Genomic DNA, 71,758 nt, shown 5'->3' with positions numbered 1-71,758 from the left:
GCATTGTCCCTTGAATCTACCACTTGAGCCATACCTCTACTTCCAGCTTTTTGCTGGTCAATTACATATGAGAGTCTCATAGACTTCCTGCCTAGGCTGACTTCAAACCATGATCTTCAAATCTTAGCCTCCTAAGTAGCTAGGATTATAGGCATGAGCCACCAGCACCTGGCTTTAATACTTATATCTCTGTCTGTCTGTCTGCCTACCTGCCTCTCTCTCTCTATCATCTATCTTCTCCTACCTAAAGTTCATTTTTTCTTTTCTGGGTGCTGTAACCTGTCACCTGAGTGATTAATCCAAACCCTTGGGAGCCAGGTTTATCTCTCCTTACTCCCTGTACCCACCACCTGCTGATTATTCCTTTTCTTTTTCTTTTTCTCAGCTCCAGCCTGGCAGCTTCTGTCTGTTTCCATTATCCCTACTTGGTTCAGACTTCCTTCATTTCCCCTCCTGTTTAATACCAGAACCTCCTATCTGATTTTTCTGCCTCCAGCCTGACCCTATCTAATCCATACTTGACTCTGCTGCTGAAATAATCTTTCTAAAATGCAAATCTGATGTGATACTCTCATCCCCCAAATCACTCCATGGCTTTGGGTCAAGGTCAGGATAAAATTAAGCCCATGAACAACTTGGTCCAGGAGTCTATGAACTGACTTCAGTCTCCTCTCCAGGCTCACTTCTGGTCAGTCCCTTCACAGGCCATAGGCCTGCTTATACTGCCCTAGGACCTGAGCCATGCTATCATCTGTCACCCTAGCTCCTTGGAATGAAGTGATACTCTCTCCTCACAACATCTCTATCCTCCATCTTCATCCTCCCCTAACTTGCTATTTAAGGTCATCATACAAAACCTGCTCTGAGCTCTGTTCCTCCTGGGAGGTTTCCTCACCTTCTGTCCCGGTCCTGATGAAAGACTCCTAGATGCTTCTCTTCTGCACCCCCATCTCCCCATCTCTATACCCAGGTCACACATGGGTTTGGAACTGCTGATCGCTTTTCTTGTCCCATGAGTTTGCTTCATGGCTTCACCAGCTGGCTTGGAGACCCTTCAACAAGCCACTGTCCTCTCTCTTCAATGTCCCTAAGCTGACTTCCAATTGTGATAATCAGATCTCAGTCTCCTGTGTAGCTAAGATGAACAGGTATGACTCACTGATGTCTTGCTCCTCTTTGCTTTCTAAGCAATTTCCTTTGTGTTCTCCATTTCCCGTTTTTAATTTCCTCTGTGAAACTTTCACCCAGAAGCTCCTCACCCCACCTCAGGAGGCTGAGATCTGAGAATCACAGTTCAAAGCCAGCCTGGGCAGAAAAATCAGTAAGACTCTTATGTCCAATTAACCAGCAAAAAATGGGAGGTGGAGGTGTGGCTCAAGTGGTAGAGTGCTAACCTTGAGGAAAAAGAGCTAAGAGACAGTGCACTGGCCTGAGTTCAAGGCCCAGTACCATCACACGCATGCATAGCACACACACACACAGAAACATGGCTGGAGGTGGAGTGTCAGTTGAGTAAGCCGAGCCAAATGCCAAGTCTTATCCCATTTCCAACCCCCACCCCTCCTTATGGTGGATTGCTGCTTCAGGACTCTAGATCCATCTTTTAAAGTTCATCTGTCTATGACACTGTAAAAGTCTCAGAGGGTCTGGATGGAATTCTCTTAGGGATGTGTAGTCCAATGGCTGGGCTGTACTTGTTTGCAAATAGCTGCATGTTACCGGCCCAGAGTCTGCACCGAGTGCCCGCTTAGCAGGAGAGAAAGCCATTACTCCTGTCGGTCCAGAGTGCAAAGTGAAGCCGTAACCTCTGGACCGGGACCTGATGGATGCGCAGAGCGCAGCAGCTTTTACACCACGGAAGAAATGCATTGCAGGCCAGGGAGGGCAGCGGGGCGAGCAGAGGCGCCGACTGCTTGTTGTGCTTCTGGGCGAAGCCAACACTTCCCAACCTGAAGCGGGCCGGGTGTCAGGGCGGGGTGTGTGTGTGTGTTGGGGGGCGCCCGGTGACTCCCCGCGGCGCGCGCGCGGCCGGCCCGGACCGGGGAGGGGTTCCGCAGGGCGAGCGCCCGTGGGGGGCGGCGGGAGCCCGCGGTGGAGCCGCCTCGGGCCCGGTGGCCGCCGCGGCCTCCTCCGCGCTGCTCTCCACGCCTGGTTTATTATGCACGAGGCAGGCAATTTGCCTTCTGCCCCGGGGACCCATCTCGGAGACAAGAAGGTAGTTTGTTCTCTGTAATGGCTTCTGCTGGAGTGTGGCGGGGCCCGGCGCGAGCTGGAGCGCAGCGCGGGAGAGCGCGGCGGGTGGGCGGGTGAGGCGCGGAGAGGCGCCGTGCGGGCAGCGGCCGCCCGGGACCCAGACCTGCGCCGATGGCCCGCCACCCCTCCACCCTCCTCTGATCTCCCTGCTGCTTGCACGTGTCTACCCTCCCCTTCTCCTCTTTTCCCCCTCCCCCGCCTCCTCCTCCTTTTGCGCAGATACTAGGGTTTGAACTCAGGGCCTCAGCACTGACCCTTAGCTTTTACGCTCAAGGCTAGTGCTCTACTGCTTGAGCCACATCTCCACCTCTGGCTTTCTTTTTGGCTGGCTAATTGGAGATTAGAGTCTCTCGGACTTTCCTGCCTATGCTGACTTCGAGTTGTGATCATCCGATCTCAGCCCTCTGAGTAGTTTAGGATTACCAGTGCCACTGGTGTCCGGCTCCTCTTGGCTTTCTAAGTAATTTCCTTTGTGTTCTCCATTTCATCTGTCTTTCTGGGTTTTTGTGTTTCTTTCTGCTCTTCCACTGTTTTCCTCCCCATTGGCGTTCTTTGTGCTGAGGATCTGGAAGAGCCAGGAGGAAGAGGCAGGAAGCATGTAGGATGATTAAATCGCTTCCTGAGGCAGGAAATGGCAGCCTCCTACCCAGGGTAGACTATCTCTTTTTTTCTCTTTGGCCTCCTTACTGTCTTGTTTCCTCCCTGAGCCGGACTTTGATCCTATGCTCACAAGGACCCTTCTAGCATCCATCTGTTTCTTTCCAGGCAATGGGAATTCTCCGAGATTGATCCTAAGAATGAGCAACCTTCTTGCCCCAAGTCGTAACCACGCTCTATTCACCAGAAATGTGACCCTGGAGCCCAAAGTGCTTCTAGTAGGAGGGAATAGGAAGGTGAGAGGAATCCAGAGGGCCCTGCCATGCTGTGCTGCTAGTTTTCTGGAGGTAATAGACATCAGCCATAATCCCCCGCCAGTGCTGCAGTGCCCGGGCAGCTCAGAACCTGGAGGACGCCCATGGCTTCCTTTCCTAGTGATTTCCTGGAGAATCATTCCTGGTTCTCACCACCTCTACCCTCATCCTGGCCATTGATGCTTCTTTCCCAGCCTGTGGTTTCCATGGAGTTTGTGAGCACCAAGCAGATACCTGCTATTTACCTAGGGATGCCTGACAACCCGGCTAATACCTCACTTCCTACTCCCACTTCTCTCCTATATAGCAAACTGTGATGTCCAGAGCCAGATTAGATGGTCCATGACAAACTGAATAAATTAGTGGGCCTTGTACCAAGTAAGATCCCCCTGAGGAAGCTTAGGAATCCTTGAACTCAGGGCCTGGTTGCTGTCCCTGAGCTTTCTTGCTTAAGGCTAGAGCTATAGCTTCATCCTCTTGGAGCCACAAGGTCCACTTCAGGCAATTTTTGGTGGTTAATTGGAGATAAGAATCACATGGAATTTCCTGCTGGGGCTGGTTTTGAGCTATGATCCTCAGATCTCAGCCTCCTGAATAGCTAGGATTATAAGTGAGCGTCACCAGCATGCACCTTGAGCACTCTCTCTCTCTCTCTCTCCTCCCCCTCCCCACCCCCCCATGTTATTGTTTTTTTGGGGGGTGGTCCAGTTGTGGGGCCTGAACTCTGGGCCTGGGTGCTGTCCTCAGCTTTTCTGCTCAAGGCTAGCTCTACCACTTGAGCCACAGCGCCACTTCCAGCTTTTTTCTTTTTGCCTATGTGGTGCTGAGGAATCGAACCCAGGGCCTCAGGCATGCAAGACAAGCGCTCTACCACTGAGCCACCTTACCAGCCCTGAATCTTTTATTTATTTATTTATTTATTTTTGCCAGTGCTGGGGCTTGAACTCAGGCCCTGGGCACTGTCCTAGAGCTTCTTTTACTCAAGGCTAGCACTCTACCACTTGAGCCACAGCTCCACTTCCAGCTTTTTCTGTGTATGTGGTACTGAGGAATCGAACCCAGGGCTTCATGCATGCTAGGCAAGCACTCTACCCCTGAGTCCCCTTCCTAGCTCTCTCTCTGTCTCTTTAAAATAAAGCTTAATATATTTATAAGTTTGATTATTAGCTTCCATGCTGGTCAACAGAAAATAATTATAAATCCAAGATTATAGTGAAAATTACTACCATTCTTTAAAAGAGAATAACAAGTTTAGAAGCTGTACGTGCATTGTCTTTTGGGCTTTTCCCTGGAAATATTTTTAAAAAGTGGTGTCATGCTACAGAAAAGATTTTAGTAGGAAGGAAAGGGGAAAACAGAATGATGGAAGTAGAGAGTATGGGCAAGAATTCAAAGGAGACACACTCAGTGAGGAACTGAAATTCCCATCAGCCCCTGGGCCAGAACTTGGGGATTGGGCCTGTGTATGGTTCTTCCCCAGGGGGCACCGCAAAGAAGTCTGTTTCTGGCCAGCATTGCCCTGAGTAGTCCAGCCCTAGCCTCCCATAGAGTAACCCAACTTTGGACCAAGGGAAACCAGTGATTTGCTCCCCAGTCCAAACATCCATTTGTGCTTCTGTTCTAGCTCGCCCCAGTTCTTCCCAGCTCCACTGTCTACCCCAGCTTATAGATGAATAATGGGTCAGCTGGCCCAGCTTTCCCCCCTCCCACTGGGCTACCCCCCATGCCCTGCACCCTCCTCCCCTACAGAAGCTGGAGGTTGCTGTACATGGAGAAGGGTAAGGCAGGGCACCATTTGTCTTGGCATAATTATCTGTCAGGTACAGCTTGTGAAACCTCAGCCACCTCCCCCCAACCATGCAAGAAAATAAATTATACCCATGCACACAGAGACACGGCTGATACCATCTTCCCTGACTGCCCAGTGAACCAGGGCTGCTGATGCCTGAATGCAGCCAGCCACCCACCCTCCCCCTGGTCCTAACACTTAAGCTTTCATCTCTGCAGCTCATGTCCCTCTGGTAGAGGGAAGTGCATTTGGCTTCTAAGAAGTCCTGCATAGAGTCAGAAAGAAAACAATCAGAAACTCCTGACTATTTTGGATGAGAGGGGCTGAGGAGGGAGAGAAGCCATAGAGTTGCCTATAATTTCTAAAATGGACTGTAATGTGACTTCAGTTCCAAGGCACCGAGTCCCTTTCTCAGTAATGGTGATGACAGGTTGCTTTTAGGGTACGGCCAGTCGGTTCCTGGCACCGTGATATGCTCTTTATATGTTGCTCCACAAACCCAGCTAGGGGAACCGTATAGTGGATGTGTGTATTCTCACCGTGATGATGAAGACTTGGTGACTCAGAGAAGTGCTGTGATGTGTCCCAGTCACACAGCTGATTCGTGTACCCAACTTCTAGCCTAGCTCTTTACCCTTATGGACATGACTAGATCCAGATGCCCCCGAGGACTGGGGCAGAGGCCCTGAAGAGTTCTGTGCGCAGGTGCCTGCTAGAAGTCTGGCGAGGCCCTTGACTATAGTTTCCAAGCACAAATGGAAATACTGGATAACAAAGGAAGCTGGTTTTATTGAAATACAGTTATTAAAAGAATCCACAAACAAACTTGTGACACAGTAATCTACCACCTTCTCTAACAATGCACTGAACAGGCAGATTGAGCGGCAGATTGAATAACAGTCATCATTTCCAAGTTGTGATGAATGTAAACAATATTTCAGAAGACCAGTACCCACAACAGGATATGGCAACATTCTCATTTCTATTAGTGACAGAGACACAAGTATTGTAAAAACTACTAAGGCTTGTAACAATAAATAGATGAATACCACAGTCACTTGGAGATGTGTATGCATGTAGTAACTTCTCATCCAAGTTCTCGGAACACCTTCAAATGTAACTATGGGTCCCAGATAAACTGTACAAGCAATCCATTGAAATATTCTTTCATTTTGGTTTTATTATTTTTTTTTAATTTTTGTTTGTGTGTGCCAGTACTAGGGCTTGAACTCAGGACCTCTCACAGCTCTTCTGCCAAATTCTTGCTAGTTAATTAGAGATGAGGGTCTCGTAGACAGTTCTGTCAGGGCTGGCTTTGAACCACAATCCTCAGATCTCAACCTCCTGAATAGCTAGGAGGATAGGTATGAGCCACTGATGGATGCCTGGCTTTCATTTCTTTTTCAAAAGATCAGTTTAGGAGTGGACATTTGGGGAGATCAAATCAGGTCTTCCTTTGGACAAAAGGTTTGAGAGTAAGTACATGGGCCTTTCCCTGGAGTGGAGCTAGGAGGTGGGCATTTTAATGAATGAACCAGCCAGGAAGTGTAGCAGTTGAGTGCCATGCCTGACGGGCCCCAAAGCAGAAGTGGCAGAAGCAGGGCTTGAACCCCTTTTGGCATACTTCTGAGTCTGTACCTGTGATGTCTGTGCGTGGGGCAGCATCTTAGTCCTGCCCTTTTACACAGCACTGTAGTACTCCTCACATGGCCTGGCCCTGAGGTAACAAACTGCTTGGAATGTGTGCCTGGGTGTCAGGAGTGAGCAGGGCAGCCCCTTCAAGCCCAAGAAAAAGGATGCTTCATCGTGCAGTGGAGACAAGACAAAACTATAGGCCTTTACAGGGTCAGAGAAGCAGACCTTCTAGAAGCCTCTGTGGTTTTCCTTTAGCAGGCTGGATACATTGGCCAGGCAAAGCCTTTGGTGACAAGCATGCTGTCTGATGCCACTGGCAGTTGAAATGGGGTCTTCTTGGGGTTGTCCAGTGGAGAGAATGCAGGCCTCAGACATAGAAGATTGGGGGTACCTCCAACTTGCTTTGAGACCTTGAGCAAGTTACTGCACCTCTCTGAACCTGTTTAGAGAGAACTCCCATGAGAGATTTCTGTGTGTTCTTAGGAGACAGGAGATTATATAAAGGCACTTTGCAATGCTATAGTGTTATGCAGCTTTGATGACTATGAACAGGAAAGTAAAATAAGGGATTCCCAGGACACATGGGTGTGGTGGTCTTCTGGTACCCCCTTACTTGTACTGAGCAATCATTAAATCAGGGAGACTCCCCCCCTCCCCCTCCAACTCCCAACAAACTTGCTGTTGCTTAATTATGGCTTCTTTGGGAACCAGAGCGAGGCATTTATATTTTTCTGCCTACAGGAAAGAGGACTGACCCATTCAGCTTTTCCTAAGATATAAACCACAAGAAACTGCACCCGAGTCTTCACAGAGCTCTTTTATATTTCTTTCTTCAGTTCTAGGAAGTGGGTGTATTTATTTCTCCATCTTCATTCATTAAGAAATGGAGACTCATTTATGCCGAGATTTAGTGGCCAGGCAAGGTGAGAAGTCCAACTTCGGACTCCTTCCAGTTTCTAATTGTAGTTGGATAGATTCATGCTATGTATGTGTGTACGTGTGTGTGTGTGTGTGTGTGTGTGTGTGTGTGTGTGTGTGTGTGTGTGAGTACAGGCAGTAGTGATACACGTGATGCAAGGGAAGGTGATACTGAAATCCTTGTTTGAAGAGCAAGTGATATGGGGGGAGGGTGGGGGGAGGGCACGTGTCACTGATGCTTCTTACCTTTGTATAGGGACTCAACCTCCTGTGGTCAGGTCAGCTGCCATGGCTTGTTAAAGGGAAGCATTCTCTGTAGTGACTTTTCCTGCTTTTTTGTTTTGTTTTGGTCCTACCAAGCAATCCTCTGATCTACTGGTGGGAGACTTCTGCCCTCAGGTGGCGAGAGAGGAGATGTACAGATGAGCCAACAGATTTCTGGGCTTGGCTGTTCCCAGCAGGCCCCTATGTTAGCATGGCACCTCTGATAGGACTATTACTTGCTGCACAGTGCTTTTTCTTTTCTTTTCTTTTTTTTTTTTCTTTCTTTCTTTTTTTTTTGTGCTGGCACTGGAGCTTGAATTCAGGCCGTGGTGTTGCCTCTCAGCTCTTTTTATTCAAGGCTAGCATCCTACCACTTGAACCATGCCTTCGCTTCTGATGTTAATTAGACAGGAGTCTCCGATTTTTCTGCCCAGACTAGCTTTGAACCATGATGCTCCTGAATAGCTAGGATCGCACATGTGAGCCACCACAGTTGGCTTGTACAGGGCTCTTAACAGGATGTACCCCAGGCACAGACGGGACTCAGAGACGTTGAAGGTTTTGCCACACCTCACAATTTTTCATTCCTGAGATCCTGCACTCTGTTCACTGCGCCCCAGAGAAACGTGGACCTGCTCAGGTGATGGTGGGAAGGGCCATGCTTCAAGATCCAGGGCACTCAATCTTAACCAGGCACTAATTTACCTGGACCAGACATGTGGCAGGAGGGATCTTCCTTAAGTCTCAAAACTATCCTGTGAAATAAATTCAAGGCGCATTTGCAGATAATAAAGGCTTAGCACATTTCAATCTGTGTGTTTTCAAAGCTCTCTCTTTCAAGACTATAATCTTGGAAATGATGAAACATCCCAAAGAGCTTTTGTTATGTGGGTTATATTTACTTACATTAGAGGAGAGAGAGGGGGGGAGAGAGAGAGAGAGAGAGAGAGAGAGAGAGAGAGAGAGAGAGAGAGAGAGAGAGAGAGAGAGAGAGAGAGAGAGAGAGAGAGAGAGAGGGAGAGGGAGAGGGAGAGGGAGAGGGAGAGAGGGAGAGGGAGAGGGAGAGGGAGGGAGAGAGCTTAAAATATTATATGAATTTATTAATTAATGTGGAAATAGCAATACAACTCATATGTTATCATAAATAACCTATCTAGACAGAATCATGGCCATATTTAGATGATTGCAAATCTCTTTACTATGCACAATGCGGGCTCTCAAAAACTCCTCTGTATACCCATGAGAGAAGCAACGTGAAACGGGAAAATAACACCTTGTATCTTATGGAGAATCCCCAGGGATCCCAGGAACATATTTTGAGCACCACGGGCTGAGATAATTTGCTTGTGGGTTTACAGTTGAGGTAAAGCAGTGGGGACAAGATGCCACCCCAGGCCTACGCGACCTTCAAGGGTCCTCTAGGCTACCCCTCCACATGCAATGCAGCCCTCACTTAACCTCGAGGCATCAGGGGCCTCCTTGGTAAGATGAGAGGGGAAGGAAGCGTGCGTGGCCTGTGGTGCTCTGGCGCTGACACTTTGCCAGTCTGTCTGAATGATGACAGGCTGGCAGCAGTGATTTTCAGGCTTAATCTCGTCCTGGGAATCCATGGCTGGTGTGCTTCAGTGGGCTGGAACAGTGAGACAGCAACCAGAGGACTGGAGAAAAAGAAAGGGGGAATCTTTTCCATTCTATGTCCTCCAGAGAAGTCAGCTTTGCAAGTCCCAACCTTTTCCGGAAGCCTTTTCTGGAAGGCTGGCATTCTATCATTTGAGTCACACTTCGACTTACTGCTGCTTTCTTCTGGTGAAATGGAGAAAAGTGCCTCAGACTTTCCTGTCCTCGTTGGCTTCAAATCTTGATCCTCACATCTCAGTCTCCTGTGTAGGTGGTGTGAGTCTGGCTTTCCTAGTCCTACTGATTGCCTTCAGAAAGAGTTCTGAACGTGGACCTCTCTACATTCTACTCTTTCTACCCATTTTGCTTCACTCTGCTGAGCAGAGAACATCTTACCAAAGAGCATTTCAGATGAGCAGAATAGAGTAGATGTCACAGAAACAGGCAGGAACAGGAATAGAAACTTTGGATAGTGTAACAAATCTAGCTTAAAAAAACTTTTCCTATAACATCTTTAAAGTTTTTGCAAAGGTAAAACATTAAACTTAAAATAGGTCTTAGTACATCAAAATACTAAGTTTTCTAATTGTATTCCAAGATGGTCTTTAAAATGTAATGTCCCATATATCACAGAAGAGCAACATTGATCTGCAATTGTACAGAATGAATTTTACAAACACAATAAATATATTACGCCCTCACACATAACAGTATGTATGTACGAGAGCAGTTGACAATAATAGCTCAGAACAGCAAAAAGGATTAGCTTTCTCTCCACAAGGTGTAGCCCTGATCTATACTGGACTGATTTAAGAAAACTTGCCTGAAAGAATAGTTACAATGTAATTACAATGTTAAGTAGTTCTTCCTTTAAAAGAAAATGACAATCTAGCATTTTAACTGGTCCTCTTGATTCAGTCTTTCCTCACTGTTACTTATTCTGACATCATCAATGCCAGATTAACCTTTTTTGGTATTTATTTATTTATTTATTGTTGGTTGTGGGGCTTGGACTCTGGGCCTGGGCATTGTCCCTCTGCTCTGTAGCTCAAGGCTAGCACTCTACCACTTGAGCCACAGCACCACTTCCGTGATTTGTGGGAGATAAGAGTCTCACAGACTTTCCTGCCTGGGCTGGCTTTGAACCATGATCCTCAGATCTCAGCCTCCTGAGTAGCTAGGATTACAGACATGAGCTACTGGCGCCCCGCTGCCAGATTAATAGTGAATGTCTTCTTCCCTGCCTTCTTCCTGGTTGAAATAGAACATCCTGGCTTGGCATTCAAGATCCTTTGCTACTGACTGGTAGCAATACAGTATTCTTTTCTAAGCTTGATTTTCCATTGTCTCCTTCATGCTTACTTGACATGCCTCTAATGCTCACTCCCCCTTACATTTGGGCTAGCACTTTCCCCTAACATGGTACCTGCTTCAGGAAGCCAGGCTTGCATGTTCAGCCCACAGGGTATCTCTAGCCTCACATCCTAGCACATCCCATCAGCATACCATCCATGGCTGCTATTGGTCCAAGGGAAGCTCTCAGGCCTATCAGGACAGAAGCTCCCTGAAGGAGTCACAGCATCTCATGGGTTTTCATTGCCTATTCTGTCTGGTCCCTGTTGTTCACTGGATGCTGATGTGGCCAGAACTTGATGGCTTGATCCTGACAGGTGCAGGAACTGGAGCTGTAGATATCAAGGTACCACAGGAAGGGGCAACATAGGACACTGAGTCAGAGAAGTTGCCTTTCATTTCCCACAGTGAATACCACAAATGCAATGCATGCTAAGGACATTGTAAAGCAAAAGGACTTTTGTTTCTTTTTTCTTTTTCTTTTTCTTTTTTTTTGGGTCCAGTCGTGGGGCCTGAACTCTGGGCCTGGGTGCTGTCCCTCAGCTCTTCAGCTCAAGGCTAGTGCTCTACCATTTGAGCCACAGCGCCACTTCTGGCTTTTTTTCTTTTTGCTTACGTGGTACTGAGGAATCGAACCCAGGGCCTCATGCATGCAAGGCAAGCACTCTACCACTGAGCCACCTTCCCAGCCCCGCAAAAAGAGTTTTGATAGAGAAGAACTTACTCAAATCAAGACATAACAAATGCACGAGGCAGAACAATCTAGGCTGTTATGAAACTGGACACACCAGTCTTTCTGATGTTCTAAACTTGAGAGTCCTGTCTATAAGAGCAATGTGACATTTTTGTAGAGTAGCTACTCAGAACAGACACATTGTAGAGGTGATATGAACATGCACAGAGTGCTTTCTCTTTCTCCCCCTCTCTCCCCACCTCTCTCTCCTTTTTAGTTTTTTTTATTCTGGTAGTTAATTGCAGATAAGAGTCTCACAGACTTTCCTGCACAGGCTGGCTTCAAACTGTGATCCTCAGATCTCAACCTCTTGAATAGCTAAGATTATAGGTGTGACTCACTGGTGTCCGGCTCTCAATGTTTTTAAAATACCAAAATTTCCAGTCCAACATGTTTTGGATTATTGTAGAAAACTTGGTTATGGTCCTTTATGGAGTTACAAGGACTAACTAGCTAGCTATTAGAATATGAGGGAGAGGGGTCCCCTTTGCTGTTACAAGGATGTTTCCTGACCTGTTGCTGCCATCTGGTGGCCAGAAGATTACAATGCAATTTAGTCTGCTTGAATAGTGAAGTCCCAAATAATGGAAATTTAGGAGAATGTGGGGTGCCTGAGGTATTTGAGGACTGTGGAAATCTTGGAGGATAGAATAATATGAGGCTGAGCTCTGTATGAGAATGATGACTTATAGCCTATGGGAAGTATGAGCACTCTATTTCAGAGTCTTTACTTAAAGAGTCTCATTATGTAGCCTATGCTGGCCTTGAACTCACAACTTAAAATCTTCCTGCTTCAGCCTCCTGAGTGCTAGATCACATATGTGAACACCACATCTGGCTGTCTGTAGTCTTTTAGCACATGTATGTAGCTAGTATGTAGCTTTAGAGATCTCTATGCAGTTGCTATCTTTCTATCCCATCAAGACAATATGACCTTTCTTTTTAGGCCTTTGTATCTTCAGTCTATCTGGGGTGCTTTGTCTTTCCCCTCCTGCTGCTCATCTGATTCCTGTCCTCTGGTCCATTAGCTCTCAGCCTAAGCATTACTTCCTTACCTATAGGGTCCTCAGATCCCAGCTGTGTGAGTAGCCAGGATTACAGGTGTGAGCCACAAACTCACAAATAGATTCTTTTTAAAGTAACCCAAACACAGTAAGCTGAGAGTATGGTTTAACAAAAAAAGATTGCTACTTTAGTTTGGATTTCATTTGAAAAGAGAGTTAATTTGTTCCAAATTCAGAAAAGATAAAAAAGGAAAAATTATCACTTTAGAGTATGATATTTTTAAATTTTGCTAACCCATTAAGTTGGAGGATGAGAGAAAAATACTTGGTGCTTTCAAGTCATTTTTTGGAGAGTAAATACTTTTTATCACCAGCATTTGTTGGAGAGGAATTCAGGGCAGGGGTCCTGTCCCATTCCAGTGATCTATAACTGAGAGTTATAGCTCAGAGCACTTCAAGGTGCTCTGAGCTCCCAATAACCTCAATATTCAATAATCAACACATGCCCAATTGAGGGGAAGTTGGACTTTGTAATCAATTTGCAATTCCTTGTAGACTTGAGCATTTCCTCTGTTAATGCAGAAACCAGAAGATTCACAGGAAGGAGACATTAACCGCTCAGAAGCTGAGTCCTGCCAAAGAACAGCTGGAAGAGAAGTGAGGGTGGAAGAGGGGAGCCAGGTCGGTTGGTAATATCTGGCATTGCGGGAAGCTGAGTGATTGAAGGGGCTCCTCTTCAGACTCCAGGCTCCAGGATGGTCCCAAGATGGCCCATGGGCTGCCAGGTTTTCTTCATCTCAATGGAGATTCTACCAAGAGACATAGATCTTTATGCCAGCAGCATTGTTTCTGGTTCTGTGTTCTGATTGCCATTGTCTTTGGTAAGTTTCCAGAGTGCAATGGATAGAGTGACCAGAGTTATGAGGAATAGGAAGAAGAAGAGAACTTGTATTAGGTAGCCAGGGTCAGATGTGGCAATAGCGAGTGTTTTCTTGTCCCACAGGAAGTCTGGGAGCTGTGGGAAAGTCATAGGCTTCTGAAAGGAGATGGGGACATGTAGTGCTCACACAACCAGGAAAGCATCGAGAGGGCTGGACTTGCTCTTTGTTATATCCCTGGAAGAATGTGTGAAGCCGTAGCAAATACCTTCTTTCCTCACAGGAGGCCATTCTCTTCTGGATTAAGGGAAAAGCCAGAGAAGTTTTTTCAGCAACCTTGACCAATGACTTTCAAGAAAAGATGGGGGCGGGGCTGGGAAAGTGTCTCAGTGGTAGTGCGCTTGCCTTGCATGCATGAGGCCCTGGGTTCGATTCCTCAGCACCACATAAGCAAAAAGAAAAAAGCCGGAAGTGGCGCTGTGGCTCAAGTGGTAGAGCGCTAGCCTTGAGCTGAAGAGCTAAGGGACAGTTACCAGGCCCAGAGTTCAGGCCCCCCCCCAAAAAAAGATGGGATAATTAGCCAACTTCTAGCAGGGTGAGGGGAAGGTACTTGGTGAAGGTGAGGCCCAGTTGATCTAAAAGTTCCCATTCAGAAACCTCTGCCCTCTGTGCATCCCCTCCTGCATGCTAGACCTCTAGATGGCAAAGGATGCTCTCCAACTACCTGTCAAGACTCCCAATTCCATTATCTTTATACAACCTTATTATTTTGAATGTGTGTGTGTGTGTGTGTGTGTGTGTGTGTGTGTGTGTGTGTGTGTGTGTGTGTGTGTGTGTGTGTTACTGGGACTTGAACTGAGGGCCTGGACTGTCTGTTAGGCTTTTTACTCAAAGCTGGTGCTCTACCACTTGAGCCACATCTCCTCTTTTGGCTTTTTGGTGGTTAATTGAAGATAAGAATCTCATGGACTTTCCTGGTTTTGAACCCTGATCCTCAAGTCTCAGCTTCTTGAATAGTTAGGATTATAGGCATGAGACATTAGTGCCAGGCTCAGTGGTTTTTTGTTTTTTTTTGTTTTTTTTTGGGTCCGGTCGTGGGGCCTGAACTCTGGGCCTGGGCGCTGTCCCTCAGTTCTTCAGCTCAAGGCTAGTGCTCTACCACTTGAGCCACAGCTCCACTTCTAGTTTTCTAGTGGTTTATTGGAGATAAGAATCTCATAGATTTTCTTGCCCTGCGTTGTTTGAACCAGGATTTTCAGATCTGAGCTTCATGAGGAGCTAGGATTACAGACGTGAGCCACCGGGGCCCCCCATGTTATTTTAACAACAGCCATGAGAGACAGTAATAACAATAATTTGTTACATTATTTCTTTCTTTCCACCAGCTTACTGGCCTATCTGTTTTACATGAATCAGCTTACTTTGTCCTCTCAGGTAACAGATTCCATGAGACTGAGAAAATTGCTTCAGGTCATGGAAAAATTAGTTTTGGAATTAGGCATTTAATTTAGGATTAAAAACAAATTCAAGGCTCTTTTTCTTAATGCGCTTTCTATTATAGGGTTATTTTATCTCTCAGAAACCTAAGGTAATTAGTTGTCCTAGTTTTATTTTTAAGTAAAAGTTATATATGTATGTGTGTATATACATAAATATATCATAAACATTTGCTGTTTAGGGGCTGGGAAGGTGGCTCAGTGGTAGAGCGCTTGCCTTGCATGCCTGAGGCCCTGGGTTTGATTCCTCAGCACCACATTAGCAAAAAGAAAAAAGCCAGAAGTGGCGCTGTGGCTCAAGTGGTAGAGCGCTAGCCTTGAGCTGAAGAGCTGAGGGACAGCGCCCAAGCCCAGAGTTCAGGCCCCACGACCGGACCCCCCCCCAAAAAAAAAATTTGCTGTTTAAATATATATAGATATACACACACACACACATACAAATGATTACTATCGTCAAGCAAATGTACATATCTACTTCCTTAAGTAGTTACCTTTCCCTCCTCCCCCCAATGCTAAGAGAGTATGGAAATCTATTCTCTTAGCAAAGTTCCCGCATAGTGTGTGACATTAATGTCAGCTTATTTTGAATCAGCAAAATCCCATTCTTAGGTGCCTGTAATGATTCTTAGACCCTCAACTAATTACCAGCTCAGTCTTTCACTCAAGGGGAAAATATTGACCCCTCCATACTTGTTTGCACTTCTGTCTTTCCCCAAACCGCTGAAGAACTTTCCCCTCTCCTCTTCCCTTCCTCCCTGTTCTTTACGTGCGTAGTCTGAGCGCTGCTGATGCAGGAGGTGTTCTGCGGGCAATCTTCCCATCAAAGCTGCCATGTTCTCATCATCTCAATCAATATTCTCCCAGCCCACTGCAGTTGTTCTTTCATTCATTTATTCACGTACTCCTCCCAGCACATTTATTGAAAATCCGTTTGCAAAAGAGATGTTGCTCAGAGCTCTGGGAGAAACCACCATACATCAGAGATGAAATCTGGAGGAGCTTATAGGATAATGTGTGGTGGGGTTGTCAGGCTGAAGTGGAGACAAAAGCATGATTCTTCACCAGTACAGGGGATAAGGGGGGAAACAAACGCATAGTGAATGCTTCATTTTGATGTGATTGCGATCTATGTGTGTATTATCTCACTTAATGTTCAAGGCGCTGGCGTTCCTCCCTGCAGCTTTGTTTTGAACCTTATCCCTTTTGGTTTAGGGAGTCTTCTGTCTCTATGTTTTTAATCTTTTTCCTCTTCCCTCCTATTCCTCTTCTCCTTCTTTCTCCTTCTCTTCTCCTTCTTTCTCCTTTTCCTCCTTCTCTTCTCATTTTCTCTTCTTCTTCTTCCTCCTCTTTCTCTTCTTCCTTCTTCTTTCTTCCTTCTCCTCCTCTTCTTTTTTTTCCCCTGTTACCAGGGCTTGAACTCAGAAATTTGCATTTGCTCAGCTTGTTTGTCCACTTTTTTTTTTTTTTAACTCAGTGCTTTGCATTTGCTCAGCTTATATGGCATTTGAACCATTCCTCCAGCCTGGCTTTTTATTTACCTAAAATTTTTTTCTTTATTGAAATTAAGTGATTACATAAATGTTACAGTATTGTGGTAGTGATACTTAGCTAAAGCCACAAACACATTTTAACCTTCACAAGGTGAATTGTCATTATCATGGTCTATAAAGCTTATCGACTCTACAAATTTTAACACTACAACTATTTTTTTTCAAACCAGGTGATATGTACATTTCTTTCCTTTTGCCTAGTGTAAGCTGTTCCCTTTCTTGTTCCCTCCCTCCCATCGCTGCCCTTGAGTTGTTAGTTCACGTTCATCAATGTCCAGTGCAGCTGATGGGCCCCTCTATTGTCTTTTTGTATTTTTTTCACCTGTTTTCCTCTGATTCTGTACCCTTCTCCTAGCTTCCCTTAGATGTGCACATGTGTATACCATCTGTGAGGTCAAGAACATGGAGTCATCTAAAAATGATGAGACAAATTAAGAAGTGGTCCTTTGTTTCTTAAGTCCTGTTTACTTTGTCATATTTCCTTGCATTTTGAATTTAACATCTACGTATTAGGGATACCATGTGCCATTTGTCTCTCTGATCTTGGCTTGTTTTGCTCAACATGATTTGTTCTAGTTCTGTCCATTTCCCTGCTAATGCCATTATTTTGTCCTTCCTAATGGTTGTATAATATTCCATTGTATATAGGTACCACTAGTATTTGTCCTGGTCTGAATTTAGGATATGTGCCATTCTGACTGGGGTAAGGTGGTATCTCAGGGTTGTTTTTGTTTGTATTACTTTTACAGCCAGGGATGATAAACATTTCCTTATGTGTTTCTTTGCCATTTTTATCTCTTCTTCTGAGAAGTCTCTCTTTATCTCCCTTGCCCATTTAATGATTGGTTTGTTAGATTTGGGAGGGATTAGATTCTTTTTTTGGGGGAGGGTCGTCCAGTCGTGGGCCTGAACTCTGGGCCTGGGCACTGTCCCTCACCTCTTCAGCTCAAGGCTAGCGCTCTACCACTTGAGCCATAGTGTCACTTCTGGCTTTTTTCTTTTTGCTTATGTGGTGCTGAGGAATCGAACCCAGGGCTTACCCCAGGTAGTCAAGCACTCTACCACGAGCCACCTTTCCAGCCCCGGGATTAGATTCTTGAGTTCCCTGTATATACTGGATATTAGGCCTTTGTCTGATATATTGCTGGTAAATATCTTTTCCCAACTGGTTGGTTGTCTTTCTAGTTCAGTAGCTGTGCAGAAACTTTTTTTTTTTTTTTTTGGGTCCGGTCATGGGGCTGAACTCTGGGCTTGGGAGCTGTCCCTCAGCTCTTCAGCTCAAGGCTAGCGCTCTACCACTTGAGCCACAGCGCCACCTCCGGCTTCTTTTTTTTCTGCTTATGTGGTGCTGAGGAATCAAACCCAGAGCCTCAAGCATGCAAGGCAAGCACTCTACCACTGAGCCATCTTCCCAGCCCAAAACTTTTTATTTTAATGTAGTGCCTCTCTCTCCAATTGGTTGTGACCCTGGGACTCTGTTCAGAAAGTTCCTGACTTGTGCCTATAAGTTCAAGTGTCTCTCCTACTCTGTCCTGTAGTAGTTTCAGTTTCAGGTTTGATGTTGAGGTCTTTAATCCATTTTGAGTTGATGTTAGTGCACGGTGACAGGCTGGGGTCCACTTTTAGTTTTCTGCATGTATCCAGCCTGGCATTTTGGTGTTTAATTAGAGATAGAGTCTTGTGAATTTGTCTGCTGGAGCTTTGAATGGTGTTCCTCAGATCTCAATCTCCTGAGTAAGCAGGCATGAGCCACTGGTGCCCAGAATTAATGCCTTTCTGATAAGTCTTTCCTTACCATAGCAATGTTGCTATTATTGTTAATAATAATATTTTTGAGCACTTATGATGTACTAGGCAGGTAGTTTATGTGTTAGGTAGAGTAATGCCCTCTTCTAAAGATATCCAGACTCAAAGCTGCAAAATCTGTGGCTCTGTTGTCTTATATTGTAAAACAGACTTTGCAGATGTATGAGGAAGTTATCCTGGATTATCTGAATGGGTTCCAAGTGTCCTCATGAGCGTCAGACAGAAGGAATGTGCCATCAGAAGCAGAGGGGCAGAGAGCAGGGAGGAATGAGGTGAGAGAGGCATGCAGGCCGGGGCAGATGCCAGACTGTGAGATTGAGCAATGGGCCATAAGGAGTAGAAGAAACCTCTAGAAACTGGAAAAGGGAAGGAAATAGATTCTTCCCTAGAACCTTCAAAAGGAATGTACACTGCCTACCTATTTTAATAACACTGGCCTCCAGAAGTGTAAGATAGTAAATTCTTGTTAAGTTACTAAGTTTGTAGTAACATGTTACAGCAACAACCAGGAACCAATATGTGGTCAGCTGTTCTCTTCCCCTTTCCATCAAAGCCCAGCTTTCTAGGAAAGATCTGTATCCATCTCCTCTCTGTCACCTGCTCCTAAACACACACTGATCTCCTTCCATTCCCACCCCGCCATCACTTTTCCCTAAGACCAATGACTTATTTTTTTATTTTTGCCAGTCCTGGGGCTTAAACTCAGGGCCTGAGCAATGTCCCTGAGCTTTGTGCTCAACGATAGCACTCTACCACTCGAGCAACAGCTCCACTTCCAGATTTTAGGTGCTTAATTGGAAATAGAGTCTCACTGGCTTTCCTGCCCAGGCTAACTTTGAACCAAGATCCCTAGATCTCAGCCTTCTTTTTTTTTTTTATTGTAAAGATACTATACAGAGGGTTACAGTTACATGAGTGAGGTAATGAGTACACTTCCTCTTGAACATTGTTACCGCCTCCATTGTTTTCCCCCTACCACCCTTCCCTCCCTACCTTCCCCAGGTTCATTTTTTTTTGTTTATGATTAAGTGATTACATAATTTCCCGAATTTCACAGTATTGTGGAATAATGATGCTCATTTAAAGTCACAAGTTCATTCTAACTTTCCTGGAGCAAATTGTCTATCACAGTCTATAACATATAACGGTGTTCACATGTTATGCACCATATATGTGATCAGCAGCATGGGGATATTTAGTAGTGGTTAGACCAGATGAGTGGGAGTTCTTGGTTTCTTAAGTCCTGTTAGTTTTGTCATATCACCTAACATTTTAGATTTAGCATCCACTTATCAGGGAGACCATGTATCGTTTGTCTCTTTGCTCTTGGCTTACCTCGCTCAACATGATTCCTTCTAGCTCCATCCATTTCCCTGCAAATGCCATTATTTTGTCATTTCTAATGGCTGCATAATATTCCATTGTGTATAGATACCACAATTTTTGGATCCATTCATCTGTGTTGGGGCATCTGGGTTGTTTCCATATCCTAGCTATTGTGAACAGTGCTGCAATAAACCTGGAGGTGCACATGTCCTTGTATATTGGTTCCTGTTGTTCAGGGTAGATGCCTAGAAGTGGTATGACTGGGTCGTAAGGGAGGTCAATCTTTAGCTTTCTAAGGACCCTCCAGACTGCTTTCCAAAGTGGTTGTGTAAGTGTACATTCCCACCAGCAGTGTAATAGGGTTCCTCGTTCTCCACATCCCCTCCAGCATTTGTCGTTGGCTGATTTGTGGATGTGGGACATTCTGACTGGGGTAAGGTGGTATCTCAGGGTTGTCTTTATTTGCATTTCCTTCACCACCAGGGATGATGAACATTTCCTCATATGTTTCTTTGCCATTTTTATTTCTTCATTTGAGAAGTCCCTCTTTAGTTCCCTTGCCCATTTAGTAATTGGTTTGTTAGGTTTGGGAGGGATTAGTTTCTTGAGTTCCCTGTATATACAGGATATTAACCCCTTGTCTGATATATTGCTGGTAAATATTTTTGCCAATTAGTTGGTTGTCTTTCTAGCTTGGTTGCGATAGCTTTATCTGTGCAGAAGCTTTTTATTTTAAGGTAGTCCCATTTGTCGAGTCTCTCTCCAACTTGTGACCCTGGGACTCTGTTCAGGAAGTTCCTTCCTGTGCCTATTAGTTCAAGTGTCTCTCCTACTCTGTCCTGCAGTAGTTTCAGAGATTCAGGTTTAATGTTAAGGTCTTTAATCCATTTTGAGTTGATGTTGGTGCATGGTGATAGGTTGGGGTCCACTTTTAGTTTTCTTTTTCTTTTTTTTTCTTTTTTTTGGTCGGCTGTGGGGGCTTGAACTCTGGACCTGGGTGCTGTCCCTCAGCTCTTCAGCTCAAGGTGAGTGCTCTACCACTTGAGCTACAGCGCCACTTCCGGTTTTCTGGTGGTTTATTGGAGATAGGAGTCTCACGGTCTCTCCTGCCCAGGCTGGCTTTGAACCGCGATCCTCAGATCTCAGCCTCCTGAGTAGCTAGGATTACAGGCGTGAGCCACCAGTGCCCGGCTCCACTTTTAGTTTTCTGCATGTGGCTGCCCAGTTTTCCCAGCACCAGTGGTTGAAGAGGCTGTGTTTCTTCCATTGTATGTCTTTGGCTCCTTTGTCGAATATCAGCTGGCTGTAGGCCTGTGGATTTATTTCTGGTAGATCTCAGCCTTCTAAGAAGCTAGCATTATAGGTGTGAGCCACCAACACCCAGCTATGTCTAACAACTTCTTTATCAGATTTTGCTTTAATTTTTTACTTTGTCTTCAATATTGTCCAAATCCTCTTCCTTGAAATCCTTGAAATCTGCACAATTTTCCTTCTACCATCTCCTTAGCTAACTTGTGTCCAGCTGTTCCTTCTCTGTGTCTGATATTCCCTAGAGTCCTCCCTCAATTGCTCTTTCTAAATCTTCTGAGTAATCTCACCCATTTTCATGCGTTCAGTGGCAGCCTATGTGCCAATGGCTGTCTAATCTGCACCTCTTCCTAGATTTCATTCCTATTTTCAGAGGCATACATTCACCTTCATTAATCTTCAACTGTTTATAAGCATATCATACTTACCAGATCCAAACTCACTTGAATTGTATTTTGATTCAGATCTGCTTCTCCCCCATCATCTAACCCCACAGCTAAGAATCTGCTCTTTCTTCTTGACTCAGCTTCAGTGTCCTGCCAGCTTCCCTTCTGAAATTTCTTTCTCCTTATCTGCATGGCTTCTACCTACCTCAGGCTTTCATTTCCTGGTCTTCATTAGTTTTTTCTTGGCTCATTGAAATAGGAACTTGAACTGGGTACCTGGTGCTTTCGCTCATTGGCTAGTGCCCTACCACCTGAGCCTCACTTCAGCCCCACCTCAAGTAGTCTTAACCCTTGTAGTTTACCCAACTTGGTGTTAGCAGAGTAATAACCATAAATAAATCATTCCACTTTACTCCTCAGAATCCGTCATTTGGGCCCCTGTTACTCTTGAGATAAAGCCTTCACTTTGTACAATGCTACATTCTGATGCTGTTTTCATTTCCTGTCTTCCTGCCTGCTCTTGTTCTGACCTGCTTCCTCATGCATCAACTTCAAGTCCCAGGTAGCAAAGTAATGAAGAGGAGAAGCTCTAGATTTAAACTTCCTGGTTGGAGACTTTTGAAAAGATCACTGTCTAAGACATTGACTTCACTTCTCCATGCCTCAGCTTTCTCAGGAGCTTTCAAAGGGTTGCTATGAGAAGGAAATGAGGTAATAGTTGTTAAGTTCTTACAGCAGTGTCCAGCCAAGAATAAGAACTCAATGAGGCTTTTTCTGTATTATCTCCAGGCTTCGGTACCTGGTATTCATTCAATCAACCTTCAATTCTGCATGACTTCCTCTCCCGTTGGTCAACTCCTACTCCAAAATGAACTGGTTTTATTTTCCTTGGGACATTTCCCTTGACTACTTCCAGGTCTATCATAGTGTTTGTCTGAATCTTTTTTAAAAACCCTCTCCTTACTTCTTGAGAGCAAGAAGGCTATCATATTTTGTTTGTTTTTGTTTTAGGTTTTGGGGATTGAATGGAGAGACTTGTATATGCTAGGCAAGCACTCAGCATTGAACTCCACACCAAAGCCCAGCCTTAGTACCACAAGCTTGTGTTATGACTACCACAAGCAGAATGGTCAGACATGTTTGAAGCAGTGACCTATCTAGGCAAGCAGTTGCTAATGAGGTCAGGGAAAGATCCTTCAAACCACTCACTGTCAGCAACCAGAAGGCTTGCTTCCATACCTCTTCTGCCTAAAATGCCTGAGGTTTTTACTTAGGTACAAGCAGGAAGTGATATCTACAACATTCATCCTTCCTTGCCAAAGGGAGTCTAGAACAATTCTGTTGTCTGAAACAACATCCCGAGGGAGACGAGGGATGTCTACATGGGGGACAAAGCAGTCTACCATGGTTAGAACAAGTGTCTTGCTATCTTTTTTTTTTTTAATTTAATTTAATTTTATTTGTGAACATCTTTTTGTGAACACTGACTTTTTTTTTTTTTATTGTAGAGATACTATACAGAGGGTTACAGTTACATGAGTGAGGTAATGAGTACACTTCCACTTCCTCTTGAACATTGTTACCCCCTCCATTGTTTTCCCCCTACCATCCCCTCCCTCCCTCCCTTCCCCAAGGTTCTTTTTTTTTTTTTTTGATCGTGATTAAGTGATTACTTAATTTCCGGAAATTCACAGTATTGTGGAATAATGATGCTCATTTAAAGTCACAAGTTCATTCTAACTTTCCTGGAGCAAATTGTCTATCACAGTCTGTAATATATAACGGTGCTCATATGTTATATACCATATATGTGATCAGCAGCATGGGGATATTTAGTAGTGGTTCAACCAGATGAGTGGGAGTTCTTTGTTTCTTAAGTCCTGTTAGTTTTGTCATATCACCTAACATTTTGGATTAACACTGACTTTTAAAAATATATTTTTTTATTGTAAAGATACTGTACAGGGGCTGGGAAGGTGGCTCAGTGGTAGAGAGCTTGCCTTGCATGCATGAGGCCCTGGGTTCAATTCCTCCACACCACATAAGCAGAAAAAGCCAGAAGTGGCGCTATAGCTCAAGTGGTAGAGCGCCAGCCTTGAGCTGAAGAGCTGAGGGACAGCGCCCAGGCCCAGAGTTCAGGCCCCACAACTAGACCTCCCCTCCCCCAAAAAAGATACCATACAGAGGGGTTATAGTTACATGAGTAGGGTAATGAGTACATTTCCTATCCAGCATTGTTACTCCCTCCTTTGTTTTTCCCCTACCATCCCTTTCCTCCTCACCTCCCCAACTCCTCCCTCCCCCCTCCCCCCTCCAAAGTGGTAAAGTTCATTTTCAACATAGTGTCTTGTATATCTCAATGCTACAATGGGTCAACCTGTATCCTTATTTCAGCATTTTGTTATATCCCTTCCCCTCCCCAAATTAGAAAAAAATGTATATGCAAGATGCAGAATCATATACAGTGAAAACAGGGGTGATATTGTGGGGGAATAAAATACAAAAGAAACAAAAGAATCACATAGTGCATTATAAGTACATTAAAAACAATAGCAAGCAAGAAAAAAACCACTTGTGTCCCTGTCTTGGGGTTCATTTTGTTTAATATCATCTTATATGGTCATATGTACATAGCTTTTCTTGTCGTAGATATATACTAGTTATTGAAAATAAGGGAAAACATGAAACCTATGTTTCTTTGGGCCTGGCTTACTTTACTTAATATAATTTTTTTTCCAGGTCTTTCAATTTCCTAACAAATGGGGTGGTGTCATTCTTCCTGATGGAGGCACAGAATTCCATATATATATATATATATATATATATATATATATATATATATATCACATTTTCTTGATCCATTTATCTACTGAGGGGCATCTGAATTGGTGCCATATCTTAGCTATGGTAAATAATGCTGCAATAAACATAGTTGTGCTGGTAGCTTTAGTATAGCCTCATTTGTGATTTTTTTGGGTAAATGCCCAAAAGTGGGATTGCTGGGTCATAGGGTTGCTGTATGTGGAGTCTTTTGAGGAAACTCCATACTGTTTTCCAGAGTGGTTGAACAAGTTTACACTCCCACCAACAATGCAGTAGGGTTCCCTTTTGGCCACATCCCCTCCAGCATCTGTTGTTATTAGACTTCTTGATTATAGCCATTCTAACTGGGGTGAGGTGGAATCTCAATGTTGTTCTGATTTGCATTTCTTTTATGGCTAGAGAAGTTGAGCATTTCTTCATGTGTCTATTGGACATTCTTATTTTCTCTTCAGAGAAGTTTCTCTGTATGACTTTAGCCCACTTAATTATTGGGCGGTTGTTTCTTTGAGGATTTGTTGTTGGGGGATTTAATTTTTTGAGTTCTAAGTATATTTTAGATATGAGACCCTTGTTCGTTGTATAGCTAGTGAAGATCTTCTCCCAACCCATGGGCTTTCTATTGATCTTGCTAGCTATGCCCTTTGCCATGCAGAAGCTCTGCAGTTTCATGCAGTCCCATTTGTCCAACCTTTCTTTGATTTGTTGTGTTTCTGGGTGTGAGCACTGACTTTTTATGTGAGGTGTCAAAGATCTCATATCACAATCTGTTACTCCTCTTTCATGTCCCTGGGAAGCCTGAGGCACAACGTTTGGCTGCTGTCACAATGGTCACCTAATTCCTAGAGGTGATATCTAAGGGCACCGCTGGCACACACATTGTCTAGAATCCCATCAGACCATGGCTTTCAAGGCATGATATTGGGTATCTTGTATTTGGTTCACTTCCAGCTACCCAGAGAGAGAGAGAGAGAGAGAGAGAGAGAGAGAGAGAGAGAGAGAGAGAGAGAGAGAGAGAGAGAGAGAGAGAGAGAGAGAGAGAGAGAGAGAGCAAGAGAGAGAGCAAGAGAGAGCAAGAGACACACAGCCCCAGACAAACAGAACAAACTTTCCTGCATTTGATCGTTTAGTGATCCATTTGTGGTCATCGAGGCAATGGAAGCTTCCAGCCAGACTTCATTAACTACATAGTTGCATAAGCTCAGTGGTCTCTCTCTATATATATACTAGTCATAAAGCTTCTCCAGAGAAGACCAACATTCATCTAGTCTCACTCAAATAGTCAAAGGATGTGAACTGGTGCTCCCTTAAGGGGATCTAAAAATATTGTCACATGGGTTCTGATATGCAACAGTTCCAGAAAAATCTGAATTTCCTTCCTCAAGTACAGACTTGGAAATCTTGGCTCTCTTCTGACTGTGCTGTTCTGCCTCAGTGGTGAAGACCCAGAAGTCGAGGTCATGAGACCTCTCTGGCCTTTCTCCTCATTCATCCCACCATGTATCCCGTTCTTCGGTTTCCAAATCCCATTCTCCCTGTCTTCTATGCTACTAGCTCATTCACAGCTATGGGGCTGAGGAGAGGTAATCTAAATCCCACCTAACGCTCTTCCTCCCCCCCTATTTCATACTCATCCAGCTTCAGGTTCATCTCCTCCACCCCCAAGCTGAGGTTTTAGCCCTGGGCTAGATCCTGGAGTGTATTTCCTTGCTTCTACTACACCCAGAAAATCTTGGTTTTGTGAGACTTAACCTTGCTCATAGCACCAATTTCATAAACAGGTTTATCAATAACCAATTCTAAAGAAGGGCTCCCATAGTGAAGAGAGCAACAGAGACATCACCACAACCACCACTAGAAATAGGGCACCAAACACTTCTGCACCCTGCATCCTGGGATGAAGCGTTACTAATGCCTGTGTCCAGGATATCTAGTGATGTAGAACACACTCATATAAGTAATATGAAACGAGTATATTAGATATTAACAGGCAATGAAAGACAAAAGAAGCCTTTTCTATTTCAAGCTGGCCCTCCAAGGCTCAAGAAAGCTGCTGCTATGGACAGATGGAGTTTTGCCTGCGTAGGTCTCACTTGTGCCGCAGCTGGGAACCCTAAAAGGAATCCAAGGTTATGTTCCTCATGGCAGTGTGACTTAATGGGAAATACTTTGAAGGATGCCCTGCTTCTAGGAGAGTAGAGGAACAAGTACCAGGATGTCTTAGTCAATTCTCTCTAGCTCAAGATGCTAGGTTCACTAGGAGAGACTGGAAGGAGGCATAGGCTGATTCAGCACTTCCTTTAGGTCTTAGCATATTGCATTCTCAGCACTTTTTTTTTTTTTGGTGCTGGTCCTGGGGCTTGAAATCAGGGCCTGCGTACCATCAATGAGCTTTTCTTGCTTAAGGCTAGGGCTCTATCACTTGAGCCATAGCTTCATTTCTGGCTTTTTTTGGGTAATTTATTGAAGGTAAGAGTCTCATTGACTTTTTTGTCCAGGCTGGCTTCAAACTGTGATCCTCAGATCTCAGGCTCCTGAGTAGTTAGGATTATAGGCATGAGCCACCAGTGCCCAGCTTCTTCTACAGTTTTTCTTGAGAACTATTAACAAGAAAGGAGGGATATTTGGACTGAGCCCAGGAGAATTACACTAACAATGTAACAAGTGTCATGAAAAGGTGGAAAGTCCAGTGGGCTGCTGGTGGCTCACACCTGTAATTCTAGATACTCAGGAGGCCGAGATCTGAGAATTGTGGTTCAAAATCAGTTCAGGCAGGAAAGTTCATGAGCCTCTCATCTCCAATGATAACCACCAAAAATCTGGAAGTAGAGCTTTGGCAATACCCACAGCCCAAACCTCAGTACCAGTACAAAAATATATATATAAAAAAAAAGAGGTAGAAGGTTATTTTTGTCTAAACCAACATACCCCCATACTCTACATTCTATCTACACATGATATAAATAGAAAATGGTGTGATATGAAAATGCAAAAGGAATTTATAAGTTCATATGTCCTCAGCCAAGGGAGCAAATGTTGTGTCTTTTGTCCTCCACGTGACAGTTCTTCAAGAGAAACCCTCAGAAATTAGTGGCCTGGCAAGGGGAGACTAACATCTCAGTCTCTGGTTGGCTATTTGCTGATAAGCTTGTTGATCTAGTCTCTGTGATCACTGGAGCAGCGAGAGAGGGCTGACAGGGAAAGAGTCACCATTCTTACCCTTTGGTTTAGAAAGAATGTGGGAAGCAAATCAAATAAACAATGTTGAAATCAGTATGAGATTCTTGTAAATAGAATAAACTGGGGAACTCAATAGGAGTTGAGCTATTATATTGGTTTTCTTCTCTCCCCCCAAAACCCTGGAAGCCAAGCCAAGGAGACTACTTATACTGAAAAGGGCAGGAAGTGAGAACAAACTTAAGGTGGAACATATTAACCGTCAGGAGATTGTACACTGGGGACAGCTCCCAGGAAACTAACTCACATGTCTGTAAGCATGAGTATTTGAGGACCTTATTGATTGAGGGTATGTATCCATGACCTTGGCCTTTGCCTGAGAGGCAGAGAATGACAGATAACCGCAATTACAAACCCAGTTAGACAAAATGATTTTTCGTAAAAAAAAAAAAAAAAACCCAAAACAAAACAAGCTTCCTCACTCTCTCTAATTTTTATTCCCAGTCTCAACAGTATTTTAGAACTTTAATAATTAAAGAATACCCTTTAATTAAAGGATAGAACACATCACATCTCTAAATCAGTCTCACTGCTGAAGTCAGGCTGATGATGAGGGAAAGAAGGATAAAGCTGGATATGAGCTTGAAGTTTTAAGTGGATCACAGTAGACGGAACCCCTAACAATTAACGAGACAGGAAACTAGAGAATCTCTCAGGACTGGGAAGGGAGTCCCAACTGAGAGCTTGGTGACGGCACTAATTAATACCACAGCCAGATCATGTACAACTGACATTAGAATATTCATTAATTGTTTTTAATATGCAAAAGGCCCTCAAGGTAAGAGGCACTCCGGTGTGTTAAAAGAACAAAGGATTGGACAGTATCTGAAGATAACAGAGGGAAAAGGAAGGAAAGCTGGAGGACAAGGAAGAGGCCAGACAATGACAGCTTAGTTAAGGAGTTTGGATTTTAATCTGGGGGCAAAGGGAAGTCATGATATGTTTTAATGACCAAATTCACATTTTACAAAGACCCATGACAGGTTGAAGTAGAGGCCAGATGTGGAGTTTAATCAAGCAAGTTGGTCTGTGAATGGCTGATGAGACATGTGGGTAGAATTCTGGTAACCATTAGGAATTTGAATGATGAGAGAAGTCAAGGAAGCTTCCTTTGTCCTGTCTGTCCTTCTTTCTAGCTGTCTCAAAAAATGCTGTCCCACCTGGTGCCAGTGCCAGTGCTGGTGGCTCATGCCTGCAATCCTAGCTACTCAGGAGGCTGAGATCTGAGCATTGCGGTTCAAAGCCAGCCCGGGGAAGGAAAGTCTGTGAGACTCTTATCTCCAATAAACCACTAGAAAACCAGACGTGGCACTATTGCTCAAGTGGTAGAGCACTCGCCTTGAGCTGAAGAGCTGAGAGACAGCTCCCAGGCCCAGAGTTCAAGCCCCATGACTGACACAAAAAAAAGAAAAAGAAAGAGAAATGCTGTCCCCCTTTTTGGTCTCTTCATTCTGGCTTTTGTGTCTCTGGAGCACTGACTTGGGGAGGCAGTTTGGCCTAGACACAGCTGCCTTGGGACCTGGGTGGCTGTGGGCCTCTAGAATCCTTTTGGCAGAGGGAGGAGGCAAGAAGCACTTTCTGTGTCATATGGCTTCACAGATGAGAAGTCTTGAGTAAAGGTCCTAGGAGTTGTCCCTAAGCTAGCTCAAGGCTAGTGGTTTAGCATGTGAGTCATAACTCCACTTCCATTTTTTAAAAATTTTATTTTTGGTGGTTAATTAGAGACAAGCTCCTCAAAGAGTTCCTTGCTTGGGATGGCTTTGAACCACCTCTTGAACAGCTAAGATTACAGGCATGAGGCACTGGCTAATGGCTAGGTCCTGACTTTTAGGTGACTTCCTTAAGACCCCACAGCTGGTTTGTTACAGAGTCTGACTTTCATCCATAGCTTTTGGGCAATTTAAACAATACTTCACTGCAGCTTCCTTAAGTTAAACATGGGAAGGAAAATAAAGTTAGCACAGAAACAATGGAACAAAGGGTGATCTAATTCAGCAGTCATACTCACTAGACACTGTTGGAAATGAACTATACAACTTGGGAAGGGGGATTTGGAGGGGAAATACTGGGAAAAAATGAGGGAGGGGGTGACACTATTCAAAAAGAAATGTACTCATAACCTGACTTATGTGACTGTAACCCTTCTGTATATTACCTTTACAAAAAAAAAAAAAAAAAAGTCCTGAGAACTGAAAAGAAATCAAGGAAGGAAGGAAATGCTTAAGTAGAAAGCCTAGAACATAACAGAGGAAATGACCAGAAAGCCAAGCTGTGCAGCTTGGTGCACAGGCGTAGTTACCCTGGGAGGGACGACGGGCGCATGCGCTGTGTGGAGGGACGCCAGAACTTGGGGAAAGGCTCACATTGTCCCTAGTTTGAGGCCTGTCCTGGAAGAGGCGGGGAAAGAACTTCTTAAATAAGTCTGCCAAAACAACCTGTTTACGGAACCTGCTTCTCGTTTTTGGAACTCAGGCCCTGTGAAACCCTTTTTATTAGACTAAGAGAGGATGTTTTCACTGTAAGCTTTGTACCTTGGAGTTCCCGAGAGTCAAATGCTTCTCTGGAGCGGAGGCGACAACATTCATTGGTCTTTGGCCATGGGACTTGGCTAGAGACGACCGGAAGAGGCATTGAACACTCGGCCAGTGCTGGGCACTATGGGCATTGTAGTTCTTTAGTCTGCGGCCTAGTCCTTGGAGATTAAATGTAACACTGTGTGTGGGCAGGGACTGTCTTTTTAACCGTTATGTTCCTTATCCCTGGCATATAGTCATTGCTGAAAACATAATTTCTGAAGAAATAGGTGAGGGAACGTGACATGTGTCTCCACCAAGTCCCATTTAAGCCTTGCTTCTTTTTTCCTTATCATTTTCCCATAGCATGCTGCTGGCACCCATAAATGCAAAGTTATTTCTTAGTGAAACCTCATATACTTGCTGTGAAAAGTTACTGAATATGGGTGACTTCTTTTTGGTAAAAGGATATATTAGAAATACCTAGCTGGGAGCTGGCTCACACCTGTAATCCTAACTATTCAGGAGGCAAAGATCTGAAGATTGCTGTTTGCAGCTAACCTGGGTAAGGAAGTCTGTGAGACTCTTATCTTCAAGTAACCACTGGAAAACTGGAAGTGGAGCTGTGACTCAAACTGGTAGAGTGCTAGCCTTGAAGGAAAAAGCTTAAGGACAGAGCCCAGGCCCTGAGTTCAAGCCTCACAACTGACAAAAAATCAAACAAACACTTATGCATTTTTTTTTCTTTTAACCTTACAGTAAGCCCAAAGACTATATTATTTGAATTAGTATTATTTGAAGATGGAATTTCCCTGGTACAATAGTTTCTTGATCACGGTTGGTATGTATATATAGTAGGTTTTGTAAGGATGACTGAAAAAAGAGAAGAGGCTTGATAATAGACACGTCTCAGAGCTGGGAAGGTGGCTCAGTGGTAGAGCGCCCAGGCCCAGAGTTCAGGCCCCACGACCAGACCCCCCCCCAAAAAAAAAGAGACAGGTCTCTAGTTGGGAGCCATGTTTTCATCTAATTATATCTACTGTGAAGTCCCAGCATGTCAAAACACTACAATGTGAAGTCCCAATTCAGGAGACACTAAAAATCTTCCTCTTTTTGCTCCCTGCTCAATATCTGTCATCTTTCCAAGTATATTAATTTTGACACATCTTCTCTGATATGTGTAGTTGCCCTGGAGCAAGGAATATTACAAATCATTCCTTGTTTATGTTTTTAATTTTTGGTAAAATCACATTCTTTACAATGGCCTCTATTTTTGTCTCTTTTCCCTTTTTACATTTTTCATATCTGAAAAACTTCTCTGGGACTCAGGAACTTGAATTTAGATTCTTTATCACTAAATAGTCCCCATCTGTATATTTCGTTTTCAGCTAAATGCTGAAGTCAGTCACTCCCAGCTTGTGTAATAAGAGCTGTTAAGTCTTGCTATCTCCTTCATATTGGGAATTCCTGCGGGTTATATATTGTATCATCCTTGAGTATTCCCAGGTGATTCACACAGCCCTATTTAAGAAAAAAAAAAAAAAGAAGCTCTATAGTAGAAGTAGAAGCAAAATGAGAATAATGGTTTTATTCAAAATGGTATTTTCTAGGTTGGTTTCCTTTTCAGACTTCCTACAGAAAGTAGTCTAATTTTTTTTTCTTGTGTATTAATTTCATTCTCTTCTTTAGACGAAGGGATTCTTTGAGGGTGGTAGGATAGATCACTAGCATTTCTGGTACATTTCTTGAAACCCTCATTGATGCAATGTGAAGATGGGTAATGGGGAGGCACCTGCCAAGCGAGCACTATGCTGGTTGCCAGTGGCTCAGGACTATAATCCTAGCTATTAAGGAAGTGGAGATTAGGAGGATAGTAATTCAAGGCCAGTTGAGACAAAACGTTTCCAAGACCCTATCTCAACCAGTAACTGGGTACAGTGGTTTATGTTTGTCATCCCAGCTATGGTGGGAATGTAAATAAGAGGATCCCAGTGGGAAAAAGGGAGATTCTGTTTCAAAAACACATAGAGCATTGGGAGCTGGTGGCTCACAGCTGTAATCCTAGCTACTCAAGAGGCTGAGATCTGAGTATAACCATTTGAAGCTAGCCCAGGCAGAAAAGTCCCTGTGAGACTCTCATCTCCAATTAACCACTCAAAAACTGGAAGTTGAGCTGTGGCTCAAAGTAGTAGAGCTGAGCAAAAGAGCTCAGGGACAGTGCCCAGGCCATGAATTCAAGCCCCACAACCCCCCCCCCCAAAAAAAAGTGAGAAAGCCGGGCACCGGTGGCTCATGCCTATAATCCTAGCTACTCAGGGGGCTAAGATCTGAGAAATCGTGGTTCAAAGCCAGTCTGGGCAAGAAAGTACGTGAGACTCTTATCTCCAATTCAGAAAACTGGAAGTGGTGCTGTGGCTCAAGTGGTAGAGTGCCTTAAGCTGAAGAGCTGAGGGACAGGTCCCAGGCCTAGAGTTCAAGCCCCACAATTAACCAAGAGAGAGAGAAAGAGAGAGAGAGATTAAAGGCAATGGGATGCAAAGGAAGACTGCCTAGTGAAGAGGCCATTGCAGTAGTCTGAGTGAAAAAAGTCCAGAAAATTAATGGCAATATGGACCAAGGAAATGATGAGCAATGTAAGTTGATGGATGAATTATAAAGGTGGGGAGTTGATGGTGTTAGGTTTTTAAAAAGAGGTAGGCCGAGTAAGAACAGCACCAGCACGCACGTGGTATTCAGATAAGGGGTAGGTTTATTCAGTAGACCTGCTTGGACCAGGCAAGGGTGGCACTCCACGTGGCTGGGAAAGGCCTGGGAATGAGAGAGAGCTGGGAAGAGAGGAAAGAGAGAGAAAAGAGCAGAGAGAGGGGTAAGAACAGTAGCACTCACGTGGTATTCAGGTAAGGGGTAGACCTGCTGGGACCAGGCAAGGTTGGCACTCCACGTGGCTGGGAAAGAGAGAGAGCAAGAGAGCAAGAAAAGAGCAGCAAGAGCTAGAAACGAACAGAGAGAGAAAAAGGGAGGGTCTGGGCCTGGGCTAGGCCTTATGTAGGGTATGGGTGGGGAAAGGTGTGGCCACATCAAATTCAGATGTGACATCAGCCGATGCAGATGTGACCTCTTCCAGGTGTGCCAGTTGCCTAGGTAACGCAGGTACTGGGTGGAGACTTTGCTGCGAGGAGGGTGGAGTCTGCTCGCCATCCAGGAGCGGACCTTACAGATGGGTTTCCTGACAAGCTATGATGGAGGTTGGAGAAAAGAAATGAGAAAAGGATGCTTCCAAGTTTTTGGCCTGAACAATCGTAGGAATGGAGACAGCAGTGATTCCAATGAGAAAACTGGTATAGGGTAGGTCTGAGGATTGGGCAAGGATTCAGAAACTCCATTATGGACATGTTGAATCCTTTTGACCAGTACATGTACCAAATATATGCACCACCAGGATCAATCCAAACATCATAACTCTATGAAGAGGAATTAATTGTCTCCACTTCCAGATAAGGAAATTGAAATTCAGGGCAGTTGAGAAGCCTGTTCAAGTTAACATAGTTGTTGTGAGAAGGCAGTGGTGTTGATACAAGGACTTTTTGGGTGGCTCTATATTGTCTTTCTCTCTCTCTCTCTCTCTGTCTCTCTGTCTCTGTCTCTGTCTCTGTCTCTGTCTCTGTCTCTCTCTCTCTCTCTGTGCTGGTACTAAGACTTGAACTTAGGACTTTGGCTTTTGCACTCAAGGCTGGTACTCTAAAAATTGGGCTGCAGTTCAAGTTTTGGTGTTTTGGTGGTTATTTGAAGAGTTTCAGACTTTCTTGCCTGGGTTGGCTTTGAGCTGTCTTTCTCAGATCTTAGCCTCTTGAAATAGCTAGGATTTTAGGCCTCCCTCCCTTACCCTACCACCGCAGGTATAATCTCTCAAACTCTTTGTCCTCAGCTTTCCCACAGTTTGTAGTAAAACAAAAGAGCCAGAAAAATAGAGAAGGCTTCATTGCTCATCAAGATGAATGTATAATATACTTTATAAAATATATAGGGTTTTTATATTCATATAGTTCCTTGGAATATATTGCCTTCTGACAATCTTGGAAAAGGTGGGAAAGAAAACCCTCAGTTAATGTGTGTATACATTTTATCCACCTAGCCATTTTATACTCACATGAAAGTACTATCTTTTTGATCATTGTTACTTCACTTATTTAACTGATATTATCAAACAAAAAATAAAACGTGTCAGATGCTAAAAAAAATTATACTACGTAATCATTTTTGATTAGAAGAAAAGTTTAGCCACTAGGTTAGTCCTTTGATAGGAATTTTTTTTTTCCTACAGATGAGTGTTTGATATCAGATCCTTAGAAACCAGGCAGAAAAGTAATTAGGCAACATAATCCAAAGAGAAAATGAAACTCTGCCAGTAAAGGTCAATCTGAAAGGCAAGCCCCAGGCTTCCTGAAATGGCAGGGTGCAGGCTGAGAGGCAATACCCAAACTAATTAAGTTTTCTGTAAACATGACTCCTTAGTCAACGAAGAGTACTTGTTCCTAAGCACTACTACATTCAGCTGTTCTCTCATTCAATAGTGCTAGGTATTGTGCAGAGTACTGGGTGATGGATGAGTTAAAAAAAACACCAACTGATCTCTGTCTTCACAGAGAGTCATCTCTAAGGAGAAGTAAAAAAGTACAGCAAAGATTTAGATCAAGAGCTGCTAGGTCCAGACAAAAGAGGACTGGTCTGACAATGGTTGGGATTCTGTGGTAGGAAGCTGTGAACAGCAAGGGACACCCAGGTGTTAAAATTAAGTTGTTGAGACACAGAATGAAGGCGGAAGGGAGGCAACCCCCAGGGGTGGAGGAAGGAAGTGCTAACCCTGAGAACCTAGTTCAGTGGGAAACAGAACTTAAGAATTGAGAAAAACTAATTTCGTTCTCTATACTTAGAGAATTTACTTTATTTTTATTGTATTAAGGACATAAATAAGATTCTGCAGAGCCGGGTGCTGGTGGCTCATGCCTGTAATCCTAGCTACTCAGGAGGCTGAGATCTGAGGATCGTGGTTCAAAGCCAGCCAGGCAGGAAAGTCCGTGAGACTCTTATCTCCAATAAACCACTAGGAAAACCACAAGTGGCGCTTGTGGCTCAAGTGGTAGAGCGCTCACCCTGAGCTGAAGAGCACAGGGACAGCACCCAAGCCCAGAGTTCAAGCCCCACAACCGACAAAAAAAAAAAAAAGATTCTGCAGGAAGAGGGAATCCTTAGAATCTTGGAAGGTACTTCTGTTACAGTGAGAAGACTGTTTACAGACAACAAATACAGAACAGATGAGTGAATACTCTATACTCTTTGAATGTGGAAGGATAGATTTCAGGTATTTCTTTTTTTTTTTGTCAGTCATGGGGCCTGAACTCTGGGCCTGGGCACTGTCCCTCAGCTCTTCAGCTGTAGACTAGCGCTCTACCACTTGAGCCTCAGCCCCACTTCCGGCTTTTTCTGCTTATGTGGTGCTGAGGAATGGAGCCGAGGGCCTCATACATGCAAGGCAAGCACTCTACCACTGAGCCACCTTCCCAGCCCCAGATTTCAGGTGTTTTCTGACAGTCTTGAGGACAGTTAACAATCACAACCACTCGATTCTAAGATCTGTTTCTCTGGACTGTCTTTGAGCTTCAATCTTCAGACCTAGCTCAGTTTCCTAAGTGCCTGTGGTTATAGGTGTGAGGCACTGGCTCCCAGTCAGATTCATCACTCTAAAAAAGTATTGTAAGGGGGCTCTTGCCTTGTATGCTTGAGGCCCTGGGTTCGATTCCTCAGCACCACATAAGCAGAAAAAAAAAGCCAGAAGTGGTGCTGTGGCTCAAGTGGTAGAGCGCTAGCCTTGAGCTGAAGAGCTGAGGGACAGCGCCCAGGCCCAGAGTTCAGGCCCATGACTGGACCCCTCCCCCCAAAAAAAATATTGTAAGGAAAGTCAATCTGATCTTCTTGCGTAATTTCACTTAGTGTTATTATGAAAGATAAAACGCTTACATGGTTGCCTGGCATCACTTGGCTATTACAGACCATTCCTGCTCCAAGCACACCCGGGATGAGAGGGAGGAGGAGCTAAGGCCTCTTTCCCATAGTACCCCGCACGAGTGGAATGATTGTCTCATACTTAAAAACTTGGCTCTGGGCTCCAATCCTGCCGCTCTAACTGTGAAACCTCGGGAAGTTACTTTGCATTTCTCAGAACTGAATTTCTTAATCTGGAAATGGGGCTAAAAAAGCAGTATTTATTGTACTCAAAAACCAAAAGAGAAAAAGTGAATGTGAAGTGCTTAGTGCACCGTGTGAACGATGAGTAAGCACAGCTTTATATGGCAACAATTCAGTTCCTCACACTCAACTTGCACTCTTTGATCTGAGACGTGGATGACACCCCACCTTTTCTGAAACCCATAGTGTAGTTGCAGGCTCTGGGTGAAACAGGAACAGGCCACAAGGATAAGGGCCAGAGCAGGGTCAGAGCTCCGTTAGAGGAACCTGGGCATAAACTCAGTTTCTACGCCACTGAACAAAACTTTTAGTTCCTGTAATAATGCAGGCACATTTCCATGTGGGGTGTGGGTGAGCATTCTGGTCAGGAGCTGGAGCAGATGGGCAGGATGAGACAATGAATTGAGAAAGAGAAGGGGACAGGATTGTAGGAAAAGGAAAGAAAAATGAGATGATGACCTGCTGGCCAAGAGGTGGCTACTGATGTAGGGCAGCCAAAAAATAAGAAGATGAATGAGAGGAAGGATGAGATAAAGAAAGAAGAAAATGTGGGCTGGGAAGGTGGCTCCGTGGTAGAGCACTTGCCTTGCATGCATGAGGCCCTGGGTTCAATTCCTCAGCACCACATAAGCAAAGAGAAAAAAGCCGGAAGTGGCGCTGTGGCTCAAGTGGTAGAGCGCTAGCCTTGAGCTGAGGGACAGCACCCAGGCCCAGAGTTAAAGACCCACCACTGGACCCCCCCCCAAAAAAAAAATGTTATGGGGAGTAAGAAGCAAGAGCAAAAGAGATAAGCTAGTCAGGTGCTGGTGGTTAGCTACTCAGGAGGCTGAGATCTGAGGATCACAGTTCAAAGCCAGCCCGGGCAGGAAAGTCCGTGAGACTCTTATCTCCAATAAACCACTAGAAAACCAAAAGTGGCACTGTGGCTCAAGTGGTAGAGTGCTAGCCTTGAGCTGAAGAGCTGAGGGACAGCATCCAGGCCCAGAGTTCAAGCCCCACAACTGAAAAAAAAAAAAAGATAAACTAGGTGTTTATTCTATATGTGTGTGTGTGTGTGTGTGTGTGTGTGTGTGTGTGTATGTGTGTGCACGCATGTGCGCACACGTGTGCATGTGTGCTGATGTGCATATGCACTAGAGTTTGAACTTGTGCTTAACAGGCAGGTGGTTTAGCACAAGTACTTTTTCCTGTATCTTTTTTTCAGATAGGCTCTCACATTTGTGTGTCCAGGCTGGCTTGGATCGGGATCCATTTGCTAGAATTGCAGACATAGCTGGGAACACAAGTGTGAACCACCAAACCTGACTTATCAGTTGTGATAAGAATCTTTTTTTTTTTTTTTTTTTTTTTGGGTCTGGTCATGGGGCCTGAACTCTGGGCCTGGGCGCTGTCCCTCAGCTCTTCAGCTCAAGGCTAGCACTCTACCACTTGAGCCACAGCACCACTTCTGGCTTTTTTTTTCTTTTTGCTTATGTGGTGCTGAGGAATCGAACCCAGGGCCTCAGGCATACAAGGCAAGTGCTCTACCAGTGAGCCACCTTCCCAGCCCTGTGATGGGGATCTTGCTACCTTCTTACCCAGGCTGGTTTGGACTGTGATCCTCCTGGGCACTACTTCCCTCCTACTTCGGATAACATGTGTGAGCCACTGTGCTGGACCTCTGTTTTTTCTTCAAAGACATTTGCTTTGCAAATTGAAGATCATAATGGGAAAAGGGGAAGATTACAGAATGACCTCTTTCTGTCTCTGAAATCCGACTTGGAGGTTCTGAGGAAGCAGCCATTTAGGTACATTTTTTTTTCCCTGCCATCTTTAAGCTACTGGGTGAATTTTGTTCTGTTTCACTTGTGGTTAAATTGCCTGGCTCCCACTTTCCAATATGTCTCAGTTATAAACTTCCTTAGATTTCTAGGCTCCCCAAGCCCCAGATCATGAAAGGTAGGCACAAAGTTTCCTGCGTAGGAAACTCCGTAAGACTCTTACCTCCAATAAACCACCAGAAAACCAGAAGTGGTATTGTGGCTCCAGTGGTAAAGTCCTAGTCTTGAGCTGAAAAGCTGAGGGACAGGGCCCAGGCCCAGGCCCAGAGTTCAAGCTCCACAATCAAAAAAAAAAAAAAAAAAAGAAAAGAAAAAAAGATTTCCATGGCATTTCAAACTCTTTTTGTGGGGGAGGGGGGAGACTGGAAATGAAATAAGGTAAGATGGGTTTAGGGCTACCTCTAAGATCCTAGTAAAGCAAGAAGCAGGAATTTATTCTCCAGGACTCTTACTACAATGGGATGTCAGGGGAGGCAAGCATTAATGTTGGCAGAATGGGAGGAACCAGAGTCAGGGTCACTATGCGCTGGGATGAGAGGTTCCCAAAGCTAGCTGTGAGCAAGGAGTAGAGATGGAGGCTGGCCTAGTTTTCTTGGTTTACACGGCCAGGGAAGACTCACTGTAAAGAATTTTAGCTTTTGTTGGGGCTGGTGGCTCAGGCCTGTAATCCTAGCTACTTAAGAGGCTGCGGTCTGAGGATTGAGGTTTGAAGCCATACCAGGCAGGAAAGTCTATGAGACTCTTATCTCCAATTAACCACCAAAAAAGCAAGAAGTAGAGAGGTGGTTGAAGTGGTGAAACAGCACCTTGAGTGAAAAAGCCAAGTGAGAAGACAAAGCTCTAGGTTCAAGCCCCAGTACACACACACACACACACACACACACACACACACACACACACACACACACACACACACACACACACACACACACACACACACACACACACACACACACACACACACACACACACACACACCTTGTCCAATCTTCTCCACGTACCATTGAGCAAATTAATTTCGATGCTTTTAATTTATTCTTTTTTTTAAATTTTGTCATTCATGGGGCTTAAACTGTGGGCCTGGGCGCTGTCCCTCAGCTCTTCAGCTCAAGGCGAGCGCTCTACCACTTGAGCCACAGCGCCACTCCCGGCTTTGTCTGCTTATGTGGTGCTGAGGGCCTCATGCATGCAAGGCAAGCATTCTACCACTGAGCCACCTTCACACTCCCCCCTCCCCCTATGCTTTTAATATAAATGCTATACTTATATTGCAGAGTTTGGAAAATAAAATTATTTCACACATTCCCTTTCCACGTTTCCATGCAGAAGTCTTTACTACCAAGCTAAAGGATTCTTATTTTTCCATATATATATATATATATATAAAGGGAAAAAAATATATGTCATATATATATATATATATATATATATATATGGCATATATATGGCATTATTGGGGCGTGAATGCAGGACCCTACACTGTCCCTGAATTTTTTTTTTTTTTGTCAGTTGTGGGGCTTGAACTCTGGGCCTGGGTGCTGTCCCTCAGCTCTTCAGCTCAAGGAGAGTACTCTGCACTTGAGCCACAGCGCCACTTCCCATTTCCTGGAGGTTAATTGGAGGTGAGAGTCTTACGGACTTTCTTGCCTCGGCTGGCTTTGAACCGTGATCTCGGCATCCTGAGTAGCTAGGATTGCAGGCATGAGCCACCAGCGACCGGCTTGTTCCTGAATTTTTTTTTTTTTTCTCAAGGCTATCACTCGACCACTTGAGCCAAAACTCCACTTCTGGGCTTTTCGTTGGTTATAACATTGGAGATAAGAGTCTCACAGACTTTGTGCCCTGACTGGCTTCGAACTACAATTCTCAGAACTCACTTTTCTGAGTAGCTAGGATGACAGCCCTGTGCGCCATCAGCACCAGGCTTCATTTGTGGGTTTTTTTTTCCCTTCTTCTTTTAATTATCTTTAAGTAGTTGTACAAAGGAATCACCACTGGATAAAGCTTATGAATACAATACATCTTGATCTGACTTTATGTCCTGCTTGCATTTCAACTTGCATGGTGGTTGGCGAAGCTGCCCACAGCCATCCTCAGACCCTTGCATCTCGGAAATAGTAGGCTGGGACAAGTTGGTGGGAAACATACAGATGCAGCCGAGTCTCCAGGACTTCTGGAGCCCCAGACTGCAGCTGGAAAAGCTGGGACCTTGACGCCGGCCAGCCAGCCCGAGCAGCGGCGCTGGTTGGCAGAGGAGCTGGCGAGGGCGGAGCGGGCTCGGGCGGAGACCCGAGCGCTGAGGGCTGAGGTCAGAGCCTGGGTCTAGGCGGAGCTCCGGCGAGGTTCCCAGGTCCCAGGCCATGGGTTTCCTGCGGTGCTGGCTGCTTTGGGTGCTCCCTCAGGTTTGGGGAAGTTCTAAGGGTGAGTGGGAGGAGGGCGAGCGGGTGCGGAGGTAGGCGCAGAGAAGGAGCGGGGCGATTCGCATACCCGCGCCTCTCCCCTGACTCATCTACTGATGATTTCCCCACCCTCCTTCCCCTCCTTTTTCTTTCTCCGGTGCTGCTGGCGCTCTTTGGTACCGCTACCTTCGTTCACCGTTCACTGCCGCCCCAGTCCTGGAAAGCCGGCTCCCTTTCCGTGCCCTCCAGATCTCCTCCTTTGTCAACAGCAGCTGGATGCGCACCGACTGCTCGGCCTGGCTAGGGGATCTGCAGACGCACCGCTGGGACAACGCCACGGACACCATTGAATTTGTGAAGCCTTGGGCTCAGGGCAAACTGAGCCTTCATCAGTGGGAGAATCTACAGCATATATTTAGGGTTTTTCGAAGCAGTTTCACCAGGGACATACAGGAATTTAGCAAAATGCTACAATTCGACTGTGAGTGGAGGGATGGGAGGGACCCTCTTGGCAGGCGCACGGGCGGTGGGAGGAGTGGACACAGAGCCCCACTGGGAGACGGTCCACCAGCCACGCCACGAGCGAGTTTTGCTTTCTCCTTTTGCCTGGAGAGGTCCCATTTTTTGACTTTTGAAAATACCCCTCATTTCTACCAGGGATATTGTTCTTCAGCCTTGGGTTGCACTAAAACCCTTATGCACAGTTCTTTCCTTCTTTCTTTCTCCTCTCTGTCTCTCTGTCTTTGTCTCTCTCTCCCTCTCTCCCTCTCTTCCCTTCCCTCCACCCTCCTTCTTTGTGTATGTGTGCTGGTAGTAGGACTTGAACTCATGGTCCAGGCTTTTTTTTTTTTTTTTTTGCTCAAGGCTGGCACTCCACTACTTGAGCAAACTTTCCATTTACAACTTTTTGTGGTTAACTGGAGATAAGAACTTCATGGACTAACCTGCTTGGCTTCTAAGAGTAATCCTAGATCTCAGCCTTTTGAATAGCTAGGATAATAGGCATGACCACCAGGCTTCCTTTCTTCCTTCTTTTTTGATCTCTCCATTCCTCTCTGCAGATCCTGCTGAGCTCCAGATCTCTGCTGGCTGCGAGGTGTACCCTGGGAATGGCTCAGAAAGCTTTCTGCAAGTAGCATATCAAGGAGAATATATCCTGTGTTTCCAGGGATATTCTTGGGAGGCAGCCCCAGATGCTCCGGCTTGGATAAAGTTGGTCATCAAAGTGATCAATGAAGACCAAGGGACAATAGAAACAGTGCAGAAGCTCCTCAAAGACACCTGTCCCCAGTATGTCAGAGGTCTTATAGAGGCAGGAAAATCAGAACTGGAGAAGCAAGGTCAGACTGCCATTTTCACCCCCTGCTCTACACTTAGGGTCCATCTAGGCTTTTCAGCTCAGAGATGATCGTCCCTTTCAACAATAGAAAGGGATAGATATGGCATGAGGATATATTCAATTTGCTGGCAATCATGGGTTACCACTTGAGTTCTGTGAATGGAACTAAAGCACTGGGGACAGAGCTGAAGCCAGGCAGTCTTTGAAAGACTCTGGGTGACAGAGTGGAGCTCAGGGTGAGTACAGAGGAAGGACAGTGGAATTCGAGAAGGAGGGGGAGGAGTATCAGGGAAGGCTCTCCTGAGGAAGGTGACAAAAATGAATGATACCTGCCAGGAATTTTCATCTCCAGAAATGGACATGGGGGAAATATGAGCCTGCTGGGAGGCCTGGAACCTGTTATGCACAGTCCTTACTTGAAGATTTCCCCATTTCTTTGTTGGGAACAGTGAAACCCAAGGCCTGGCTGTCCAGTGGTCCCAGTCCTGAGCCTGGCCATCTGCGGCTGGTGTGTCATGTCTCTGGCTTCTACCCAAAGCTTGTGTGGGTGATGTGGATGCGAGGTGAGCAGGAGCAGCTGGATACCCAGAAAAGTGACATCATGCCCAATGCTGATGAGACCTGGTATTTCCGAGCAACTCTGGATGTGGCGGCTGAGGAGGATGCAGCAGGCCTGTCTTGTCGAGTGAAGCACAGCAGTTTGGGAGGACAGGACATTGTCCTCTACTGGGGTGAGGAAAAAGGGAGGAGAGGGTGCTCCAGGTTAGAAGTAGGAAGGGCTGGGGTTGTCACAGCTCACTTCAGAGATGAAGCCTTTAACCAAGAGGGCTAGAAAGAATTCTCTATATAGGAAGCAGGGAAACAAGAGGCCAGAAACTCAAAAAGGTCTGTATACAAGAAGAAATAAAGACTCAAAACTACACAAGTAGTTGGCAAATAAAGAATTCCAGGATGATTCAAGTCCCAGCAGAGAGGGGACCAGAGACTTTAGAGAGGCAGGTGAACAAAGGCAGTGGTGGTTTATCAAATGCTTCCTGTGTGGGGACTCATCTTTACTCCTCACCTTTGAGGCAAGAACTGTTAGTGTTATTTTACAGATGAGGAAATTGAAGCTAGGACAGTAATGGGGACATGACTATTAGAATATCCAAAGTTCCATTGAAAATGCAAGAGCAGGATATAGAGTCCAGTCTCCCTTGCTAAAGAGTTTTGCCTCTGTACTACACTGTTGTATGCTAGAGCGAACTGAGTGCCCCCATCTTGAGAAAAGGAATACAATCTAATTAGGAATAGAAGCAGATGCTTTAAAGAAGTTAGAAATAAGCACCTGACAACCTCAAGTATTCTTAGACCAGGGGACTTGACACAGGAAAGGGTCCTCTGCTAGGAGACATCCTTTTTGTGTTCTCTCAAAGCAGATAGGAGCCACACATCTGTGACCAACATTGTCTTGGGAGTGCTGGCATTTCTGGTCTTCCTTGGGTTCCCTCTAGGCTTAATCTTGTGGTTTAGGAGACGCCGGTAAGTCTCCTCTTTCCATTTGCTTCTTCCCTACACCTCTCTCCTCCACTCCCTGCTTCCCTTTTCCTAATGGCTTCTTCCTTTTTGATTGTCTTGCAGCTCCTATCAGGATATACTGTGATTCTCCTGGCCATGTCTGCCCCTCTGCAACTCAGGACCTCTAGTTCCCAGGACTTCATTCCTGGTCTGCTCAGGAATTGAGGATGAAGAAGTGAAGAATACTTATGGCATCCTTTAAACCCCAGTCATAAAGGAACTGGAGTTCTTTTTGACTATGGAAGTTTATAGGCCCAAGTGGTTCTTGTACAAACAGAAGTGCGAACTCAGATGCCTACCAGAAACAAGCAGACAAGGACTAGAGTGTAAGTGCCTGTGGTTCTGAGCTGGAAAGCACACATCCTGTCCTAACGTAGTAGCTGTAGTGGTTTGTTGCAGGCACAAAGTCAAACCCTGGTTTGGTTGTAACCTGCGTTTGTCAAGAAAACGAATGGCATTTTTTTCCCCCTGACATACCTACATTAAAGTTTAAAACGTAACTCAAGTTTGTTGTGTCATGCATCTCATAGACACACCTGCTGGCTAATGACACCCAGTTTATACCTCTTTTATAAGCATCCCCCCAATGATATATTGGCAATATTAGGAATGTTTCTATTGTAAATTTGGACTTAATGACTCTACTCCCCACTCTTTCTCTCTCTTTCTCCCTCTCTTTGTACTGGGGCTAGAAATCAAGATTTTTAAGCGTTCCTTTAGCCTTGTCTGATTAAGGCTGCTGCTCTACCACTTGAGCCACAACTATACTTCCAACTTTTTGCTTGTTAATTGGAGATCAGAATCTTGAGGCCTATTTTGTCCAAGCTGGCTTTGAACAGTGATCCCCAGATCTCAGCCTCATGAGTAGTTAAGATTGTAGTTATGAGCTATCCATGCTCAGCTCATTTTTTTGTACACTATAATTTTTTTTACGGTCAGAAGTTCCACTCATCATTCTATATTTCTGTGTTATCTTGCCCTGTCATCTCAGTATGATAATTTTTAATGGGTTTATTGTCAAGCACTCTAAATGCCCACAGTCCTTATGAGATGATTGATTTTTTTATTTTTAAAAAATATTTCCTCCTCCTTCTCCTCCTCTTGCTCTTCCTCCCCCTCCTCCTCCTCTTCCTCCTTTTCCTCCTCCTCCTTCCCCTCCTTCTGCTTCTTCTTATCATAATCATCATTGTATGCCAGTGCTGGAGTTTGAACTCAAGGCTGAGCACTGTCCCTTAGCCTTTTTTTTTTTTTTTTTGTCACTTGTGGGGCTTGAACTCTGGGCCTGGGCGCTTTCCCTGCGCTTTTCAGCTCAAGGCTAGAGCTCTAACGCTTGAGCCACAGCACCACTTCTGGTTTTCTAGTGGTTTATTGGAGATCAGAGTCTCAGGGAGTTTCCTGCCTAGGCTGGCTTTGAACCATGATCCTCAGATCTAGCCTCCTGAGTAGCTAGGATTACAGGCGTGAGCCACTGGCATGTGGCTTCCATTAGCCTTTTTGCACAAGACTGGTGCTCTACCACTTAAGCCATAGCTCTACTTCTGATTCTAATTTGGGTGGTTAACTGGAGGTCAAAGTCTCATGGACTTGCCTGCTGGGGTTAGCTTTGAACTTTGACCTTCAGATTTCAGCCTCTTGAGTAACCAGGGTTATAAGTGTGAGCCACCAGAGCCCAGCTAGAGTATTTCTTACAGTATTTAGTAAATGAACATGACACCAAGTGCCTCCTTTTTCTTCATAGTCTAATTCACTAATCAAGTTTACAGCAGATTTCCTTTGTCAAAGAGACATACTGCCAATGCTGATTATTTTTAGTGGCTTGTGTTTAGAGCATAAGGCACACATTTACAAACTTTCTTGCTCTGCTCGGCTCAAAGGGAAACAAACTGGTGGTATGGCTTGTAGAAATATATTCCCATGATTCCAGTCTGAGGCTGGTGGGAGGAGTAAGGAAACAGGAAGATGAACACACTGTTGGTGGTGTATGTTATTTTAGGAACAGCGGTGAAGGCCTGAGAGGCCAAGTCAGCAGCTCCCTGTAACAGAGACTCTGTGTGACTAATCAAAACTCTGCTCTGTAGAATTAACAACAATCTGATTTGCAGATGAAAATGAAAGGCAGGGGAAAAAAAGGCGGGGAGAAAAAGGCAAACAACAACAAACAAATAAAACAAAAGTGCTTCAGAATAAGAAGCTGCTAAAGACCACTGGAATCTTACACAATTATTTTTAATTTTTCTTTTCTGCTCCTGGGGCTTGAACTCAGGGCCTGTCCTGGAGCTTTTTTTTTTGCTCAGAGCTAGTGCTCTATCACTTGAGCTATAGCTCTACTTCTATATTTTTGTAGGTTACCTGGAGAAAAGAGTTCGACAGATTTTCCTGCTTGGACTGTCTTTGAATTCAGATCCGAATTCAGCATCCAGAGTAGCTAGGATTACAGGCCTGAGTTACCAGTGCCAAGCACAAATCTGTATTTTAAAAAAATTTAAAGAAGTATTTTTTATTTTATAAAACTCATGTGTTTATTTAATATTTAGTACTTTATTAAACTATTTTTGAATTTTGCTTATGGGGGATTATTGTTTGAAAGGCAGATATATACATTCTTTTTAAAATCAGAATCAATTAGTTGTACAAGAGAATTTCACACTGACATTCATATATGCGCATGGTGTACCTTCCTATCTGACATTCTCCCCTTCCCAAGCCAACTCTGATAAGCTTCATTGTTTCATTTTCACACACATAGATGAGGTCTTTTTACCATATTCATTCTTTTTCCTCTCCCCATTAATCATCCCCATCCCAGACAGGACCTGTTTTAAAATTCCTGCTCTTCATTGTTGTCATGGGTGTTATTTGTTCACTGGTTTTTCATTGTGGTATTTCACACATTGCATATAGATTGTTACAGGATTTCCATCAAGTTCACTACCCTGTGTACTCTCGGTCTCCTCATCCGCATTCCCTCTGCCCCTTACTATGCAGCAACTGTGTGTGTGTGTGTGTGTGTGTGTGTGTGTGTGTGTGTGTGTGTGTGTGTGTGTGTGTGTGTGTGTGTGTGTGATGATACTTGGGCTTGGACTCAGGTGTGTGTGTGTGTGTGTGTGTGTGTGTGTGTGTGTGTGTGTGATGATACTTGGGCTTGGACTCAGGGCCTGGGCTCTGTCCCTTAGCTTTTGCTTTCAAGGCTAGCTCTTTACCACTTCAGCCACAGCTCTGTTTGTAGCTTTTTGGTGGCTAATTAGAGATAAAGGTCTTATGGATCCCTACCCAGAGCATATGGGAGACGGCAGTCTTCTGCAAAGTTAGGATTATAGGATGAGCGACAGGTACCTGATTAACACTTTGGTTTTTGCCAGTAGGGAAAGAGGCATATGAGAGCCTCAATGCTCTGTGTTTACACTTCCTCTTTCCCTCCCTCTTTCTCATCAAATGGACATTGAAGATGGGCCATTAACCAGGTAGGCCTAGAAATGTAGGCATTTTCATTTTGGTTTGTTTGGATTTTATTAATGTATTTATCATTAAAATTTAATACATACCCTTCTGAAAAACATCCTAAAATTACCTAACTGGACAATATTTTGACATTTTAATGTATGTGTTCATTCATTTCCTTGCATTTTTCTCTTTTCTTCCCCCATCCATGCAAATTAGCCACATGCTTTTTTTCTGCCTCAGGGGAAGAATATGGTTGGATAGAAACAGGAAGTAGCTTCCCTGTTATTCTGTGTTATTTTATAAATGCTTATGGTGTATATATCAGAAAGGCTACTGGGTCTGAAGAGGCCTTCTGGGAGTGATGTGGGGCTTTAGCAATAATCTATGTTATTATCTTACAGTAACTTGGGTTAGTGTATGAGCTCTGTAAAAGAATTGGAACTCTAGGGATTGGATTGTGGGCAAAAACTGTCACAAGCTCCCCACCATGTGCTGGAATGGTGCTCAGGGTTAGGGATTAGATTAACTCCCGAAAATCTAGTGATAGTTCTTGCACATTCTACTTCTAGTCCAAGATTTGCAGCCATTACTGAGGGAGTTTTATGTGAAAGTGTTGAATACCACCATGTAGAGCGCATTTATTTTAAAAAAATTCCATTACTGTGGGCTTGAACTCAGGGCCTGGGTGCTGCTCCTCATCCTTTTCACTCAAAGCTAGAACTCTATCCATTGAGCCACAACTCCACTTGTGACTTTTTGGTAGTTAATTGGGGATAAGAGTTTCATGGAGCCAGGCGCTAGTGGCTCACGCCTGTAATCCTAGCTACTCAGGAGGCTGAGATCTGAGGATTGCCGTTCAAAGCCAGCCCAGGCAGGAGAGACCGTGAGACTCCTATCTCCAATAAACCACCAGAAAACCAGAAGTGGTGCTGTAGTTCAAGTGGTTGAGCACTCACCTTGAGCTGAAGAGCTGAGAGACAGCACCCAGGCCCAAAGTTCAAGCCCCACGACCGACCAAAAAAAAAAAAAAAAAGAGTTTCATGGACTTGCCTGCTCCAGCTAGCTTTGTACCTTGATACTCAGATTTCTGAGTAGCTAGGATTACAGGCATAAGCCACCAGCACCTGGCACAGAGCATATCTGCAGGCTGTATAAATGAAAGCCTCCAACATCAGAGCCAATATGTTTTGAGACAAATGTTGTGATTGTGTGGGAAAGTTAATTTGAAGTCTTGAGATAGACTTAGCATTTAATACTGACTGCTGGATTCTTGTGGACTATAATGAGCTTGGTTTGAATGATAATGAGTATGATTTATTGCTCTTAAAAGCTGGACATACAATAGCTGGAAGAACCAGAAGGTAAAAGCAGCCTTGGTGGAACTTTCTGAAATTCATTGCTATTAGTTTTAGGAAGTTACAGATGTAGACAATGTCTCAGCTCCTACAATTTAGCCATATTAGCAACTGTTACCACAGCTTCTTGGCCTGGTGAGATTTCAACTTGAAAGGGTGAATTTGACTCATAGTGAAGTGTGTGGGAGGGGCAAAATTATATCTTACCTGCAGTTCAAACTCTCAAAAGAGGGAGGCTCATCAAAGAGAGGCGAGAAGGGAAGGGATGCTGGGTTTTTTTTGCCATGCTTGGGCAGGGGAGTGGGGAGGGATCTGACCCAGATCCTGTAATTTTTGTGATGCTGTCCTGCACCAGTTGAAATGTCCTACTGACTTTGAAGCCTTTGGGGAGCCAAGGGAAGCACTCTGCTGCTGGGCCCGAGAGCCAGCTGCAGTCACAGAAGGACCTACATGCCCCCACATGTGGGAAAGGAAGAGGCAACCAGCCGTGTTCATAGATGATGGGACTGAACGCAAGCAACCATGCTTGAAGGAAAGCAATTGCTATACTTGATAAGGGATTTATTCAGGTGGAAACGACTAATACATAAAAGCCAAGTCGATTCCCTATGTTAACTATGACCAACTAGAAAGGGAAACAGGAATAAATAGGCCATTCAAAGAGTGACAAAAATAAAAAGCACTTAGAAATAAAAAAAGTACTTTCAAACATGGTGCAGTTCTATCCAAGCAAAACTAGTTCTCTGAAGGAGTAAAAAATTGAATTAGTACAAATACATACTCTATTCTTAATTTAGAATACTTAATATAATAAAATAACCCCCACATAAACTCCAAAAACAAAAACAAAAAAAACCCCTCTAAAACAAAAAAGGTTTTGGGTTTGATTCAAGTGGTAGAGCACCTGCCTAGGAAGTGTCAGGCCTCGAGTTCAAGCTCTAGTCCTGTCAAAAAATAAAGAAAATGGCATAATGAACCCACTGTGAGAAATTTTTAGGTTTTAGCTAGGGATTAGCGCTCTCTCTCTCTCTCTCTGTATATATATATATATATATATATATATATATATATATGGATATAGATACAAATATAGACAGCTAATTTCTAAATACAGAAAATGACTGCTTTGTGAGCACAACTTCACATACAAACCATCCAACTGAAACCCCTCTATCCCCAATCTTTATATAACTCTCAGATACCAAGTCACAGTTTCCTCTGTCCTTAAGCACCACAGGTCCAGGAAGTGATCAGTACAAGTCTACCTTTTTTATTTTATTTTATTTTATTTGAGAACATATTGTACAGAGGGGTTACAATTACATGGGCAGGATAATGCATACATTTCTTACCAAGCATTGCAGTCTCCTCCTTTGTTTACCCTTCACCTCCCTTCCCAGCCTCCCCCCTCCCCCCACCCAATCATACCCCCCTCCCTCCCCCACACCGACATTGTAAAGCTGGTTTTGACATGACATTTTGTACTTCTCATTGTTGCAACAGGTCCACCTGAATCCTTAAACGAACAAGTCTACCTTTATAGCCCAGATCCTACCCAGAATCATCCAGCATAGCCAATCCTAAACTGCTTACTCTGTTTCACTTTCTCATGAAAACCAAGGCAAAGGTTTTAATTTCCCCTCATCACTCCTGACTTACCTCAGTACTTCCCTGTGTGGCCCTGGATAACAGGACATGATCATTTATCCAGGAAACTGTAAGGAATCAACTCTTCCTTGGCTGTGACTGTGGTCTTTCCAGATCTGACTAAATTAAATCCCAAGTCTAAAGAAAAATATCCTGGGAGTCATTTCCACATTTGTTTTACCCAGGCGTTTTTCCCCTTTGGCTTCCAACAATTTTGTAACACTCTAGTCTGTTTTGCATAAAATATCTAGGTTGTTTTCTCTTTATTCACTGGGCAGGTACATAGGGAAGGCCCTGTGCGAAAATATTTTCAAACTATCCAAGGCTAATAAGCAGAACACTAAATGAGTGAAGGAGGTTGATGTTTTTACAGCATGGATGGAGGGGTATGAAAGGCACACTGGAGACTACCTCTACAGGGAGCTGGGGACTAGTTGACCAACACAAACTTGGAGGAACCCCCGAGTATGGATGCTGTAAAGAATGGTAGCCTTTGTCGGGGATGGTGGCGCATACCTGTAATCCTAACTACTCAGGCACTGTCCCTGAGCTCTTCAGCTCAACTACCACTTGAGCCACAGTACCACTTACATTTTATTGATAGTATCATCCTTTGTCATGTTTTGGGATTGCAAATCCCTGGTGCCCTGCTGCTGACCTTGGTCTTTCCCTGTAACAGCTCCAGGCACAGGTTTTTTTTTTTTTTTTTAAAGATAATTAATTTACTTTATTGTTACTATAGAGGTGTTGTACAAAGGGATTACAATTACATGAATCAGGTAATGAGTATATCTTCTGTTCCCCCATTCTCTCCCAGTACCTCCCTCCTGTCTCCATCCATGGGTTGTATAGTTCACTTTCATCAGTATCCATTGAGCTCTACTGCTGCATTTTTTACCCTCTTTCCCTCAAGTGTTTTTACTCTTCTCCCACCCTCCAAAAGATCTGCATGTGAATAAACCATATATAAAAAGGGAAGAAAGAATCATCAAAAAATAAAAATTAAAGCTGAGTGTTGATGACATGCCTGTAATCTTTGCTACTTAAGAGGCTGAGACCTGAGGATAACGGTTCGATACCAGCCTGGGTAGAAAATTCCCCATGAGGCTTTTACCTCCAATTAACCACCCCAAAGCCAGAAGTGGTGCTGTGGCTCATGTGGTAGAGCACAAAGAGGCTCGGTGCCCAGGAGGGGGTATGGAGATCTACCACTTATAAGTCAAGCAAAATCCCAGAGAATGCATTCTGTCTGTGTTCTGTCTGTACAATAGGAGCCCCTAGGCTCATGGTAGAAATACAGGATCTTAGATGCCAGAGTTTCAAAGATAACATTAAAAAAATCCATTTTACCCAGCAGGAAATAATTGCAAGGAAGACCAGATTGTTCATAGACAAAATATTTATAAAACCCTATAATTTTCTTTGCAATTAGGCTACAGTTCAATACAAACAATTTTCTGACTTGGATGTGAAAGGAGGTGGAAGACATCTACTCTCATAGTAATGAGAAAAGTCCTTGAGCTATTATAAAATCCATGGGTGACCACAAAATTGCTGGACTGTGGATGCAAGGAAAGCTCAGAGAGACTGGGCTTTAGGCCAGGAGCCCTTTATATGTGAGCCTTAAGAAGTGGCGGGTCTTGTAGGCAAAGGTGAGGAGAAAGGTTGGCAAAGGCCAAGACTGGAGGTATTGGCAGTATTGGTGGAAGGGCAGAGAATGGAGTCTAGCACATTTCCAAATGTAGATGGGCAACTTCTGGGGGATAAATAGTAGGAACCATTGAATCTAGGAACATTACAATCATTATAGAAGAGAATACACAAATCCTCAACCTTTGTCAGTAAACTACATCATTTGATCCATCAATTTGCTTTTTATCATGTATAATTTTTTTGCCAGTCCTGGGATTTGAACTCAGGGCCTAGGCACTGTCCCTAAGCTTATTTTGCTCAAGGCTACTAGCACTGTACCACTTGAGCCACAATACCACTTCCAGCTTTTTCTGTTCATGTGGTGCTGAGGAATTGAACCCAGGCTTCATGAATAGTAGACAAACACTCTACCACTAAGTCACATTCCCAACCCTACAATGTATAATTTTTGATAATTGATCAAAATAAATCTAGAGTTTTCACACAATATAAAATTGGAAAAGAAATTTCTTAGCTAAGGTTTTAGAGGAATGGAGTTCACTTTGCTCAGTCAGTGGAATTCATTTGGTGTGTTGAGTTCCCAGAAGGGAATTTTATATATATATATATATATATATATATATATATATATATATATATATATATATATATATATATATATATATATATATATATATATATATATATATTGTCATGGGGCTTGAACTCTGGGCCTGAGCTCTGTCCCTCAGCTCTTCAGCTCAAGGCTAGCTCTCTACCGCTGAACCACAGCACCACTTCCAGTGTTCTGGTGGTTTACTGAAGAGTCTCACAAACTTTCCTGCCCGGACTGGCTTTGAACTGTGATCCTCAGATCTCAGCCTCCTGAGTAGCTAGGATTACAGGCATGAGCCAGCAACGCCTGGCTTAGAATTATTTATATTTTAAATGTAGTGTGGCGATCTCATTTAAGGCTAGCTATAATCATGACAAAATATGGGAAGTAGCCCTGAGGCAGAAAAAACCTTCTATTTACAGCCAAGTTTCACCTATAAAGCTCCTCGTAGCTCCATTGGTTGTGTAAACATCAATACCGTTTACTTAAAAGCATCAAACTGAATTTTCCTGCTTTTCTTAAAGTATTTGGTTAAGATAAGAGTCCTGACTGATAAATGACTGTACTTGCATGTGATGTGCAGCATTAGGCAATGAAATTCAATTTAAAGTGTACTGAGCCAATTTCCTCTTCCACTACCCAATGACTTTTATGAATGTCTACATCTCACTAGGTGGCATGGGTGAGCTAAACACTTACCAAGACTGGGTTATCAAGGATTGTCCATGAAAAAACACTTTATTAACTTTTGATTTTGTGCATATAGTTTTTCGTCCATATGCTATGACACCTGTTTTATTGTGCTGGTCCTAGGGCTCTCAGGACTTGAGCACTGTTTTTGAGCTTCTGTGCCCAAATTAGTGCTCTACCACTTGAGCCACAGCTCCACTTCCATTTTTGGAAGTTTATTGGAGATAAGAGTCTCACAGGATTTCCTGCCTGGGCTGGCTTAGTACCATGATCCTGAGATCTCAGCCTCTTAAATAGGTAGGATTATAGGCTACCAGCAACAAATACTTCTTTATTCTGCCTATCATACCAGCCTGGTCTATTCCTTTTTGAAGCAGTTGTTGACAGAAGCTTCAGTTACATTGCATTTCACTTGCTCTTTAGCCCTAACTTTTCTCATAAGGTGACTGGGACACCTATGAGGAGCAACTTAGCATTTGTGAATGCTCAAGACTGCAAGTGTGATAGAAATAAAACCTTTGAGACAATCCTGGACCATTAAGGGACGTGAGTTATAGGTGTGTGTTCTTGTAAGTCTCAGGTAAACAATTGAGCAGCATGATCATCATGGTGGGAAGGTTTTGTTGAGATCCTGCATTTCCATAACAAGCCTGATAGTACCACTGCATTGGCTTTCTTGTTTAACCTTTCTTGTTTAACCTACCTGTGTATATATATAGGTGCCCATATATGTGTCTGAAAACTTTCACCAAACAATTCTTCATATCCTCTGTGGTCTGTGCTATAGGTTTAACTATGATGGCATGGCATGATTTTACTGGGAGAAGGCCACTACCTGGGTAGTTGAACCTGGGTGCTTAGAGGTGCTGTAGGTTGGCAGCTATGGAACTGATAAGGCTTTCTGGTGGGTGGAGCCACCATGTAGCTATCTGCAGAGCCAACCTTGGATGTACACAGGTGTTATAAGCCAGCCAGCTGTGCAGGGAGCTTACCAGTGGAGTGGTCTACTGCCTTGCTGACTAGTGGACCAGACTGAAGTACATAGGGGAACGGATGGCCAACCAGCTGTGTGTCAGACTCATTTACAGGGGGGAGGGCAGGCCTACTGTTGAGGTGACCAGTGGGCTAGACTCAGATACATGTGGCTTCTGGGGGTCATCACATGATGGATTCAGAGATTTTTGCTTGGCTGCTCTTGGAGGGCAGACTAGTGGGCTGAGGTCACTGCTTGGCTGGTTGTAGGGATGGTCTCTGGCACATGCAGTCACTGTGGACCAGATGGCTGTGTGGCAGGCTCGCTGAGGGATGAGGTCAATGCTTTGCCCAGTATCATGTTGCTGCAGACGCATTTGCCTGATGGATGTCTATTGGCTCTCTCTCTTTCTTTGTGTGCAAGTTTACACATTCCCTTGGTTATAGGGTACTATGTTGGTTTGGAAAACTAAGTCTTGGCTTGTTTGCTGGGCTCAGGCTGCAAGCATCTGGGAGGGTGGTATAGCAGTTACAGTAATGCAATATGATCACAATAGCACGATGGTCCATTCCCAAGCATGGCTGTGGTTACTAGTTCCTGGGGTGACATGCACTCTAGGAGTGTGTTCAGTTTCAAGATTCTTCTCAGCTGCAGCTGTTTACCTTGTGGAGGTTGTGAGGTATACAGTATGGTCTTCCTGCTCTGTGGAAATACCAACATGTGAAAACTCTGGGAAACTCTCCAGCTTGTGTTTGGGTTTGAGGCTAGTGGCAATCTCTGTGTAGCATCTTGATCCAGTCATGGGAACACTGGGGATCTTCCACTTACCTTTTCCCAATAAAGAGAAGTAAGCCTGGGCTTTGAGCCAACTGAGGTGGGAAAAAACATGGGAGCAGCAAGGTGCCTTATTCTTCTCTCTATGGTGCTATCTTTGATTTTTTTTTTATACCACAGGTAGATTGTCACTTCCCTGCTATTCCTTAGCTTACTTCCTTAGTCACTCCATTCAGAATATATTTGGTTTTTTTTGGTTACAGTTACTTTTTGTGAGAAGATCTGTGATGTACACCCTATTTGTCCATCTTACACCACATTTTAGTTACTAAAAATGAAGGTCAATCAATACCATTGATATATTGTATCAATTTTGCTGTAATTTAAATATGTATACTTTTGCATTTCTTGTTACTTTTATTTGTGCTATATTAAATGACAATCAACTGATATCATTGATAATTTTTTTTTGTGGGTCAGTCCTGGGGCTTGAACTCTGGCCCTGGGCACTGTCCCTGAGCTCTTCAGCTCAAGGCAAGCGCTCTAACACTTAAGCCACAGCACCACTTCTGGTTTTCTGGTGGTTTACTGGAGATAACAGTCTCACAGACTTTCCTGCCTGGGCTGGTTTTGAACCATGATCCTTAGATCTCAGCCTCCTGAATAGCTAGGATTACAGGTGTGAGCCACTGGCACCCAGCTATCATTGATACTTTGTATCAATTTTGCTTGTAATTTAAAGGCATGTATACTTCTGCACTTCTTGTTATTTTTATTTGTGCTATATATCTATCCTTGGATCAGTGCAATCTTGTCTGCTATTTTAGATTTATAATCTTTTTTTTTTTGTTATTGTTGGTGGTGGTCGTGGGACTTGAATTCTGGGCCTGGGAGCTGTTCCTCAGCTCTTCAGCTCAAGGCAAGCACTCTACCACTTGAGCCACAGTGCCTCTTCCAGTTTTCTGGTGGTTAATTGGAGATAAGAGTCTCATGGACTTTCCTTCCCAGGCTGGCTTTGAACCACAATCCTCATATCTCAGCCTCCAGAGTAGCTAGGATTACAGGTGTGAGCCACCAGCACTCGGCTTATAATAATTTCTTCTGCCTTATAATCATTTTTTGAGTTAATATCTCACTTTGTATCCTAGCATAATCTTTTTTTTATTGTAAAGATGCTATACAGAGGATTACAGTTACATGAGTAAGGTAATGAGTACACTTCCTATTGAGCATTGTTATCCCCTCCATTGTTTTTCCCCTACCATCCCTTCCCTCCCTACCTTCCCCGAGGTTCTTTTTTTTTTTGATTGTGATTAAGTGATTACATAATTTCCCGAATTTCACAGTATTGTGGAATAATGATGCTCATTTAAAGTCACAAGTTCATTCTAACTTTCCTGGAGCAAATTGTCTATCACAGTCTATAACATATAACAGTGTACACATGTTATACACCATACATGTGATCAGCAGCATGGGGATATTTAGTAGTGGTTCAACCAGATGAGTGGGAGTTCTTTGTTTCTTAAGTCCTGTTAGTTTTGTCGTATCACCTAACATTTTGGATTTAGCATCCACTTATCAGGGAGACCAAGTACCATTTGTCTCTTTGCTCTTGGCTTACCTCGCTCAAAATGATTCCTTCTAGCTCCATTCATTTCCCTGCAAATGCCATTATTTTGTCATTTCTAATGGCTGCATAATATTCCATTGTGTATAGATACCACAATTTTTGGATCCATTCATCTGTGGTGGGGCATCTAGGTTGTTTCCATATCCTAGCTATTGTGAACAGTGCTGCAATAAACCTGGAGGTGCACGTGTCCTTGTATATTGGTTCCTGTTGTTCAGGGTAGATGCCTAGAAGTGGTATGACTGGGTTGTAAGGGAGGTCAATCTTTAGCTTTCTAAGGCTAGCATAATCTTAACACTTTAGCTATTCTGGATCCTTTTCCTACAGTTATTCTATCTATCTATCTATCTATCTATCTATCTATCTATCTATCTATCTATCTATCTATCTATCTATCTATCTATTTATCTATCTATCTATCTGTCTATCTATCTATCTGTCTATCTGTCTGTCTGTCTGTCTGTCTATCTGTCTGCCTATCTGGCTATCTATATATCATCTATCTATCTATATTATTTTAGGAAAAACAATGGCTCATTAGGATAACATTAAATAAAAATGGTAGGTTGTCAGGCAAAAGGACATAGTGTTGCCATTGTTGTTGGGAGGTTTGTAGGGACTTTGCTAATTGGCTATTTCCCTTTCTGTGGACCCTATTGGTTGGCTGTCTCATTTTCACATAATGGTTTGACTGGAAGCCATTGTGAGTAGAATTGCTCTGTCAATTTTTTTTTCTATCCTGTTTATTGTTGAAGTAGAGGAAAGCTATTGAATTTTGCACATTGATTTGGTCATATCCACTCTTCCTTTGCTCATTTTTGCTTAAATTTATCATACATTTTATTCCAGAATCATGTAGGTAGGCATTTCTGCAGTAAAATAAGACCAGTGATTAGTGATTGTTAGGATGAGAAAAAGATAAACATAGCAATACCAACCAGTAGTTAATGAATAGAAAAACAAGCTTCTTTTCATATATATATATATATATATATATATATATATATATATAATTTTTATTTTTATTTTTCTGTTGATCATGGGGCTTGAACTCTGGGCCTGGATGCTGTCCCTCAGCTCTTCAGCTCAAAGCTAGCACTCTACCACTTGAGCCACAGTGCTACTTCCCGTTTTTGGAGTGGTTTATTGGAGATAAGAGTCTCACAGCCTTTCCTACTTTGAACCTCAAACCTCAGATCTCAGCCTCCTGATTAGCTAGGATTACAGGCGCCTAGCTTCTTTCCCATATTTTTGGCAGACTGTTTTCTTTCTTTCTTTCTTTCTTTCTTTCTTTCTTTCTTTCTTTCTTTCTTTCTTTCTTTCTTTCTTTCTTTCTTTCTTTCTTTCTTTCTTTCTTCTTATTGTGAAAATACTGTAGAGAGGGGTTACAATTACAACAATTACGTGAGCAAGGTCATGAGTACATTTCTTATCAAGCATTGTTGCCTCCTCCTTTGTTCTGTTTTCTAATTTATTCCATCACAGAAGGGAGAGTACATCTGAAGACTCATTGCTGCTCTGACCCTGTTTTTCCTAGTCTGAACACCTCTCTTCCACATGGAGGGAAAGTGTGCAACCTGTGTCTCTCTGGGCCTGACTTCCTTCACCGAACACAACTTGAAGCCCAGGGGCAGGGAGCCTGGGAGGCCCAGGCTATGACGTGTGACTCGGGGATTCAGTGGCTTTCTCTGGGAGGGAAGATGAGGTTTCTGTTGATGAAGTGGAGAAAGTTGGACAAAGGTATGTAGGGAATGAGCTCACATACAGGTTCGGAGGAATATTTTATGGGAGAAGGGGAAATTTGGGTGCTAATGTGGTATTTGGGGGATCAACAAATTAGAGATGTTATAAAAAAAAAACAACAGGGGTATGTTTCTGGCCTGAGTGCTAAGGATTCAAGAAAAGAGATCTTCATAGTAGGTCTTGTGACCAAGGGGATAGTAATGGATTCCCCTAGGGTAGCTGTGATGCTCTACTGGGTAAGTTCTTTTCACATATATCCTATTCACCCCGGTTTTCTTCTTGTGCTTTCCTGTGATCAGGGAACAGCCATGGAACCATATCGACCTCTCAATTACTGCTTTATAACTTGAGTCACCATCTTCACCTATGTTATCTCAACTTTCTCCTACAGTGTTCCTCTTTCTTAGCTCCCCCACTTCTCAGCATTGCCCGCACAACTCTCAAGTGCTTTCTAACTTCCTTTCTCCTCATTCAGATCTTGTCTTCCACCCACATTTAGCTTAATGGAGCTAGCTGGCAAGGTACAGATTCAAGCACTAGCTGCCACTCACATCTTGCTCAGAATCAAATCTGCCCATAGGAATGCAGAGGTGAAGAGACTCTGATTCTTCTCTGCTGTTCATTTTCAGTCTATTCATTCATTTTCCCTCTTCCTTCTTCTCCAGCACATGTATTGATCTTTAGTGTCTCTTATCAGCTTCTAATCTACTTGATACTTCAATATCCCTTCCTTTTATCCTCTCTCTCATGTTGACCCTTACTCCAGTACTAGATGGCTCCTCACCCTATCACCACTATCAACATCATCATTGTCATCATCTCCATCATCATCATAATCATCGTTGGCAACATCAGCAGCAGCAGCATCCATTATTTTAAGTCCAGCCCATACAAATGAGCAATAACGTGACCATTGGCCATTTGAGTTTGTTTTATCTTGCTCAACAGGATGATCTCTTGACCCATTACTTTTCCTACATATGACATAATTTCATTTTTCTTGTGGCTGAACAAGTCTATCTCTCTCCTGTCTGTCTGTCTATCCATCCATCTATCTACTATCTACTATCTATCTATCTATCATCTATCTATCTATCTATCTATCTATCTATCTATCTATCTATCTATCTATCTATCTATCTATCTATCAATCAATCAATCAATCAATCTATCTATCTATCTATCTATCTATCTATCTATCTATCTATCTATCTATCCATCCATCTATGTATCATAAACCAAGTGGCTTATAAATAACAAGGATTTATTTTTTACAGTTTTTAAGGCTGGGAAGTCCAAGACAAAGTAAGAGTTGGTGTCTGGTGGGAGGATATTTTGTGGTACAGAGGACCTTTTGTATATGTCCTTATGTAGTACAAGGTGTGTGAACTCTTTGGGGTCTTTTTTTAAATAAGAGGACCAGTGCCAGTTATGGGACTACAAGTTCACAATCTAATCATCACATGCATCTTATCATCATATTGGAGGTTAGGATTTTACCATATGAATTTTGGGTAGGGTGAGAGTTATATGACAGTAGGTATGTATTAAAAAAGGATGGAAAAAGTGTGCTTATGAAGTATGAAAAATGTAATTTCTTTTAAAGTTTCTGTCTCCGTCTCAACTCATGGTGTTTTGTTTTATTATTTTTTATTTGTTTCACATTCTACATTAGTGTCCGGTGGGTACAGGGGTAGTCATGGAATGATTGCAGATTCTCTTAAATAACTGGGGACTCCACTTCATGACAACACACACAAGTAAATCATTTACTGCTCTTGTCTGTTCCCCTCCCTTTGGCTGTCCTACTGATGTGTGCTCCTGCTAGGTTGAAGGAGGAATTTTATCTCTCTTTTCCATACTGATCATTGAACCTTTGGGCGCATGGGTATCTACTGAAAAATTGCAACTAAATTATGTGGTGATGCTGATATTCAGTAAACAGGAGATGGAGAACACACCATGGTGCAGCTTAGATGTAGAAGTACAAAGCCATGCTTATCCTAGGCACTGTTGGGTGCATGACTCTAGATCTTATTCTCTACATATTTCTGCCAGAGGTAAGATCATCATGAAAGGTAGATGGTAGAAGGGTTTTTTTTTCTCCTGACAAGATCTGACTGCTGCACTAGTGGAAGAACGTTGGTAGATAAGTTGTGACTTGCCTGAGACCCAACTAGAGAACCAGTGGGTGGGGAGATGGAGTGGGCAGGTAATGTGATAGTAGGTAGACCTCTCTATAAGACTAAGAGGTGGGGCTGGGAAGGTGGCTCAGTGGTAGAGCGCTTGCCTTGCATGTGTGAGGCCCTGGGTTCTATTCCCCAGCACCACATAAGCAAAAAGAAAAAAAGCCGGAAGTGGCGCTGTGGCTCAAGTGGTAGAGCGCTAGCCTTGAGCTGAAGAGCTGAGGGACATTTCCCAGGCCCAGGGTTCAGGCCCCATGACCGGACCAAAAAAAAAGACTAAGAGGCTTGGGCTGGGAATGTAGCACAGTGATAGAGTGCTTGCCCAGCATGCATAAAGAATTGGGTTCAAATCCTCATTACTACATACACAAAAAAACCCAGAAGTGGCACTGTGGCTCAAGTGGTAGAGTGCTAGCTTTGAGCACAGAGAGGCTCAGGGACCGTGTCCAGGCCCTGAGTTCAAGCCCCAAGACTGGCAAAAATAAAGAAAAAGAAAAAGAAAGACTAAGAGGCTCCTCCAAGCCTGCACATAAATTTCAGTAGATTATTGGATTTCACTGAAGAAACAAACTAATAGATAAAATTCCTAAGGAATTCAAGATGATAATGTTGCATTAACCATACTATACTAGTTATATGTTGCACGTGCCCAAGTTTGGGTATATGATACTAGTTTATAGCTTTAAGTGACTAAATGAAAACAAATCAGAGACATTACATACAAATAACCTCAAGGTGCATAACCAGAAAAACAAGATCAATACCTCAAAGTGGGAGATGGAAAGGAGTAATATAGATCAAGGCAGAAATGAATGAAACAGATACTAATTTGTAAAACTATACAAAAAATGAATGAAACTAAAAGTTAGTTCTTTGAAAAGATAAACAAGATTGACAAACCTTTAGCCAGACTAGCCAAAAGAAAAAGTGAAAAGGCCAAAATTAATAGAAATGGAAAAGAGAAAGGGGAATCTAGGAAATAGAGCTATGCAGTCCTCTCCTACATTCCCCGTTATCTGGGAAATCAAATGGAATGGGTTTCTGGGAAGCTGGCTTAGAAGGTTAGGCAAAGAAAACATACACCTCTCTTTTCACTCTGTAGATTCCTGATGTTCTTCCTCTTGTTTCCTCTTCAGAATATGGCCTTTCTGACTTAACCTAACTGTTATCATTCATGGAATCTACTCTGCCTTTTTTCTTTGGAAGTACTAGGATTTGAACTCCGGGCCTTGAGCTTGCTTGGCTTGTTTGTGCAGTGGTGCTAGAACCACACCTCCAATCTACTTTAAAATTTTCTTTTAAAATTGTTATCATAAAGGTGATGTACAGGGGTCACAGTTATAAATCAGGAAAAGAGTACATTTCTCTTTGGACAACATTACCCCTGCCCTTGTTCTCTTTCAATCTACCTCTTTCTTGGTTATTTTGGAGATGGAGTCTCTCAGACTTTTCTGCTTGTCTGGCTTAGAAACTTGATCCTTCAGAGCTTAACCTCCTGAGTGTTTTTTGTTTTTTTGATTGTTTTTTTTTTTTTTTTTTTGCTGGTCCAAAGGCTTGAACTTAGGTCCTGGGTACTGTCCCTGAACTTCTTTTGCTCAAGGCTAGTGTTCTACTACTTGAGCCACAGTACCACTTCCGGCTTTTTCTGAGTAGTTTATTGGAGGTAAGAGTCTAAGGGGCTTTCTTGCCTGGCTGGCTTCAAATAGTGACCCTCAGCCTTTTAAGTAGCTAGGATTACAGGTATGAGCCACCGGCACCTAGCTAGAATCTGTTTTTGACTCAGTTCTGAAAAAAATATACATGTATGAAGACAAATATCATACTTGGTAACACGCTTTTACAGCTGATAAAATTCTGAAAATATGATCATTTTATTATATTAGTTTGCAAGTAACCTTTACAATTTCTGTTAAATTTCTTATGTTGAAGATCTCTATAAGGAAATGATAATAATTTGGTGTCTGGCCTGAACTAATTAGCTCATTCAACATTCCTTAAGTACAGCCACTTGTTCTACACTTTGTTAGGTGGGAATATACTATCACAGTGTAGTTAACACCTCACATCAACCCTGATGTCAATACTAGGATGGGGTAAACATGACTTAAGGGTCACATATTATTTCAAGCAGTATTTAATTGAGAAATGTAAGGGAAGGGGTGGATCGAAGAGGGATGTAATGGTTGAAGGGGTGACACAGATCAAGATGCACAGTATTCATATACTGTTTAATCAAATGACACCTCCCTTGTACAACTACTTAAAGATGATAAAGAAACAATTCAGAGCCTGTCCATTATAGTAAAGCCCTGAACACTGCGGTTTAAAGGTCTTGGTGCATTTGTCTTCCTACATAAAGCAAATGCTCCTCGAGTGAGGATGTGGCTGCTTGTAACCACCACACATTTCTAAGTGTGTCAGAATGCTTGGTTCCAGGCAGGTGCTAAGTGACTGTTGGGTACAGTTGAACACCCAACAGAGAGAGAGATTTCCTTTGTATGTTTCACCATGCCTGTGGTTTCTGTGTCTGTGATGGTTAAAGCTGCTTTTCTAAGAACAGTGGAAAACTATAGGAAGTTTATGCTGCTGTACAGGGAAGTCATAGGGGATTCTGAGACATCAAATAAAGCTACAGATGTGACTGTGATGAAATGGGGTGGGGATGGGGTGGGAAAGAGAATTATACTTATGGGGAAATAAGTGAAGAGAAAATAGAATAGTGGAAAATATACAAGGCTCTGGATTTGATCTCTAGTACTGTAAAAAGAAATATCCCTCATTGGTAAAGTGACTTTCCAATGCTACCTAACACTCATCCCATAGCCAGTGAAATAGAGGAAGGTGAACAGGATGGAAGTCAGTGATGCAGGAGACCTGAGAGGAAAATCAGAACCAGGAGGAAATGAGAAACAGAGTAGGAGGTTCAGGGTTTGGAGAAGGGGAAGATTTTCACTGTTGCAGACAGAAGACTTTTGTCTGCTGTTGGCAGAAGGGAGACAGAAGAGAGATATTGTGAGTGGGTCTGTGTAGAACAGAAATCAAAGATGAACTTCTCTGAGAGAAGCCTGTGAGCACCATGCTGACACTGCTGCTTCCATGGCTAGCTGCTCTCATCCTGCGGGTGGGGGGGGGGGGACAGTGAAGTGGGTAAGAACTCTGGCATCGGATGGTGTGTGTGTGTGTGTGTGTGTGTGTGTGTGTGTGTGTGTGTGTGTGTGTGTGTTTTACCTATGCATCATACCTGGGGAGTAAAATAGCTAGGCTGGTTTTATTTTGAATTTCCCTAACTCTGAGTCCCCCATGCTCTTTGGAAGGGCATTGATAGAGCCTGGGACCCCATGACATGCAAGTATCTGCTAAGAGGACCATGGCTGTTATTTTCTCCAGATTCTTTGTCCCCCATGGAACTTTTCGTTACTATGTCTCCCCTTCCCAATGACTCTTTTCAGATGTATCCATCCCTGGCAAAGTGTCTTGCCTGTGTGTAACATGTTCTCAATAAAGCCCGTGTTAGATTCTGGTCCAGTTTGTACTATGTTTTTAAGTTCTCTCCCTTCCTGACCACCTGTGTGAAAAAATGTCTTACTTGAGGAGACTTCATAGTTTCCTTGTTCTATAGTTTCCTTATGAGAGCCTGAAGGAGCTACACAATTTTACTTCTTATCACTCCTACTCTTCAAGTACAGTGAAATGACTACTCTGAGGATTCTAAACTAGAAGAAGCAGGACAGGACAAAAGCTCCTGCTATTTTGTCTGTTAAGGGCCAGGCAGCAGTTATACTGGAGATGGAGAGAAATTTATATTCTGGGGCCTGATTCCTCACTGAGTGAATTACCATGTACATGTCCACAGTAGTTTTTCAACAAGAAGTTTCAACAATGAATAGTTTTTCAACTATTCATTGATACTATAGGTTCCCCCCCCCATCCCCCCTACCCCTGCCCAGGGATAGTACAAATTCTTAACATGATAGTTCCATATAGGGATGCAGTGTATTTTGGGAACGTTCACTCCAAATAAGAGAGGATTTGACTGGTCTTTGTAACAACCAAGTAAATGCTGGGCTAAATTTAAAAGTGGGTATTTGGGAAATGTACTCAGACTTTTAAAAATAAAATAAGGGGGCCTGTGAAGGTGGCTCAGTGGTAGAGTGCTTGGCTTGCATGCATGAGGCTCTGGGTTAGATTCCTTAGCACCACATAAGCAGAAAAAGCTGGAAGTGGCACTGCGGTTTAAGTGGTAGAGTGCTAGCCTTGAGCTGAAGAGCAGAGTTCAGTCTCACAACTGACCCCCCCAAAATAAAATAAAATAAGGTATATATGTGTACATATACATATATATGTTGAGATATATCAATATATTGGTATATATGTATAGCATATAAATATACTATACTATAATATGTAATTATATTTAGATTATAAACATTCCAAACTAATAAGAAAAAATAAAAGCAAATCACAAATGAGCAATGCATGTGAGCTAACAACCCTATGAATTATACTTAGACTCACTATTAAGTAGATAATATGAGCTAAAAGGTGTTATTTTACAGTACCAATCCAACAGTCAGAAAGCCAGAGGTGCTTGTAGGTAGATACACTGGGTGTGGGGAGGAAATTCTTGGAGAGCCTGTGTCAGTGTTGTACTCACATGGACACAGGAGCTACTAAATGGTCACACAGTGAGGGGATATATAGATATAAAATATATCGTATCATACAGCTATATCTATATGTCTATATATGTCTATGTGGCACTGAGTTTTGGAAGCATACTAGAGTTCACCTCTTTGAACACACTGCAGTAGATGCGCCCTGAGGGGTGAACACTCTTAAAAAGAAGAGAACACAAAAAGGAATACATAATATATGAAGTACAGTACAGTGTTGTTTGTCGCAACTGAAGTTGTATGTCAAATGCAACAATATATTATAGGACACACAGAAACAGAAGTGGGCAAATGTTAGAAAGTGGGAGAGAGAAAAAAATGGAGACAGAGAATTAATCAGCCCAGTAGTTTGATTTATCAGAATCTTGTTTAGACCAAATGACAAGCACGTGACCTAAACAGGGGAGAATGATGACCCCAACAATCTATATTCAAAATTCTAAAAACAGAACACAACACACAAAAACGGGAAAACAGTTACCCTTTTTAGAGTAGTGTTGAGTTAGGATAATTTCTTGTACCATGAGTAATTTTTTTCAGAGAAAAGATCACAAAATATATTCATTATATAAAATACTTATATGACTAAGTACAAAATAAAAATATTTGCAATATCAAAACTCATTGGTTAAAAATGTCAGGGCTTTGTATGTCCCTCCCCCACAGTATAACCTCTGCTTTCACTATATTTGATGTCAGTATAACTTGAGGAGGAGATGGGGAAAAACCAGTTGTTTAAGGATATAGGTGGACCTGTTGCAACAATGAGAAGTACAAGTTGTCATGTCCAAAACGAGCTTTACAACGTCGGTGGGGGGGGAGGGGGTCGGGGGGAAGGAGAAGGATTGGGATGGGGGGGGAGGGGTAGGCTGGGAAGGGATGTGAAGGGTAAACAAAGGAGGAGGCTGCAATGCTTGGTAAGAAATGTACACATTATCCTGCCCATGTAATTGTAACTCCTCTGTACAGTATGTTCACAAATAAAATAAAATAAAATAAAATAAAATAAAATAAAAAAATAAAAGCGCCAGAGTGGATGAATTTCTGTACTTTACCATGAGGTGGCAGTAGAGATTAAACCAAAGTTTTAAAGTCCTCATTTAAAAATTTGAAGCCTTAAAACCATCAAATTTAAACAATTTGTTTTTTTCCCATCCCCTCCACAAAGTATAACAACATCAAATACAGTGAAATCAGGGGTTATACCGTGGGGGAGGGACATACAAAGCAACAAAGAAATCATCTTATAAATATGTTAGAAACACTAGCAAGAAAGACAAAATATTTAAATCCTTATCTTGGGGTTCATTTCACATAACATCAACTTATCTGCCCATTTCTGCTTGTCTCCGACATATACTAGTTATTGCAAATAAGGGAAACCATTGCAACAATGAGATGTACAAGATGTTATGTCGAAGGAGGAACTTTACAACTTTGGCGGAGGGGGGGGAGTGGAGGGGTGGGGGGTGTGGGAAGGAAGGGATGGGAAGGGGAAACAAAGGAGGAGGCAACAATGCTTGTTAAGAAATGTTCTCCTGGGGCGCCGGTGGCCCATGCCTGTAATCTTAGCTACTCAGGAGGCTGAGATCTGAGAATCACGGTTCAAAGCCAGCCGGGGCAGGAAAGTCTGTGAGCCTCTTATCTCCAATAAACCACTAGAAAACAGGAAGTGGTGCTGTGGCTCAAGTGGTAGAGTGCTTGCCTTGAGCTGAAGAGCGCAGGGACAGCGCCCTAGTCCAGAGTTCAAGCCCCAGGACCAACCAAAAAAAAGAAAAAAAAAGGAATGTTCCTCATTACCTTGCCCATATAATTGTAACTCCTCTACTGTATTTTCACAATTAAAAAAAAAAAAACAAATGTATAAAAAAACCCATCAAATTAAGCTATTTACAATCCCATCTTTTATTTTTTTCTTTCCCTTCCCCTCCCCTTTCATTTTTCTTTTTTTCATTTCTTCTCTTTCCCTTTTCCTCAATTCCCCTTTCTTTTTCTCTTTCTTTCCTTCTTTCTCCCTCCCTTTTTCTTTCCCTCCCTTCCGCCTCTTTCTTTCCCTCCCTCCCTCTCTTCCTTTTCTTTCTTTCTTACTTTCTCTTTCTTTCTTTCTTTCTTTCTTTCTTTCTTTCTTTCTTTCTTTCTTTCTTTCTTTCTTTTTTCCTTCCTTCCTTCCTTCCTTCCTTCCTTCCTTTCTTTCTTTCTTTCTTTCTTTCTTTCTTTCTTTCTTTCTTTCTTTCTTTCTTTCTTTCTCTCTCTCTCTCCCTCCCTCCCTTTCTCCCTCCCTCCCTCCCTTTCTCCCTCCCTCCCTCCCTCCTTTCCTTCCTTCCTTCTTTCCTTCCTTCCTTCCTTCTTTCCTTCCTTTTTTCTTTCTTTCTGCTTCCAGCTGTGATTTTATTTTTATTTTATTTTGTTGTGCTCTTCCTTGGGCTTGAGCTTAGGGTCTGGGTGCTGTTCCTGAGCTTTGTTGATCAAGGCTAGTGCTCTTCCACTTGAGCCACTGCTCCATTTCTGACTTTTCTTGGTAGTTTATTGGAGATAAGTGTTAGCCTAATCTCCTACACTTTAGGAGCCACTCTGCTATCTTAGGCCCTGCTGTCAAGCATGGTTTTTCCTCCAAATCTGGTGACACAGGCACATCCCTCAAATTAGCTGACTCAGGCCTTATCTTATAGGGTGACAGAGGCAGCTGCAACCATACACCTCAGCCCTGCCACAACAAAATCCCCTGCTCTCACGCACCTCACAAACGACTCCCCACCCCTAATAAAATTCTCTACCTCCAGCCCCCTAGCCATATAAACCTCCTTGCTCAAGGACAAGCGCTGTCCCTACCCCAGAGGGTCAGCCTGTCAGCTTGCTGACAATAAATTTTGCTGTATATGACTTCAGTCTGCATGTCCTCAGGGCTGAGGCTTTCTATAAGAGTCTTATAGGTTCTCTTGCCTGGGGCTGGCTTCAAATTGCATCTTCAGATCTCAGCTTCCTGAGTAGCTAGGATTACAGGCCTGGTATGAGCCACTGGTGCTGGCCTCAAACTTGCTATTATAACACCTGAACCACAAACATAGTCCTGTTCTTTTTTGCTTTTGTACTTTTTTTTTTTTTCTTTTTTGGTGCCAGTCCTAGGGCTTGAACTCAGGCCTGGGTGTTGACCCTTAGCTTTTTTGCTCAAGGCTAGTGCTTTACCACTTGAACCACAGACTCCAGCTTTTTTTTTTTTTTTTGATGGTTAATTGGAAATAGAGAGTCTCATGGGCTTTCCTGCCTGGGAAAGGTTTTAATAGAGACACTCAGATCTGGCCTTCTGAGTAGCTAGGTAACAGATGTGAGCTGGAGCCCTGGGCCTTCACTCCTATTCTTAAGGTGGCCCAATAATTTACTTTGAAAACACTCTTCTCAATTTGTTGTATGCTGACATGTTTTATTTGAAAAATTTGTTCAGAAATATCATTACTTGTTTTTTTGGAGGGGAGTAAGGTATGCTGTTTTTCTCTTCTGTCATTCTGTGAATTGTTAGACACACACACTATATGTGTGTGTATATATATATATATATATATATATATATATACGTATTTATATGCATACATATGTACCTTTAAAAATATAAAGGTCTAAAGATATTTGTGATAGAAATAATTGTGAGTATGCATTCCTATCATAATGGTTAAAAGAGTGACATTACTCTGAAAGGTGTGTGTGTGTGTGTGTGTGTGTGTGTGCGCGCGCGCGTGCATGTATGTATGTGCTAGCCCTAGGGCTTGAACTTACGGCCTGGGCACTGTCTCTGAGCTCCTTTTGCTCAAGGTTAGTGCTCTATCACTTAAGCCACAGCACAACTTCCAAATTTTTCTGAAGAGTTTATTGGAGCTAAGAGTCTCATGGACTTTCCTGCCTGGGCTGGATTCTCAGATCTCAGCTTCCTGAGTTGCTAGGATTACATGTAGAAGCCACCAGTGCCCATTTTACCTTGAAAGTGTTATAAGTAGACTTAAGACAATTGACTTTCTCAATAATGGGGAAAATCTATTAAGTTCCTAATTTAGTCCAAAGTCAAAGCTAAGCTAATTCTGATATTTAAAATATGATTGTCCACCTTGGGCCAGAATGAAGTCACACATTCCTCCAGTTAACAAATATTTAAACCTAACTTGATAATTAATCAAAATTGACATGGACAGAGAGAATATTGTTCTTCTCAATGTTAGTAACTTGATGTTTGACATGACTCTCAATCTTGTAAGCATCAACTAACTACTAAATAATGCAAGTGTTTGATTTATTCCTGGCCATGATTCTATTCCACTGGAGGAAAAAGGGAGCTGGTTATTGGATTTTAGCTTTGTGAGATGGAGTGTTTGCGATCTGTTTTCCAGCAGCGTACTGCTGAACTCCCCGCTCAGAAACAGTTAAGATGATAGATTTTATGTTATGTATTTTTGGACAATAAAAATACAAAACTCTATTCCAAAAGTCAATTTTTGTACCAATTATGATTATAAAACATTTATATACTCTGAGAGGAAAAGTGCTTTTCCTTTTGAATGAAAAAGGCTGCATTAAAGTCTATAATTTACAAAGCAGCTGTCAAATTGTAGTAAAACCTGGCTGAAAGCTCCTTGTTTTTATTCACATAAATATACTCCTTCCAACACCTTTCTGTTTTCTGCCTGTCGTAATCTTAGTATCCCTAATTTTCTTAGTTCTCAAATTTAACTAATTTCTAGTCCGTAAGGTGCCTGTAATTAAAAAAATAGACAACAGGAATTGGGAAGTACATAATCAGACAGGATATTTCTACTGCGTAAAAAATGACCCAGAGGGCTTTGCAAGTTGACCTGGATAAATATTAAGCAGCGGGCAATACAATATCCTAAAATGAGCTTGAAGCCTAAAGCCATCAAAACCATTCATTTCATGCCTCAGTAGCAAGCTGGTTCATTTGCAAAGTTCTGAATTACAAATATCTGAGTGGTTGCAGTCGTGCATATTTTTAATTCCAGGATACCAGAATTGTGAGGTTCAGGCACACGTGGGATACAAAATGAGATTCTGTCTCAAAGCAACTTTATAGATCTGTTAAACTAAATCCTTGTGTAATATAATATTCTTAATAAGAAATTATCTTCTCTTGAAAACCTCAATTCCAATAAAATCAAACGCATAGGTTGTATAAGCTGTAAGAATGTTAACTTTTGTGAACAGATACAATTAAAATGCTATCATCGGCAAGAGGAGATGGCCCAGTACAGTGAACACAGCCAGTCCCACAAATGTAAGCATTGTGTGCTTTCTCTCACTTGTAGAAGTTGAAGTGTGCATGGGAGAAACAAAAATAAAAGCAAAAATTAGTTCATAAAAACAGAACAGGGACTGCCAGGGAGATGTATGGGAAAGGGGTGGGGGATGAGAGGGAGTAATGGAGGGAAGAATATAATCAAAGTACATTGAATGTATGCATGGGAATGTCTTCATGAAACTTCTTACTGTATACAATTCACACCTTACCCTGTGCCCCACATGGCACAACCCTCCAAGTCCTGTGTTTAGATAGTCTGTAAAGAGGGACAATGATGGATGAGGTGACTGATCAAGATACACTGGGCACCTAATTAGACATATTAAATTATAACCCCCTTGAACAACCATTTGAAGATTACAAAAGATTTAAATTAAAAAAAGATTAAAAAGTTTTATGTTGGAAGATCACCTTCATAACTAAGAAATAATAATTTAATATATGGCTATAATTAATTCATCCATCTAGCAAATGTTTCTAAACACTGCCAACTGCATTATAAGTAACATAACAGTATAATTAGCACTCCTCACCAACCTCTGAAGTTAAGATTCTGACAGGGCAAACATTACTTTAAGGTTGCCACTTTAAAAAATATTGTTTTGCTAGGCACTAGTAGCTCATGCATATAATCCTAGCTACTTGGAAGGCTAAGATCTGAGGATTGTGGTTCAAAGCCAGCCTGGGGCTGGAAAGTCCCCTGAAATTAACCCCTGGAAGCAGAGCTGTAGTCCAAGTGGTAGAGCTCCTGGTGCCGACACACACATACATACCCAAGGTTTTTTTTTTTTTTTTTTTTTTTTTTTTTTTTTTTTTTTTTTTTTTTTTTTGTTTGGCTCCGGTTGTGGGGCCTGATCTCTGGGCCTGGGTGCTGTCCCTCAGCTCTTCAGCTCAAGGCTAGCACTCTACCACTTGAGCCACAGCGCCACTTCCGGCTTTTTTCTTTTTTGCTTATGTGGTGCTGAGGAATTGAACCCAGGGCCTCAGGCATGCAAGGCAAGTGCTCTACCACTGAGCCACCTTCCCAGCCCCCCAAGGTTGTTTTAAGTAGGATAAAAAAATACAGTTGATTGGGGCTGGGAATGTGGCTTAGTGGTAGAGTACTTGTCTAGCATGCGTGAAGCCCTGGGTTCCATTCTCAGTATGAAATAAACAGAAAAAGCTGGAAGTGGTGCTGTGGCTCAAGTGGTAGAGTGCTAGCTGTGAGCAAAAAGAAGCTCAAGGAGAGTTCCCAGGCCCTGAGTTCAAGTCCCAGGACTGGCAAAGAAAGAGAGAGAGAGAGAGAGAGAGAGAGAGAGAGAGAGAGAGAGAGAGAGAGAGAGAGAGAGAGAGAGAGAGAGAGAGAGAGAGAGAAACACAGTTGATTAATTATAACACAATGCATCACACTGAAACTTAATTGGCCTGGGTATAAATGTTTTTCTCCTCTACAGATTCAATGTTCCTTGAAAAAAATGAATGCATGATCATCTGCTGCACTTTCATAAGTATGTTAGGTTTCTCCCTCCCTCCTTGTCCTGACCCGCAGGACGTCAATGAGGGCAATGAACCTAAGCGAGAAGGAATGAAGGGACAAGAGACATGAAGAAGGACAGCAAGACAGGGATTCTGATCAAGCTGCAAATTTTTATTTTTTACACAGGGGTATTTATATGCTTGGAATAAGGAAGCTTTTTCATTGGCTGTTAAGGAAGCTTTTTCATTGGCCATAGCAGCTGCAGGATGTTTGCTTAGGGCAGGATGAGGGTAGGATTCTGTAAACTCAGCCTCAAGATGTTCCAGTGAGATAGTCAAGCCTAATATGTTGAGAGACTCAACTTTTGGCTCCCGACATCTCCCCCTTTCTTATTTAGAAAATTGACCATCAATTGTTGGCTGCTCTTTTTAAGGGGGTGACAGAGGCTCTGTTCCTCTAAGGGCCCAGGGTTTATCTCCGCTCCCGAG

At 43.2% G+C, this 71,758-nt stretch overlaps 1 protein-coding gene across 2 annotated transcripts; it reads left to right on the top strand.

Annotated features, from left to right (window-relative positions):
- Positions 1-40,173: 40,173 nt before the first annotated feature.
- On the top strand, positions 40,174-43,660 carry LOC138812038 (antigen-presenting glycoprotein CD1d-like). 2 transcript variants are annotated; one of them, XM_069999982.1, is made up of 6 exons: positions 40,174-40,281; positions 40,474-40,740; positions 41,321-41,599; positions 42,048-42,329; positions 43,017-43,119; positions 43,219-43,660. In XM_069999982.1, the coding sequence occupies exons 1-6, from the start codon at positions 40,221-40,223 to the stop codon at positions 43,238-43,240; spliced, it is 1,014 nt and encodes a 337-aa protein (XP_069856083.1). In that variant the 5' UTR covers positions 40,174-40,220; the 3' UTR covers positions 43,241-43,660. The 2 variants fall into 2 exon arrangements, with proteins under 2 accessions (XP_069856083.1, XP_069856082.1); XM_069999981.1 differs by having other exon boundaries at positions 43,014-43,119.
- The last annotated feature ends 28,098 nt before the right edge of the window (positions 43,661-71,758 follow it).

The sequence above is a fragment of the Dipodomys merriami genome, unplaced genomic scaffold (genome assembly GCF_024711535.1).
Source record: "Dipodomys merriami isolate MVZ:Mamm:240054 unplaced genomic scaffold, mDipMer1.0.p SCAF_56, whole genome shotgun sequence".
Lineage (NCBI taxonomy): Eukaryota > Metazoa > Chordata > Mammalia > Rodentia > Heteromyidae > Dipodomys > Dipodomys merriami.
Note: the sequence above shows the minus strand (reverse complement) of the source record. Positions and strands in the feature narration are given on the sequence as shown.

What these genes read in the sequence shown, in the direction of transcription:
- LOC138812038 (XM_069999981.1), top strand. Translation starts at nt 40,221, where the DNA reads ATGGGTTTCCTGCGGTGCTGGCTGCTTTGGGTGCTCCCTCAGGTTTGG. An exon ending in ATCAGAACTGGAGAAGCAAG is followed by an intron (nt 41,600 to 42,047) that starts GTCAGACTGCCA and finishes TGTTGGGAACAG; the next exon opens with TGAAACCCAAGGCCTGGCTG. An exon ending in TTGTGGTTTAGGAGACGCCG is followed by an intron (nt 43,120 to 43,218) that starts GTAAGTCTCCTC and finishes ATTGTCTTGCAG; the next exon opens with CTCCTATCAGGATATACTGT.